Genomic DNA, 72,089 nt, shown 5'->3' on the forward strand with positions numbered 1-72,089 from the left:
ATGGCGTGGAATGACATTAGTAGACGAATAAGTTTGAGTGGCGTTTATAAAAGTAGGAAAGATCACAATATGAAGATAAAGTTGGAATTCAAGAGGACAAACTGGGGCAAATATTCATTTATAGGAAGGGGAGTTAGGGATTGGAATAACTTACCAAGGGAGATGTTCAATGAATTTCCAATTTCTTTGAAATCATTTAGGAAAAGGCTAGGAAAGCAACAGATAGGGAATCTGCCACCTGGGCGACTGCCCTAAATGCAGATCAGTATTGATTGATTGATTGATTGATTGATAACCCCGTAGAAAGAGATGAGCTAAGAAAACAGGCAGTTTTCCAGGTCGTTTGCAACACACCATACATCCTCATCCTGAACGGAGTCCAAAGGTCATTACTACACTGTTGTGCATCAAAGTAGGAGGGGCCATATTGAACATATACTCTAATCAAACCATTGGGCGTATTATGTTCTTCGTTCAGTATTTCATTCCATTTACAATGTTGAGAGTGAAGGAATACACAGTCATGGGGCAGCAGCGTTGCATCTTCGAGCATGTTAAATAGTAAAGAATGTTACTGCAACCAACAGATAAGAGAAATATGATCTGGTGCATTCCTTGACTGACAAGTATGACTTAATTACAGTGTGTTCTTGTATTGTGTGTGCAGATATGGCTGTTTAATAAACAAACTCTGGATATTGCCTGTAAGAGATAAGCACAATTCTGTGTGAGCCAAATGAGGAAACTTGGGCATAGGATATATAGGCCACACACCACATGCTGCAATGAGAGGTTAACTTCATGGACACCGCAATGAATTGCAAATTTTATACCGGCCACAATGTATCTTTTTTAACCATATCTTCAAGTGCCATCCTGACAGTGTCCAACAACATTTCAGTATGATTTTAACAAGCACTACGAGAGCATTTCATTTTATTACGTTGATTGATGTTGAAACACTATCTAGCAGTTCTGCGTCAGCTGGTGGTTATTTACAGCAGCGTTCAGTGACTTGCATACAGCCAACGCCACTCAAGTAGATTTACGTTTTACAATTGAAATTGTAATGATTAGCAGTGATGGAACTAACAGTTCTATGAATGTTAGTACATGAAAGGGTCTGGATGATGAGCATACTCAAGATGCTAAGAATTTAGAGCCTAATTTATTTTCAAATTTACTCATAATTTCATCCCAGTTTTTAATGTTGTTGTATACAAGGAACTTTATATACAAAGCACAACATAAAAGTTTATTATTTGGAAATATTTATACAGTATGTACATAAAAGAGACTAAATTTGTCTTGATGTTTGTAATGCTGCACATGTTAATTAATAACATAAATTAGCAGACTGATGGTCTAGGAATTATTTACAATTATATACACTAATATTCGTATGTACATTGAGTTCTATCTTGATCAGATAGGCTCCTCGAATGAATGATTGTCCGTGATAGCTGATGACTATCTGTAATACGTAGAATTACAAGTAAGACTTGTAGTAAAGTCAGTAGTAGCAGAAAGCTAGGTGTAAGTTGAGGAACTTGCAAGCATCTTGCGGTAAAGTTCATGAACAGCAGAATGCTAGGATTGAAGTCAGAGAACTTGTAGGGAACTTGTGTAAAATTTCATGAGTAGCAGAATGCTAGGACGGGATGCACGTTGGTGATACGGGAGGCAGGATACTTGAGGCGATGTCCTGAGGTGACACCTCCCAACCTGAGTTAGTCCACCTGTTCAGAACACTTATTTAAGAGGGTACCTTCGTGTCTGACATACGGTGTAGTCTGATCACTGGACAGTGTGGGAGTGCCTGGAGAGGAGAAATCGTCGCCCAATATATAGCGCTGTCTGACGTCACAGACAATTACGTCAGTGGTCTGCAGTCCACCTCGTGGTATCTCGAAGCGACGATGCTGGGCGGGTTGCGGAGCTTGCAGGCGGCGGAGGACACACACAACAAATGTCATTTGTATATTTGTTCATTTTTTTTGTCAATTGTGTGTTTGTACATTTTTGTTTAGTTATTCGATGTTTTACATTAAGGCTGAAGATGGCCAGCCCAGGCCAAAACTAGTCCCTAGTTAATGTAATTCAAAATATTGCATATTTGAAAGGTGGACCATTATGACAATAATTTAATATTTATTGAAACTTGGGCATAGACGCGGAGCCATTATCACTGTCTCCATCATACACCCCACTTCCCCTCCCTTCTCTGCCCTGAAGCACGGCAGTGGCTTGTGCTCTGGCGTAGCAAATACAGCGTGTTTGTCAGTTTGAATCACGTGCCTGGAAAAGAAAAGTTTTCTCTGCCAAACCAATTGTACCATCGTTCTTAACACAAAGAGCATCCCTGATCTTTTTTGTCAGTATAGTTGTGATACATTCTGTATATGACCTGAATTGACACTTGTTTATTCCTCTCAAGTACTTATTTCAGGTGCAGAAACAACTCCCAAGATTAACAATAATTAAGATGTGTTATAGTTGACAGATGATATGCAATCGATCATACAAAATTTTTAGGTACCATAGTAATAGTCTTTTTGATAAAATGATTTTTTTAAAATTTAACATTTTATTTCAAAAACAGTTTTCTTACAGGATGATGTACATTTAATTTTTCTTTTTCTTATTTGAAGCAGTTGGTTTCTTCTTCTTTGATGTTTTTGTAAGCATTTTGAGCACAGTCTTAATGGAGAAGTAAATTAACACTGCACTTAATACTACAACACCAAGTATTACAAGTATTACATCAAGTAGGAAGTACTGGAACCAATACAAGTCTAGAGCTGCAGAATGTAAATGTGGTGCTCCTTTGTGCCTGATAACATATTCAACCCAGTAAACAGCTCTTTCCATTGGAGTTTCTGGTTGGTCCCTGAACAACTTTGATAATCTCTTTGCATTTTCTCGGTAACTATAAAGAAATTTGAAATTACACACGTTAACATTATTAATAACTTACTCTTTTTTGTTTGGTTAGTTATGATGCTTAATTCCCTATTATAAGTAATTAATTTAGCAATAAACTAACAAGCAATTAGTAAAATAAGACAAAATACGAGGGTCATCATAAAATTAAATTTCCCTATTAAGAAAAGGAAGAAACAACATATTGGCACCCAATACAGCAATGTTGGAGCTATTTTTCAACATAATCACCACCAGAATTGAGACACTTGTCATATCATGGCATCAGTTTTTGCATGCTGGTGTCGTAGAAGTCTGCTGCCTGGGAATAGAACCAGCGTGTGACATTCTTCTTCACTTCTTTGTCCGTGTGAAAATGCTGACACCGAGCTCGATAGCTGTAGTCACTTAAGTGCGGCCAGTATCCAGTATTTGGGAGATAGTGGGTTCGAACCCCACTGTCGGCAGTCCTGAAGATGGTTTTCCATGGATTCCCAGTTTCACTCCAGGCAAATGCTGGCCCTGTACCTTAATTAAGGCCACAGCTCCTAGCCTTTTCCTGTCTCATCATCGCCATAAAACCAATCAATGTAGGTGCAATATGAAGCAACTTGTAAAAATAAAAATAAAATACTGACAGGTGGACAGGGATTTCTTGAGTTGCAAGAAAAGATTAAAATCACTGGGAGTAAGGTCAGGACTGTACGGTGGATGATCAAACACCTCTCTACCAAACTACTGCAGAACATTTGCTAAGCGTCGAGCTGTATGCGGGCGAGCATTGCCATGGATCAGTACAATACCTACACTGAGCATTCTACATCTCTTGTTTTGAATGGCCCATTGCAATTTTCATAGAAACTTTATCGCAGACCGAACCTTGCAGGCGGTGGGAAAAAGAATACGGACTGCTGTTTCGAGCTTCTGTTGCTGCGCTATTAACAGCAGGCAGGATTTGTTTGGTGGTATATGATTGCTATGTCATAGATCTGCCAAGCATGCTCATATTTCCTGGCTAAATAAGTTTACTTTACAAGAAAAGAAATAGGGAAACTTAATTTCTGAATGCCCTATGTATAAACTAATACTGTACATTGCTAGGACTTCCACGGATAAATAACAGAATAAAGCTGACTACTACTACTTTGTTGATGGGATAAAATCATAGTGAAGGAAAATCATAAGACTGGGTCTCCACGATATTGGTTATGTTATGTGTTTAAATTCACTGCACAAGTCTGTGATGCTTAGGATGGTCAGTGGAACTAGAAGGCTAGGAAGCCGGTAAGAATGTTTGTAGGAACAATCAAATTAGGTACCGTACAGGCCTAAGCAAGGCACAACAAATGGAAGTAGTTTTAGACCTTATCAAATGGAGTGCTCTGGCCTGTGGAATTGCTGAAGGTTGGACATAGTTAAAGAGATGACATCATAATCAGCTGTAGGGAAGTTCTAATTTACATAAATAATAATCTACTGATTTCATACCACTTTACTGACTTGAATACACAAGAACCTTGTTTATCTGGCCCTCATTAATCTGGATCTTCGGTTCATCCAGATCAAAAATAACAAAAATTTATTTTTACTTGTACAGTATTTCTTTTACAGCGTCGACTCTTCTTGAAGGTCTTTTCCGCCAAGGATAGTTAAGGACAGGAATTCTAAGTAATTCAGCCACGGTCTATAAAAGGTACCATCTCAGCGTTCGTCTGGAACTGAGAATGGGATACCATGGAAAAGCATTCCCAGGATGGCCGAGGTAGGATCCGAACCCATGCTCTTCTGAATGCAATGCACTTATATTCACTGATGGTGAATTCGAAAATGAAACCAGCGCTCCATCAGAAGAAACAATAACTCATGGAGAGGTAACTATGCAGGTGGAAAAACTGGTGGCCTATTTAGATACCTAGACTGGGCAGAACTGTTGTTAGTAAAAGGTCTTCATGATTGTGCTGCACGCAAATGCTATACAAATGTAAAACAGAAAAAACTCACACATTATTTTAGTGCATAAAACAGTCATAAATATACGAAAAGAGTTCTTATATTTTTTGTACAATTGAGAAAAGGTATTACTGTACAACTTATGTTAATAGATTATACAGTGGTGGCTCGTTTGGGAGGTGCTAAGGCGCGCGCCCCCCATGGCGTTCCATTAAATTAGGGAATTTTGATCTTAAATGTTAACAAGGGAAATATTTTACTATAAGATTATTATCAAGGGTGCGAGTTGTACTGTACTGCGGCCCGATGCGCTGCTGGCCCTGTGCAGGAGGGCGCTCTCTCATAGCGGACCAAATACTCTGAGTCTCGCTTGACTGGCCTTGAGGGAGCCAATCAGAGGCACAGTAGAGATGTGCTGTTCTAACGGAGATTCCGGCGCGTTTCTGCCGCGGCCTATCGTTGCAGCCAACCTACCCGAAACATTGCTGATCTGATTTCTATTTAACAGGGGTCAGTTTGTGCCATTTCTCTCCTAAAACTAGGAACTATTTTACTGAAGCATTTACCTGAGTTAAATGTGCCGGTATATATTTAAAATAGTCTTGTAATTTTTAGGATTATTAACTAACGAAACGAGTAACGACTGTACCTACTGTCTCCTCGCACTTGACTCATGTTGGCCATACTCACTGGAGAGCGCGATGTTTAGCTGTGTGTTGATGAATGATCTCGTGAGGTGACTGTGACGAGGTGAAATTAGGAGAAAGGTTGTGATTTATATGTAGGCGTAGTGTTATGTTTGCACTTCGTACAGTATGATTACCGTCGAACATATTAAAGAACTAACGTTTTCTTCTCTTTCTATCGAAAAGAAAGTCGAACTGAAGGAGTGTGGTAGGCCGATGTCAGAATTCTCGTTGAAAAAACCGGAGACCAAGGAAAATGAAAATAGGGCTTTTCAAAGACAAATTAATTCTCCTGACGTATATAACAAGAATGCGCGGATATGTGGAAGTGATATCTCAGAAACCTTTTACTGCATTCCTTGCCTGCTATTCTCCCATTCTAGGAAAGGAGATAAATGGATCACCACAGGGGTGATATCAATAGTACCATGGACTCTGAAATGCTTGGTAAAGTCAATGTCGTGTCTTGTTTGAGTGATCACTACAGTGAAACTATTTGTAAACATAATTCGATCGTGGACAAGAACAGGCAAATGTTAATAATAATAATAATAATAATAATAATAATAATAATAATAATAATGATGATGATGATGATGATGATGATGATGATGATGATGATGATGATAATAATAATAAGTGTATAATGCATGGCACTGTATAGTGTTCGAAGTGTGTATCTTGAATACATGGTTTGAAGAACTTGGGATATATTATGGAATTATGAAACTGCTGATATCCACGAGCTGCCACTGAGATTATATAACATGTACTGTATTTGTTTTTTTAGTTTTCCAGATTATCCAGATTTTTGATAATCCGGATCAGTTCCGGTCCCACTTAATCCAGATAAATGAGGTTCTTGTGTATTTCAATTCTCTACACATTGTAACAATCATCGAGTGGAGTGGTCGCGCGTGTTAACCTGCTACAGCTATGGATCTGAGCTCTGAATTCAGGAGGTGAGTGGGTTTGAACGTCACTGTCGGCTGTTCTGAGAATGGTTTTCTGTTGTTTCCCATTTTCAATTTGAGGCAAATACTGGGACAATTCCTATTCATAAGCCACGGCCGATTCTTTCCCCTTCCTTACACAATTTCATTCAACATCGTGCATTTCATGTTCATTAACTCCTCAGTGGAGGTTGGCATCAGGAGAAGGTGTATAAAGGCGGAAACACACTACCGTCAATTCACGTGAAGTCTCGCTGTGCTGAGTTAGTGTGGAGGGGAGGTTGATGATGTCATTGTATGTGGCGTGAAGACGTTCACATATCGGCATATCACAGTATACTTCGTCCTACGACAAGCTACGACTGTATTGAACCCATAATTCTACGGTGAGAAAAATTTTTATTTTTCCCAAATATTTATTTGGTATTCAGAAACTACTGTATGTTTGAGGGCAGCCATTTTTGCGCTCCCAAGAGCCCGATGTTGCGTGGGAAGGTTCCCGCAAGGCGAGCTCGTGGATTGCCGGGACACTTCGGTGGAACTCGAGTGCCCGATAATTTTCTAAATTAATGAATTCTGCACAACGAGGGATTTTGACAAGATAGTAAAGGAAGAAATAAATAAGCAAAATTATTCATATACCCTTTGTGGAGGTAGTGACACCAGGGAAAATTTTAGATGCAGTTAAGCCCAAGTGTGTGTTAGCGTGAGAACAGTGAGCTAGTTACACGTGCCAAGGTCGTGGGCAGAAGAAAAACGCGCGAAACGCACGGGCAGAAACAATTTATTTCTCATGTTGTGAGTGTAGAAAAATTATAAAATTAACACCTAACATAAGTGCAAGTCTGTCCGGAGTTCTGGGACAAGTCTTATCAAAATTGGTCTATTAGAAGCAAATTTGGCAGATTTCACAACCAAGCCTCATAGAGGGGATAGCGTCCTTCCGGAAATTATAAAAGAAACCCCCCCACCGTAGATTTTGGAGTGTCGATCTGGAACTTGAGGCCGCGGGAGCTCGTGCCCGTCGTCATTAGAATTTCGCGCCAGATTGACCGACAATAATCAAATACATGTTCGTGGCTAAAGTCCATATATTTAGTAAGAAGAAAAGTGAATTGGAGAAGCTGTGAACGTTTGCAGACGAACTGGGAAGGTGTAGGCTGGTTGAAAAATACACAGCAGATTTTATTTTTATCATTTCCTGTACTCTTGTAAGTGAAGAAGGTCTGGGGGAAGCGATTCAAAATAGTTCGACTCCCTTATCGGCCGAACACCTGTTCTTGTTGAAACAACGGGGAGAGAAACCACTCTGGGAGACGCATCAGACAGTTATAGCCGACTGCAGAACGAGGGAAGTTCGTGGTGCAAGTTACAAAGAAAGTGCATTATTTATGGTAATTTTTAATCTCGTGTGTGTGTGAAGGGTAGTGTTTGGATGAGTGAGTTTGTAAATATGAAAATGTTATCTGTGAAAATGAGGGGCTAAGTGCGAGGTTGCTGGAGATGATGTAATCAGAATGCTGAGAATGTCACCAATGTGCAGGTCTGTCTATTTTACATTATGTTGTAGTTAGTAGTTAGTTACTGTCTGTCCTAACCAAATTTCCAGATGATTGTCGGGTGAGATTCGTAATTATCAGGCGAAAGGCGTTGTAAATTTTGGTCAGCGTGTGAAAATTTCAGTGTGTAAAGTTCATGTCAAGAACGGTAAAATGCGACGCTTAAAATTTTGTGTTGAGATGAGATATCATTCAAAGTGCGGATTTGTGAACGTTATAAGTGTAAATTTGTCGTGGCGAATATTGTAATTTCAGGTGTCAGTTGCATTCAGAAATGCTGGTCGATAATAATAATAATAATAATAATAATAATAATAATAATAGTAATAATAATAATAATAATAATAATAATAATAATGTCTACCGCGGGATAAGGAAATTCTTCTATGTCAAGTTGCATTTAACCAGTTATTTTTACAAGGATCGTAAGCATATTTAGATAATGTCAACGAAATTTGTTAGAGTTACAGTCGTTAATGGGAAGAAAATTTTGAGACATCGTGTATACTTGAATTGCGAAAGGTCGATGCGTGCTCTTGGATTTTTGAGGTTCGAAAGTCGTAATAATAGTAAAGTCAGAGATATGCTTAATAATGTTGTCGTTTTCACCAGGGGATCGAAGTATGAAAAAGGGTCTGGAAGGAAAAGGGATTGAGAGCGATGGATTTATATGTACGTGGAGATGAGAGAGAAGTGTTACCGCTGAAATAAAGCGATGAGAAAGAGTGTTGAGACATTTTTGTAGAGGAAGTATTTAGGAACAGGCTGTGTGAAACAGGCTGTATTGTTTTCCGCAATCAATCCGAACTTGAGACGACTATGATGTGAAGCATTGTAAATTGATAGAACGATTCCAAGTGAAAACGACTCTAGTAAAATGTAAAGGTCTTGGTAGTAAACATCCAGTGATTTTTGTTAAGATAAGGTACGGCCTCACGGATTGAAGAGCAATTTTGACACACGGTTGGGTTATATTTAATTTGTTCATTGGAGAGGTCATGGATAAGATGGTTGGAATTGATGATAGGCGATCTGAGAATTTCGAATGCGATGGTGATGATTATTATTTTGAAGGCGTCCACTAAAAGGGTACACGTGTGTGGGAAATTTTAATTTGCTTCCCTAATACTTCAGTGCACAGGCTGAGATTGTGTTCGAGGTGGAGAACCGTTCGTCACGTCTATTTATTTTTTGAGTTCACATATTATGATGAGGTAGACACTTGTTGTATTTTTTTTTTTTTTTCGAGAGGTAGGCACTTACCGTGTTTCGACTTGCATTCTTTTGATAAGAGACGTAGTTCCGTCGTGCGTATTTTTTGTCTGACCAGATTCAGTGTTACTGTTGGAGGTTTGTTGGAAATTGCATTTCGCCTGATATGTTAAGGGAGACGTAGTACGACCCACTTTGACGCCCGACGATAGATTTAGGACGTCACGTGTTTATTCTTGGAGTCATTGATGATGAGACGTCCTAGGTCACGCCCGACGATAGGACTTGGAAGGCATCATGTATATACTGATTAGGTTTAGGGTGTACAGATTTCAAGTGAGCCCGACGATAGGTCTGGGATGGTAGCTGTACACACTCAAGTCTCAGTTTAGATGTTCTCTTTTGTTTGTTCTTTTTGGAAGTGGCCTGGAGGAAGGTAGCAGTTACAGTGCGATATGATTTATTGTAGAGGGTCTATGCGAAGCTCTCATTGAGATAACGGGACTGCTGTTGACAAACGAGGGCTGTCCAAGTGCGGGACATCGACCCGATCTAGATTAAATATTTTTACTGTGTTTCTTCGTGCGTGTTAAGCTGTATGACTTTGAGATGTTAATTTATTTTTACGAACTTCATTGTTTTTCGTTTGATAGTGTGCATATTGACACTCAGTGTTTTAGAATGAGACTTGAGTTGCGAATGCGGTTTCGATTCGTCAGCCAGTGATTTTATTTTATTTTAATCTTGTCATATTTTCATTCTGATTCATAGGTAGAATAAGTAAGTAATCACTTTACCAGTAGTGTGGGGACAGACAGTAAATAGAGAGATCTGTACTGGTAGCATTGTTGTCAAGGGAAAGAATTCCTTAAATTTGTAGTAAATTTTAGCGTGGACTGGTAAATTTATTAAGCATAATAAACCCATTTCTAACCTGAAAATCGATTCAATAATAATATTTTCAAGTGACTTTTCACTTTTTGATTAACTTCAGTGTTTGGCATTTCTTCTAAATGCATGATTAGTAAATGTTTCCTGCATTTCGCAGTTTTGTTCCTTTAGAACGACTTAACGTAAGATCCTCTCGGATCATGTTGTTGTTGGTTCCTTCCGAACAACTGTTTGGGTGATGCACGTTTAGCATCGGGATTAACGTATCACTTAAGGGTGTCATGAATGACAAATACATGGTGGAATTTTAGGTCAATTGTGAATGATGCTGTTAACTTGTAGTGAACACCATGCTTTCCCATAATATTTCGCAACCTATCCAAAGCAACTGATAGTCAGTTTGGTTCGATTAAGGGTCCATTCGGCGGATGTTTCCGTATCCGTGAAGGGTATTTGACTGGTGGATAACCTTAATTAAGAGAAAATCAGGCGTTCTAATTGTTGAAAGTCAGATTTTCCACGGATCGTGGGGATTAACTCTCAGTTCTCGTTTGGAATGATAGGTGCCCGGTTTTCAGGTCTTCCCTTTTTCAGTTTTTCAGTTTCGCTGTCCACTAAAATATTAGCTTCTCCGAAGCAACTCTTCGACATTTGAAGAAACGAAGTGACGTTATGTAATGTGACTGTGTTTGGAACATTCAAAGTCAATAATTTAATTTTGTTTTATTTTTGTGGCAAGAATGCATATTAAATTAATTATGTTATCGTGCTATTTCAGTTTAATAAAAGTTAGTAAGCACATTTTTGCTCCTCATTTCAAGTAGTTAGGCTTTCTTCTGAACCCCATCGTTTGGTCAAGATCGTGACCGAATTTATTCCCGCAACGACCCATGATTTAAGAGTTCTAAATTGTTCTACTATAGCAGCCGTGGCCGACCAACGATGGAATGGTAAGTTCAAGGGTTCAGTAGAAGTGGCGCCATCAACTTTGGGGCCTTAATGTCACGATAACGATGAGGAGCCCAAAGTCACGATAACGATATGATGCCACGATAACGATAATGAAATTATCCATTGAAAATAAATGTTAGAAAAATATAAAATAATGTTGAGGCTTAAGCCACATTATAAATAATACAAGCGGGTGAAAATTATGGCTGAGCCACAGTTAAACGAATTATGCCCAATGAGAGTGCTAGATATTAACACGTTTAATGAGGAGCGTAACTACTTGGTAGATAATAATAATAATAACAGTCACAATGCATTTTAGGAAACCAGTACTTAAAGCTTTATTGAAGCTTATGTCATGTTGCCAATATAAATTTTGGAAGTGGTAACGCTGAATTACATTCAAAGTTTATGCGTTAACATGTTCTTTGTTTAATTAATTTACGGAAGCGAAACCATTTGGGATATTTATCCAGAGTAACTTATTAACTTTAGAATTTTCTTTTTATTAAACAAGTTTGTGATACCAGCCATGTAAACAAAATTTTATAAGACAACTGTTGGAATGTTGTCAGTTTCGGTATTAAATTATAACAGCGTTTGTATGTGAAAACGCAGTAGATAGTGAATTCTTTCCCTAGTAGTTTGGAGTATTCTGGTTGCATCAACAGCCAGCGTACTCATTATTGTATTCTTTGTGGTATTGTGAGATGGAAGGTCAGGTGATGATGGATCTGCTAATGCAGAGGATGGAAGAAATGAATAGTAAGTTGATGGAGGACATGAAAGTCCAGAATGAGAATTTAAATAGTAAGATAAATGAGAACTTGAATAGTAAGATAGACAGTTTGGATAGTAAGATGGAGGACGCGAAAGTCCAGAGTGAGAATTTGAGAGAGGACATGAAGGCTCATAATGAAAGTTTGGATGGTAAGATTGAGGAGTTGCAGTCTAGTTTGAAAGACACTCGTGAGGAGTTACAGAGTAGTATTGAGGATACCCAGGCTAGGTGTAAAGAGTCTAGTGATGAGTTGAAGGCTGGATTGAAGAACGTAGTTCGTGAGACATACACTATGTGCACCGAACTTAAAGAGGAAGTTAGGGGTGAGATAGGTAAACTCAACCAGCGTTTTGATGATAGCCGAGTGGAAATTAGGGATGAAATTGACAGACAATTTGCGGAAGTGCAGGTCAGTTTAAAGAACGATTTCGACAAACAGTTTTCCAAAATCCATGACAGTTTAAAAACTGATATGGACAAGCGTTTCGACGAAAGCCACGACATGTACAGTAGGTTATGTGATAGTCAGGATGAGATGAGGAAGGAACTTGACAAGCATTTACTGGAAAGCCAGGCGGCGCATAAGCAGCTGATCGACAGCCAGGTTGAATTTAAGGACGACGTTACACAACAGGTCGTAGAGATGCGGATCTCCAGTGATAAGGAAAAGGGGAAAACGCTAACCATAATAGAGGAACAACGTCAAATATTATCTGCGGACATTCAGTCACTGAACAATAAGGTAGATAAAATGAGTGTGGAATTGGAGAGTCAGGTATTGTCAAAAACCGAAACCATGGAGAAGAAACTGTTGCAAGTTAATGAGGAAGCAATTAGTAAACTCCAAGCGGCTAATGAGGACTCCGAAATTTTAATTAAAGAAATTCAAGAGGAGTTAGTTGAAATGAAAAACGAACATACCAGGGAATTCAACGACAGGCAAGTTAGTATAGAACAGGACTTAAGGGAAATCACGTCAGCCCAGGAAGAGACAGACAAGAAAGTTGGGTTCATTAAGAGCGAAGTAAGCAGTTGGATTAGCAGCGTGGTAGATATGCAGTCCAAGGTGGACAAAGTATTGAGTCAAGCATCGACAGCTGTTAACTTTGACCTCAGTGGTCAATTGCCAAATATCAATCATGTGAATAATAACGGTCAGAGCTCGAATGTAGATACCAGTCGATCTCAAAGCTCAGGGGTCACCAACGTTATTAACATGATCAAGTTACATGAGGACCAGCCCAAGAAATTTAATGGAGGTCCACATACCACGCCGAAGGGGTTTCTTAAGGATCTCAGGGAGTACATCCGGGACGCCAAGATTCCTGAGGAACGTCAGTTGAGGGTAGCTGAAAGATATTTAGAGGGGGCACCACTTTTATGGTTTAAAGGCTTCCGATACCACTTTGATACCTTTGATGAGTTCCAGAGGGCGTTTCTTAATAAATTTTGGAGTACGGAAATTCAGCAGAGTCTTAGATTAGAGCTATACTCACGTCGGTATAATGCAATAGGCCCTACAAAGTTCAGTGAATACTTTATTGCACAAATGGTAAAGTTCAGAGAACTTGAGGCGCCGCCCTCGGAGCAAGAGTTGGTACAGGCCATCCAGAAGCAGTTACCTCCCGAAGTACAAAGGATGCTCATTGCATCAAAGGTAGAGACCCCCATGCAGGCAGAAATGATCCTTAGGCAATTGGATCATACCCATAATCAAATAGCACCCAGAGGGGGACGATCGCACGAGCAACATGTAAACACTGTTAGCCAGGTCCCAGAGGGAAGTCCAGAGGCACCTGAGCAGGGGAAACCACAGCCGATTGAGCGGAGGCGTGAGTTTCGGAATAACTGGGAACCCTCGCATCCACGAAATGAGGATTGGAAAAGACGTAGGGGTAATGGGAATTATCCACAAAGGAGGAACCCTTACTGGAGGCGATACGATGGGGACAGAGAAAACCAGAGGAATTTCAGGAATGGACTTAATAACCGCAGGGACTGGGGAAATAATCGAACCCAGAACTTCCGCCGTGATGAGGATGAACGGTACCGTGAACGTGTTCAGTACACCGACGGGTTAAGGAAGGACCACGAAAGGAAGAAATGGCAGGGGGCTATACAGCGCCAGGACGTCAACACCGATTGTTTCGGGGCTGAAAGTTTGGAATTCCAGAAGGCACATAGGCAAGACCAACGAAACTCCGGTCTGAACCCATTTGCGCCAGATTTCGAGCAAGAGTCAATGTCGACTCTTGATAGAAGAAAAATAACTTCAAATTCCCAGTAGGAAAAGGTTCAGAGTCTTTCATCCCAGATTCTGAAGGAGAGACAACCAAATGACGCACATAACATCAGTAACATCAAGAAACAGACTCCTGGCAACTCCCAATTCAATGATGACCGCAACCCAATAAGAAGATTAAAGGTTTATCATAGAGCCGAAGAAAGAATTCCACTACAGGATGACGCAGCCTTACCAGCTGGGGAAATGGTCACCGAAGAAGAAGAAGAATAAGAAGAGGTACAACCCGTAAATATGATCGTCACGTCGAGAGGAAGACAGGTCGAGGCACCACTCCAAGGACAGGCAAGCAGCGGGAGTAAAGAAGAGAAAGACGCTGAATGTTTACAATGTTCATTCTTAAGAGAAGACTTTGTTGATGACATCTGTAACGCGATCCTATTGTTGGAAGAAGAAAACAGGGAAATACGTGAAAGTAACAGAGCCCTACGTCAAGAGTGAGATCGGCTGGGAAAGTTTACGTAGAATCATGGTTCATCTGTATCAAAATTCCCATGTACACTTTAGAATTTTGAAGGAATATATCTGTTTAAATATTTCCCCTTTCTGGGTAAACATTTCGTTGTTGTAGGTGGATTATGAACCCATAATTCTACGGTGAGAAAAATTTTTATTTTTCCCAAATATTTATTTGGTATTCAGAAACTACTGTATGTTTGAGGGCAGCCATTTTTGCGCTCCCAAGAGCCCGATGTTGCGTGGGAAGGTTCCCGCAAGGCGAGCTCGTGGATTGCCGGGACACTTCGGTGGAACTCGAGTGCCCGATAATTTTCTAAATTAATGAATTCTGCACAACGAGGGATTTTGACAAGATAGTAAAGGAAGAAATAAATAAGCAAAATTATTCATATACCCTTTGTGGAGGTAGTGACACCAGGGAAAATTTTAGATGCAGTTAAGCCCAAGTGTGTGTTAGCGTGAGAACAGTGAGCTAGTTACACGTGCCAAGGTCGTGGGCAGAAGAAAAACGCGCGAAACGCACGGGCAGAAACAATTTATTTCTCATGTTGTGAGTGTAGAAAAATTATAAAATTAACACCTAACATAAGTGCAAGTCTGTCCGGAGTTCTGGGACAAGTCTTATCAAAATTGGTCTATTAGAAGCAAATTTGGCAGATTTCACAACCAAGCCTCATAGAGGGGATAGCGTCCTTCCGGAAATTATAAAAGAAACCCCCCCACCGTAGATTTTGGAGTGTCGATCTGGAACTTGAGGCCGCGGGAGCTCGTGCCCGTCGTCATTAGAATTTCGCGCCAGATTGACCGACAATAATCAAATACATGTTCGTGGCTAAAGTCCATATATTTAGTAAGAAGAAAAGTGAATTGGAGAAGCTGTGAACGTTTGCAGACGAACTGGGAAGGTGTAGGCTGGTTGAAAAATACACAGCAGATTTTATTTTTATCATTTCCTGTACTCTTGTAAGTGAAGAAGGTCTGGGGGAAGCGATTCAAAATAGTTCGACTCCCTTATCGGCCGAACACCTGTTCTTGTTGAAACAACGGGGAGAGAAACCACTCTGGGAGACGCATCAGACAGTTATAGCCGACTGCAGAACGAGGGAAGTTCGTGGTGCAAGTTACAAAGAAAGTGCATTATTTATGGTAATTTTTAATCTCGTGTGTGTGTGAAGGGTAGTGTTTGGATGAGTGAGTTTGTAAATATGAAAATGTTATCTGTGAAAATGAGGGGCTAAGTGCGAGGTTGCTGGAGATGATGTAATCAGAATGCTGAGAATGTCACCAATGTGCAGGTCTGTCTATTTTACATTATGTTGTAGTTAGTAGTTAGTTACTGTCTGTCCTAACCAAATTTCCAGATGATTGTCGGGTGAGATTCGTAATTATCAGGCGAAAGGCGTTGTAAATTTTGGTCAGCGTGTGAAAATTTCAGTGTGTAAAGTTCATGTCAAGAACGGTAAAATGCGACGCTTAAAATTTTGTGTTGAGATGAGATATCATTCAAAGTGCGGATTTGTGAACGTTATAAGTGTAAATTTGTCGTGGCGAATATTGTAATTTCAGGTGTCAGTTGCATTCAGAAATGCTGGTCGATAATAATAATAATAATAATAATAATAATAATAATAATAATAGTAATAATAATAATAATAATAATAATAATAATGTCTACCGCGGGATAAGGAAATTCTTCTATGTCAAGTTGCATTTAACCAGTTATTTTTACAAGGATCGTAAGCATATTTAGATAATGTCAACGAAATTTGTTAGAGTTACAGTCGTTAATGGGAAGAAAATTTTGAGACATCGTGTATACTTGAATTGCGAAAGGTCGATGCGTGCTCTTGGATTTTTGAGGTTCGAAAGTCGTAATAATAGTAAAGTCAGAGATATGCTTAATAATGTTGTCGTTTTCACCAGGGGATCGAAGTATGAAAAAGGGTCTGGAAGGAAAAGGGATTGAGAGCGATGGATTTATATGTACGTGGAGATGAGAGAGAAGTGTTACCGCTGAAATAAAGCGATGAGAAAGAGTGTTGAGACATTTTTGTAGAGGAAGTATTTAGGAACAGGCTGTGTGAAACAGGCTGTATTGTTGTGAAGCATTGTAAATTGATAGAACGATTCCAAGTGAAAACGACTCTAGTAAAATGTAAAGGTCTTGGTAGTAAACATCCAGTGATTTTTGTTAAGATAAGGTACGGCCTCACGGATTGAAGAGCAATTTTGACACACGGTTGGGTTATATTTAATTTGTTCATTGGAGAGGTCATGGATAAGATGGTTGGAATTGATGATAGGCGATCTGAGAATTTCGAATGCGATGGTGATGATTATTATTTTGAAGGCGTCCACTAAAAGGGTACACGTGTGTGGGAAATTTTAATTTGCTTCCCTAATACTTCAGTGCACAGGCTGAGATTGTGTTCGAGGTGGAGAACCGTTCGTCACGTCTATTTATTTTTTGAGTTCACATATTATGATGAGGTAGACACTTGTTGTAATTTTTTTTTTTTTTTCGAGAGGTAGGCACTTACCGTGTTTCGACTTGCATTCTTTTGATAAGAGACGTAGTTCCGTCGTGCGTATTTTTTGTCTGACCAGATTCAGTGTTACTGTTGGAGGTTTGTTGGAAATTGCATTTCGCCTGATATGTTAAGGGAGACGTAGTACGACCCACTTTGACGCCCGACGATAGATTTAGGACGTCACGTGTTTATTCTTGGAGTCATTGATGATGAGACGTCCTAGGTCACGCCCGACGATAGGACTTGGAAGGCATCATGTATATACTGATTAGGTTTAGGGTGTACAGATTTCAAGTGAGCCCGACGATAGGTCTGGGATGGTAGCTGTACACACTCAAGTCTCAGTTTAGATGTTCTCTTTTGTTTGTTCTTTTTGGAAGTGGCCTGGAGGAAGGTAGCAGTTACAGTGCGATATGATTTATTGTAGAGGGTCTATGCGAAGCTCTCATTGAGATAACGGGACTGCTGTTGACAAACGAGGGCTGTCCAAGTGCGGGACATCGACCCGATCTAGATTAAATATTTTTACTGTGTTTCTTCGTGCGTGTTAAGCTGTATGACTTTGAGATGTTAATTTATTTTTACGAACTTCATTGTTTTTCGTTTGATAGTGTGCATATTGACACTCAGTGTTTTAGAATGAGACTTGAGTTGCGAATGCGGTTTCGATTCGTCAGCCAGTGATTTTATTTTATTTTAATCTTGTCATATTTTCATTCTGATTCATAGGTAGAATAAGTAAGTAATCACTTTACCAGTAGTGTGGGGACAGACAGTAAATAGAGAGATCTGTACTGGTAGCATTGTTGTCAAGGGAAAGAATTCCTTAAATTTGTAGTAAATTTTAGCGTGGACTGGTAAATTTATTAAGCATAATAAACCCATTTCTAACCTGAAAATCGATTCAATAATAATATTTTCAAGTGACTTTTCACTTTTTGATTAACTTCAGTGTTTGGCATTTCTTCTAAATGCATGATTAGTAAATGTTTCCTGCATTTCGCAGTTTTGTTCCTTTAGAACGACTTAACGTAAGATCCTCTCGGATCATGTTGTTGTTGGTTCCTTCCGAACAACTGTTTGGGTGATGCACGTTTAGCATCGGGATTAACGTATCACTTAAGGGTGTCATGAATGACAAATACATGGTGGAATTTTAGGTCAATTGTGAATGATGCTGTTAACTTGTAGTGAACACCATGCTTTCCCATAATATTTCGCAACCTATCCAAAGCAACTGATAGTCAGTTTGGTTCGATTAAGGGTCCATTCGGCGGATGTTTCCGTATCCGTGAAGGGTATTTGACTGGTGGATAACCTTAATTAAGAGAAAATCAGGCGTTCTAATTGTTGAAAGTCAGATTTTCCACGGATCGTGTGGATTAACTCTCAGTTCTCGTTTGGAATGATAGGTGCCCGGTTTTCAGGTCTTCCCTTTTTCAGTTTTTCAGTTTCGCTGTCCACTAAAATATTAGCTTCTCCGAAGCAACTCTTCGACATTTGAAGAAACGAAGTGACGTTATGTAATGTGACTGTGTTTGGAACATTCAAAGTCAATAATTTAATTTTGTTTTATTTTTGTGGCAAGAATGCATATTAAATTAATTATGTTATCGTGCTATTTCAGTTTAATAAAAGTTAGTAAGCACATTTTTGCTCCTCATTTCAAGTAGTTAGGCTTTCTTCTGAACCCCATCGTTTGGTCAAGATCGTGACCGAATTTATTCCCGCAACGACCCATGATTTAAGAGTTCTAAATTGTTCTACTATAGCAGCCGTGGCCGACCAACGATGGAATGGTAAGTTCAAGGGTTCAGTATATCCAGTTCATTGGATTCTGATGATCTTTTAATTGTCTGTGCTGTTTCTGTTGCCATGAGTACTGTCTGTCGCAAACGACAGTGGGTACATGAAACTAAATTCCCCAGGGAAGAAAAGGGTGAATACCACAATTTAGTAATGGAGCTGAATGGGCATCCAGAAAGATTTCAGATGTACATCAGGCTGAACAAAGATGAATTCAACTACTTACATAATCTCATCAAGGATGAAATTGTAGGCCAATGTACGCTCTGCATTGAAACCGATTTGGAGGAATCCTACACAGGAGGTTTTTCAGATATGAGAATACTGTATTTCAAAAATCACTTCAACTCACCTGAAGGCTCTGTGCCATGGCAATTACCAACCATTCGTTGTGGAAGAATACATTGAACGAAGAAGAAAAAAACTGCGCAGTAGTGAATGGATCAAACGAACATATATTCACCGATTTCTAATTCATCAGGATAATGTGTATTTGTAATTTGTATAGTATTTAAATTATTATTATTATTATTATTATTATTATTATTATTATTATTATTATTATTATTATTATTATTATTATTATTATTATTGACAAACTCTACCTGATTGTTGGTATAGCACCCTCCACTATCAGAAGGGCTGTTGCTGCTGATGCAGAGAGGACAAAGCAGTCTAATGATTCTCGCCACCCACTGCATGATCACCAGGCTGTAGTCTGTCGACTGAAGTCGAGAAAGAGCTTCATCACCAGGACTCAACCACTGGTAGGAACACCTGAGTCTAACCGCATCACCAGGTGGAAGAGCATGCTGCCTCCTGATACTCTGGCAAAGGAAGAGCTAGCTCCAGGAAATGACCTGCCCTACCATATTTGGAGATCACTTAATCGTCAGGGTGGGCGTACCTCTTTGCAAGACCAACATGCAAAAATGGGGCCATACTTCCAGCTGATGGAGACGTATCCTGCGAGTGTGGTGTAACACAAGATCCGAACCACCTGCTCATCTGTCCCCTACTAGAACATCCCTGCACTACACAGGACCTGATTGAGGCGAACAACAAGGCCATCGGAGTTGCTACATTTTGGAAATGCTGACCGGACACGGAATGATGATGATGATGATGATTATTATTATTATTATTATTATTATTATTATTATTATTATTATTATTATTATTATTATTATTATTATTATTATTATTATTATTATTATTATTATTATTATTATTATTATTATTATTATTGTGATAATAATCATAAGTAAAATAGTGGACTGTTTTCAACAACTGAATGCCTATTAAAATTAGTACCTGTGATATTTAATTACTTTCCTATTTTGCCCCATGTCTCGTGCTGCATTTGCTGATTTCTGTAGTTAATCGAATATATCTCGTACAGATTCTCATGTACTCTCACCAATTCAATTAACATTTCTTTCATATATTGCTAAAAGAAACTGCTTTTATTGACACCTCACATTGCCAGATATGTACTAGAGCAGAAAAATGTGCTTTACGTGAGGTGCACTGTCACCAGTTTCTACATCACAATGACATCAGCCGACGTGAAGAGGTGACATGAGCTGCAGTGTGATCACTCTACATTCTGTACAGTGTGTAAAAGGCATAGCACATCTTTCTGTACACGTTCGATTGCGTCACGGTACACGTGAACTCGTGTGAAGTGACGGTAGTGTGTTTCCGCCTGAAGTCTCTGGTAAGACCTCAGAGTATTGTTCCAGTGGTATGGGACCCACACCCGTACTACTTGATATGAGAGCTGGAAAAGATCTGAAGGAAAGCAGCACGATTTGTTCTGGGTGATTTCTGACAAAGGAGTAGTATTATGAAAATGTTGTAAACTTTTGGCTGGGTAGACTTGGGAGATAGGAGATGAGATGCTTGAGTAAGTGGTATGTTGAGAGCTGTTTGTGAAGAGATGGCATGGAATTATATTATCAGATGTATGAGGTTGAGTGAAGTGTTTAAAGGTAGGAAGATAAAGTTGGAATTCAAGAGGACAAATTGGGATAGTATTCATTTATAATACTATAGGTATGGAATGACATTAGTGGATGAATAAGCCTGAGTACAGCTCCTAAATGTAGGAAAGATCACAATATGACGATAAAGTGGAATTCAAGTGGACGAATAGAAAGAGGGATAAGGATTGGGATAATCTATCGGGGTAAATGTTTGATAAATTTCCAAATTGTTTGAAAACATTTAAGAAAAAGGTAGGTAAATAACTGATAGTGAATTTGCCACCTGGTCCACAACCCCAAATGCAGATCATTGATTGATTGATTGATTGATTGATTGCGCAAGTAATGAGTTAGTACCTTCTGTAGTAAAAATAATGTTTCCATGATTTACAGAATGGGCAACAAATTGTATGGGTGATGAGGTTAAAAGGCTGTTCATGTCATATAATTTGTTAATTCCTTAGCTGAAATCAACCAGTTTTATGAAACTAAAAATATAGGGTAGTTAAGATGCAGTAGTTGCACACACTTACCTTGGGTCATTCAAGATTGTGTTGAGACCCCACTCCAGTGATTCTGATGTCAGGTTACTAAAATCAATTCTGATTCCATAGCCTGATAATTCAGCCCTCCTCATATTCAGCTGTTGATCTCCAAATATAGAGATTCCCAGAATTGGCACACCATAATATACCGTCTCCATAGTACTCAGGAGTCCACCATGAGTGATGAAGAGTTTAACATTTGGATGTGCTAGAACACAATTTAAGTAATTCATCATTGTTGATAACTTTATGAATTTTAATATTATGTAACTGATCACAAAAGCAGCTTATATTTTGAGTGAAAACTAAGAGTTAATGAAAAATTAACTGAAGTATTTAAAAGTCATGCTCAATTTAAAAAGAAAATTGCACAAAGAGATGGATCACTTAAAAATTTAACTGAGAAAAAGGTGTAGAATTATAAGGATGGGAGAAAATGTCAACATCATACTGTAGTGGTACACATTTCTCCCTTATTTTGAGGCCCCAGGTTCAATTTCCAACTCTTGTCAAGCAGACAGTGCTTTTTTTGTGTTTTTGTTTGTTCTTTTGTCTTCATAATTTGCCTGACTGGCTGAACAGTTTTTTAACCCTCAGTTACCCAGACCATATGTCAAGAACATACATACTTGAGTACAGACTGACAGATCTCTATATGCTGCAAACAATTGCATTATTAAAATTAAACTATATACCCTATGACATGTATACGGTATATTGAAGTAATACATACATAAACAAGCAGTAGCGGCCATTAGTGGGGAAAACATGACATTCTAATTCCATTTTAACCGGCTGAAACTAGGACTTACAGAAATTATACTAACAAGCAATTTGTGGAAGCCCTGTTGTCTTATTAGCTAATTATTTCCTTTATTTTCTTTAATTATTAAGAAAATTATTAGCGGAAATATGCAAAACATATCTTCGTCGTGGCTAACAGATTTGCATAGCGCCACAGCAAGTAGTGGACACTTTGCATATGCTGTGAGGAAGGGTAGCAGGGCTGATTTTTTGTGCCAATGTCATGGACACTGAGGTATAATTTACCCGCTTGCCGCACGCACATGTCTGTCAGTTTCTTAGTGTGTAGTCAAATACTAAATTATTTTTAATTGTATAATCATGCCGTACTTCTATATAAATGTAATAAATCTGTAATATTGTTTCTTTGGTGAAAGCTTGACTATATAGCATTGAATCAAAATCCCAAAAAGACTATTATTACCACACTTAAGTTGGTAAAGTGTCAACCTGTCACTCTGTCAAAATTTGCTCAGAGAGCATCAGAAAACTTACCATTCTGTGGCTTTCTCTTTTTTCAGTTTTGATGTATATACAAATCCCCACCCTAATTCCCAATAGTTGCTACTGTAAACAAGAAACATCATATACATTTTTGAATCAGGATTTTAGCTTGAAAGTCTGAATGCTCTCCTGCCGTAACAGCAGCACCACTGTAAGTTTGCGCTACAAGTTTGCGTAGTGGTACACAACTGGAAAGAGTGACTATGTATAGAATGTGGGTGATTCAAGAAATCTATAGTCACCTTTTCTACCTTAAAATGAATCTTCACATAATCTGCCTAATGTGGGTAAATTCAAATGTTCTAACCACCAATTTTAACAGCAAGAATTCATGAGTCTGTTTTATTCAATATAAATTATTCATCAACATTTCCAGGGCATTTTCAATGAACAATCCACTGAAAATTCAACTTAGATATTTCAAAAACAAAACTCTGACAGGTATAATTTTCCAGAAATTCAACGACATATTTTCTAGTTTTCATTGAATATCATGAGCTGGTTAACTACCCTCATTATCACATTACTTTGGGCAAAATATAATTTTTACTCATAATTTACTCCTACAAATAAAACTGTAATTGTTAAATTTTAGTAACTGTTATATTCTACCAATTGATATACATCGCATTGAGTGCTTGGCAACTTTGGATGGAGCCCCAGCACTCGCAAGGTGTTGCGCCAAGTGTATAATTCTAGGATATGACGTGCACTTTTCATTTACACCAAGGTTGTTGTGGTTACTAGCTGAGATTTAGATAATCATGTACCATGTCGTCAAGACTGTGGTTGTGGTGGTGGTAGTGGTGGTGGTGGTGGTGGTGGTGATTATTGTTTTATGAGGAAACACAACTGGGCAATTATCACTAACCAGAAAGAAAATGGAGGATGACCAATGCTTCAAATAATGAAGGTATCAGCAAAAGAAATGGAAGGGAGTAAAATGAGACTCTCTAGGCCTCAAAAATCTAATACTGTCAGGATTGGGAAATAAGAAGAGTTGACCGAGGGAGGTTGGATAGGAAAGATGAAACCAAGGAACCTGATACAAGTAAGTGGAAGCAATGTCAGACTCAGCTAGTGGAACCATGGTTACCAATCCACTCTCCCAGGTTGAGAATCTGTCATCCCCTTTTAGTCACCTCTTACAATAGGCAGGGGATACCATGGATGTTATTCTACCAACCCCACCTACAGGGGGTATGTGGTTGAGAATGGAGCCAGAATAAACATGAGCTGGTGAAGGGGTTAAGGAATTTCCATTCCCCTATTCGAATGCACATATTTTGCATTAGTTATCCTCGATGTAATGAAAACATGAATGTTGCATGCAAACTTTGCTTGCGGGACGTGCAGCTGTGAGTTTGCATCTCGGAGATAGTGGGTTCGAACCCCACTGTCGGCAGCCCTGAAGATGGTTTTCCATGGTTTCCCATTTTCACACCAGGCAAATGATGGGGCTGTATCTTAATTAAGGCCATGGCTGCTTCCTTCCAACTCCTAGGCCTTTGCCATCCCATCATCGCCATAAGATCTGTCTGTGTTGTTTCAACGTAAAGCAAAATTGGAAAGAAAAAAAAAGAAGAAAAAACCACTTTTGCTTGGGAGCAAAAGTTTTGAAAGTTTGTTTAGTCTCACTTAGTGATGATAGCCACTTTTCGTCTGTATGCTAAAAGACACAAAATGTAGTAATGTACTCTTCCCTGCAAACTTTGGTATGAGTCTGCCTCTGTGGTGTAGTGATTAGTGTGATTAGCTGCCACCCCTGGAGGCCTGGGTTAGGTTATTGACTCTGCCAAGAAATTTGAAAAGTGGTATGAGTGCTGAAATGGGGTTCACTCAGCCTCGGGAGGTCAACTGAGTAGAGGGGTGGTTCGATTCCCACCTCAGCCATCTTTGAAGTGGTTTTCCTTGATTTCCCACTTCTCTTCCGGAAAAATGCCAGGATGATACCTAAGTTAAGGCCAGGGCCGCTTCCTTCCCTCTTCCTTGTTTATTCCTTCCAATCTTCCCACCCCCCCACAAGGTCCCTGTTCAGCATAGCAGATCAGGCCACCTGGACAAGGCAGTGGTCCTCCTTATCAGTTGTATCCCCTGACCTAAAGTCTCACGTTCCAGGACACTGCCCTCGAGACGGTAGAGCTGGGATCCCTCACCGAGTCTGAGGGAAAAGAAAGAAACTTTGGTATTATTCCACTCCCCTGTGAAAAAAAGTCAGTTATTCCCTAAAGGCTCACGTTCTGTAAAGTAATTGTAATTTTAGTGATTAGTTATTGAAAAAAAAAACAGTAATTATGAGTAAAAGATTTTTCTCGGGTAACTGTAATTGAGCCCAATTACTTTTATTTTTTACTTTTCCCATCACTGCTTGTTGGTTAGTTTTCAGCAGAACCTTCAGAAACAAAACAACTACCGAAAATAGTGAAAGTGGGGTGTTCATTACTTTGTCACACATCAAAAGTGAATACTGGAATTGAATCAGTCATTTAAAAAATTGCACATGTCCAGAAATGTAACTTTTCATGAGGAGCAAAAAACAGATTTAAAAGCCAGTCTTGCTATTTACATTAAATATATGTGCTTTGACCATAACCCCCTGTAGGTGTGAGCAGTAGAATATCATCCACGGTATCCCCTGCCTGTCGTAAGAGGTGACTAAAAGGTGCCCCAGGAATTCTCGACTTAGGAGCATGGGTTGACGACCATGGCGCCCTCAGCTGAGTCCTGGCATTGCTTCCAATTACTTGTGCCAAGCTCCTCACTTTTGTCTATCCTATCCCTAGGCCTCAAATCCTCTAATAGCACCAGGGTCAAAAAAGAACAAGAGTTGACCAAGGGTGTCTTTAATTTTCACACCTTTTCTGGCCCTTATCTTTCTTTGGTCAATAACTTCATTCTTCAAAGTATTGGATCCCTTCCATTTTTTTCTCTTGCTGATTAGTATTATATAGAGGAAGGTTGTCTAGTTGTACTTCCTCTTAAAAACAATAATCATCGCCACCACCACCACCACCACCTTTGACCATGTTGATGGTTGTGGCTAGGTTACTTGATAAAATGTGGAGTAAAGATGAAGGACTTTATGGAAATTGGCAGATAAAAAAAAAAAAAAGATGGATATGTGCCTTTTCTATAATGATGACTGAATTAAATTAGTTTTGCAGCAAAAATACATTGTTTACTCTGATAATTTGGACACACTGTGTCATTGTTGTACAATAATAACAATTTGAATCGTCAGTTGGTCACGCAAGTATTTAGTTAAAAAAAAAAAGGCTTTTTACTCCTCCGGAATGTACACTTCTAGACACTTTAGGTCATTCATCTTATTCCCATCAATAGGAATTGGTTCTTCATTGGCTAGTTTGTTAGGAACCTGGACGTTGCTATCTAGTTTCAAATGGAAGGTGTGTTCAATAAGGCCATTGATGAACTGTTTTGTCCGTACAGTTCCTGGAGCTTTGGCAGAGTAAATGGAGTGAGTGCATGAATGATGCTGGATGGAGGCGAAGCGAATTTTCAAGTTGGTAGGCACTCCCCTTCCTCGAGATTCATCCGAAAGTCCTCCCGTCTTATAAAATTTCGGCCACCATGAAGTACTGTCCTTACACTTTTTACAGCCACTCTGAAACTGCATCAACTGATGCCATAATTTTGGTAATCAAAGTTAGTAAACAAGTGCCAGTGTACTCAGCTGTTCGACCAAATAACAGGCAGCTATTTCTTCCTAGAATCAATGAAGTCATTCAAGAAACGGCACTTCTCCAGGAACATGAAATGACTTCCAAACCACACTAAAATCAACCTTAAATATCAGCATGTTACTGGTTTGATAAGTGTCATTCCTTTGGTGAAAAGGTGCACCAGGATGAGAAGAATGTGAATCTGTAATTTTAAAACAATCGACAATTTGGCCTGGTGCAGGTCTTTTGAGTTGACGCCGTATAGGCGACCTACGCGTCTCTGAGGATTGGGCTCTACCTATGATAAATTCTAATGGTGAAGACAGCACACACACCCATTCCCTGAGACATCAGAATTAATCAACGAAGATTAAAATCCCCGACCTGGCCGGGAATCGAACTCGGGAACCCTTAGAGTAAAGACCAGCATGCTAACCATTTAGCTGTGGAGCCATACAAACAGGCTATAATTTTGACAGTTTGCCATGAAATGTGTGATGTACAATAACATTGGGAAATGTCAACAATGTAAATTATGCATATTTTCCAAAATTCATGTGAATCTAGATAAGTGATGATAATGATGGTGATGGCGATATACAAACCCAAGATGTCTGACTGAGGAAACCATTTTCTGATCATCAAGTTAGCAGGTTGTCCTGGTAATGTGTCTGCTTCCCATTTCCACATTACTTTCTGTTTCATCTTGGAAAATACATCTAAGAGTGCTTTCCTTTTCTCATCTGGCAGTTGAGAACTTTTCAAATTGGAGCCCATACTGAAGTAGATCACACCATGAGGGGCAACATCCAAATACTTCTGAAGGTCCTGTAACCAAACATATTACAGTTTTTATGCTGGATCATTTTTTAAATATTTCACATTCATAAATGTGTCTTAATGGGATATGGTAATAACAAGTGTCTTTACTTGTTACTCTCTTAAGAAGGAAGCCATACTTTCCAGTTTCAGTTCAGTTAAATGTAACTTAAAAGCATTTCAGTCTGTCAAACACACAAGTTAAACATAAATATTACACTATAACAAACCTGTAAAAAGACACACTATTAAACAAAGAATGATATATTTCATTCTTAAAAGAACATCATCAGATTCTACCAAGTCCAATAATATTTATGTTTATTTTTGTCCAAGACTTCCATCAAGACTCAGCAACTGTGCTTACGGCTAACGAATCATTAAGTTTAATTGAAGAAATTTTTGACAACAGGGTAATTAGTAAACCATTGTGGCCTGCAAGATCCCCAGGTCTTACAGTTTGTGATTTTTATTCACGGGGAAATTGAAAAATATTTACGCAACAAACCCTCATACTCTACACCGGCCGGCCCTACTTTGAGTGAAAACCCTGTGTTATATAAACCCAAACTGTTTTCTATCAAACCGGTTAGTAATTATGCAAATATGTCTAATGTACGGTAATCAGAAAGGATGCTTGCCCAGAGCTTACAAATAACATATATCAAGTTGAATGGCCAGCATGGGGAGAAATCTGTGAGAGGCTTCAGTTGGAAAGTAATTATATTGGCAGAACTGACCACAAGTATAAAATTAGAAGGAATTTTAGCAGAAGCGACTGGGGTAAGTTTTCATTCAATGGGAAGGGCGTGAAGGAGTGGAACAGTTTACCAGGGGTAGTGTTTGATCCTTTTCCAAAATCTGTACAGGTATTCAAGAAGAGAATAAACAGCAACAGGGAAAATAAATTAAATGTTAGAGGGCATTCGACCAGTGCAGGTTATTGTAAATAAAAACATGTGTGTTAAAAAAAAATTAATTCCATCCCCTGGTCCATGGAGTTTGGACAGCCAAAGTAGGGGAAAGCCTGTAGGGGTGAAGTACAGTGGGGACTTTGAGGGCCCTGGGACCGCTACAGTAGCTGTGAAGGCCCTTCAGGAACTCTGAAAAGTGGTGGCAAAAGGGGGCTCTGGTTAAGACGCAGCAGGTCGTTATGCTACTTAGGTTCCAAAATGGGTAAAAAAAAAAAGTAAATAAATGCAATGTAAATTTTAATCTTATACCAGTTGCATAGTATTATTTGAAGTAATTCCACATACTGTATATGAGTTGACTATGTTTGTAAGTATAGGAGATATTATAAGTAGAATTTTGTAAACATAAATTTTTAAGGATGATCTATTTGTTTAATAGAAAAAAGTTGTTAGCATAAATTGTATATTATTGTATTCTAGAAAAATTGTTTTTCTTCTCTTGTTAATTTAAAATGTAGTGCTTGACAATAATGTATTTTAGTGTACCATTTGCCAGCGAGGTAGACACCTCATTTGCAAATGAAGAGATTTTGATTTGATTTGGAATTATCCACTTTATGTTTATCGCCCTTTCCCTTGTATAATGGGGCTCCTATTGCAACTCTTAATTCATTCGGTGTCGCACCTTCATGCAAACAGTAATCAAATAAGTACTTCACAAACGGCAATATATCCCAACCCATTACCTTTAGTATATCCCCAAAAATCTTATCAATCCCAGCTGGTTTTCTGGCTTTCAAATTTGGTATCATTTAATTTCATAAATATCATTATTATCATATGTAAATTTCAGTAATTTGCCAGTGTTAGTTGCCCCCTGTATCTGGACATTATCCTTATATCCAACTACCTTTACATACTATTGACTGAATACTTCTAACTTCTGTAAGTCTTTAAATAAACACTCCCCTTGTACATTAACGATCCCTGGAATGTTCTTCCATTTCTCTCTAAAATTTGTATGGCTGCTAACAATTTCACTCTAACATGCGGAACACTCGGTCTACCTCAGGTAGCTGTCCGCTATTACACGTCCTATTCGCCAGGAAGGACATCCTGAGAATTGCAGAAAATAAAATTAAAAACAATTTTAAAAATCTATGAACTCACACCAGATAAACAAAGGAGTGAAGAAATTTATCCTCTTTGAAAGAAAGAAGAAAAGCTCTTGGTACTTATCAGAGGTAGAAACACAGGTGTATTTCTCTCGAGGTTCAAAATACGGGACAATTGCTGTTCCAGAGAGGAACTTTCTGGGACGCGGGACATTTAACATGAATACGGTACTGTCCCGTAAGATCTGGGGCGTCTGGCAACACTGACCGTTTATCTGGTAAATATATATATATTTTAAATTACACTCTATTCCTTTCTTTACAATACTTCTACAGCTTAGCACTCAAAATTTTATGTCATACTTACTTGACCTCCTGCTTCCTATACAGTCATCACTGGTCCCAAGTTGACACTGTTTCCCTGAATGTACCTCCCTATAACTCTTCTAAACAAACCCTATAAATTATATGTACAATTGTGTTTCAAATGAAGACCATTTGAACGTAGATTCCTGTGTCCTAGCCACCCATTAGGATCTACAGATTTCACTCTCAATTTCCCACATACCCATTCCATAGTCTCATTTCAATTCCCAATCACCCTCCAGGCAGTATTCCTCCTACACATTATCCCACTGATAACAATATCTGCTTCCTTAAAATTGTTCGGTGCGTTCGTAACCAGGTCCTATACATCCCCAACTATGTTAATACCTATTCCTACTTGCCATATGTTATTGGTACCAACGTGGAAAATTACCACCTTCTCCTACGAGCAATCTCAATATTTTTCTGTTAAATAAATAACTCATTGCTAATGTTTGAAGTAACTTTGTCCATTTTCTTCAATTTTAAGGCAAAAAAGTAAGAATAATAATTTAAAGTGAAGACAGTTTTTTTGTGTTTTTATCTGAACTTTGTCAAGTGTATTTTTTTTTTTTTTTTTTGCTAGGGGCTTTACGTCGCACCGACACAGATAGGTCTTATGGCGACGATGGGATAGGAAAGGCCTAGGAGTTGGAAGGAAGCGGCCGTGGCCTTAATTAAGGTACAGCCCCAGCATTTGCCTGGTGTGAAAATGGGAAACCACGGAAAACCATTTTCAGGGCTGCCGATAGTGGGATTCGAACCTACTATCTCCCGGATGCAAGCTCACAGCCGCGCGCCTCTACACGCACGGCCAACTCGCCCGGTGTCAAGTGTATTTGGTTCCTTTCAACTCCTAACTGAATTATGTGGAAATAAGTATTTTCTTACCTCTGGTAGTTTCTTTGGGGGCTTGATGTGCATTCCTCCAACTTGGACTGCATTAGGTACCATTGGTCTTGGATAACTGAGACTCACATCTGAGTTAAGAAGCAGAAGAGAAGTTTGTCTTTCCAGTTCCCGTATGTCTGGTATAGGTCCTGAATTATTAAAATACTTCCTCATGATAGCATCTTGCTGTGGTAAGTAATACAGTTCTCGGACTAGTAATTCAATAACCCCAATCAAAGTATTGTGGATACGTTGTGGGAAAGTCATGTGGTCATTGAAATTCAGAAACGTATCAGGAATGTAAGAAAATGTGCTGGGATTTCCAACCACACTGTGCATCCAATGTGTTCCCCCAAATGGACATAGAAATATAACAGGAGCTTTAAATTTGTGTGCAAATCCTAAAAATGCTTCATTGGCAAAAGCTTCTAAAATCACTAAATCAAAATGCTGATTCTTGGAGTGAATTACTTCCTGTACATTTGGAGATTGGAGAAGATGGTCACCGATCAAGTTACCCATTCCCCACAGTTTCATAAGAATTCCCAGGACTGTAGACGGTGTGTCGGTAAACATATTCCCGGCATCTGTAACACACCAAGTCACAAACATTATTTTTTGTAACCCACAGAACACTGAACAGAAGTTAATCTGGGTTCAAAAACAAAGGTGGATTTTAGGAGGGGAGTGGTGGTGGTGGTGGTGGTGGTGGTGGTGGTGGTGGTGGTGGTGGTGGAGACTTTTTAAGAGGAAGTACAACTAGGGAACTATCCTCTATTAACACTAATCACGGGGCAAAAAAATCAAAGGGGTCGGCATTTCAAAAATGAAGGAATCAACCAAAGAAGAACAAGGGCTCCGAAAGGGTATGAAAATTAAAAACTTCCTCGGCCTCAATACCTAGTACCGTCAGAGTCGGAATAGAACAAGAGTTGACTAAGTGAGGCCAGATAGGATAGATGAAAGTGAGGAGCCCGGCACAAATAAGTGGAAGCAATACCAGGACTCAGCTAAGGGGCCCGTGTTCGCCAACCCACGCTCCCAAGTTGAGAGCCCCTGTGGCTCCTTTTAGTTGCCTCTTACGACAGGCAGGGGATATCGTATGTGTTATTCTATCACCTCCATCCACCTGAGGCAGAGAAGCTGGCTAGACAGTCAGAGATTTTTTTTTTTCTATTTGTTTTACGTTGCACCAACACAGATAGGTCTTATGGTGACGATGAGACAGGGAAGGGCTAGGAGTGGGAAGGAAGCGGCCGTGGCCTTAATTAAGGTACAGCCCCAGCATTTGCCTGGTGTGAAAATGGGAAACCACGGAAAACCATTTTCAGGGCTGCCGACAGTGGGATTTGAACCTACTATCTCCCGAATACTGGATACTGGCCGCACTTAAGCGACTGCAGCTATCGAGCTCGGTAGTCAGAGAAATAAAAATTAAGAATGTAAGAAGGTAGAAATAGAAATGAAGAAGAAAGAGCACAGACACCTCTCAGGCAACTCGAGGGACATGTTGTTAGTCTGGCTCTACGCCAAGAGCAAGTCTCTGATAAGACCGCAATTAGAGTATGGCTCCAATGTATGGGAATCTCATCAGGACTACTTAATATGAGAACTGGAAAAAAATCAAAGGTAAGCAGCACGATTTGTTCTGGACAATTTCCGACAAAGGAGGGTACCTAGTGTTACTAAAATGTTGCAAAAGTTTGGGCTGGGAAGACTTGGGAGTAAGGAGATGAGATTCTCAACTATGTGGTATGTTTTCTGTTTTTATAATGTGACAATATTTTATTATTTTTCCTCAAGTGAGAGTATAAGATAGGTTTTAGACAGTGACATGAAACAGAATTGTTGTAGATTTTAATGTGTGTGTGTTTTATTTTAGATAATTTATGGTGAGGACTTATGTATTGTAATTTTAAGCATCTCCTTGGAGATTTTGACTGATTTTAATGTTGAAAACACTTAGCAGACAGAGTATGGGTCCCCACACTACGAAAAACGTAAAATTAACCAATTTCCTCAATTGTGTTGAAAGTTGAATGGCTAAAGGGACCGGAAAAGTGTCAAATAGTGTGTCTTGGACAGCCCTATCAAAATGAAAAACTATTTTCAAAAATCACTTCCAGCCTAAGTGCAGTTCTGGAAAAACAGCCTAAAATTGTTTGTTTCTTTGCTCATTTTCTTTTTGATTCAAATCCTAGTCATATTAACTTATTTACATAATTCTTTCTGTAATGTGTTCCTTGTGTTCCTTGGTTCAATACCCTCATGCATTTTCCGGTTTTTTAAAAAACGTCCACACCGAAAGTAGTTATAAGGGCTTACGGGAAACTCTGCATTGACTCACATTAGCACTCATAGTGGTGCTTAAGTGAAACAATGCATTGACTCACATTAGCGCTCATAGTGGTGCTTAAGTGAAACAATGCACTGACTCACATTAGCGTTTGTAGTGGTGCTTAAGTGAAACAATGCATTGACTCACATTAGCGCTTGTAGTGGTGCTTAAGTGAAACAATGCATTGACTCACATTAGCGCTTGTAGTGGTGCTTAAGTGAAACAATGCACTGACTCACACTAGCGCTTGTAGTGGTGCTTACGTGAAACAATGCATTGACTCACATTAGCGCTTGTAGTGGTGCTTAAGTGAAACAATGCATTGACTCACATTAGCGCTTGTAGTGGTGCTTAAGTGAAACAATGCATTGACTCACATTAGCACTTGTAGTGATAGAAAAAGGCAAACTGCTGTTCTAATAGACTGGATAACGAAGATTATGAAAAGGATTGTAATTTTTAGGAATAAGAAAAGAATATATTCTCATACTTTATCATATTTTATGTACCTAAAATTCTTAGCTCATATCCCTAGGATGTTTCCAACATTGAGTTGCTTGCCTGAATGGCTAGAACAGTGGATTTTTACTATTATCGCTGAAGAAGAGAAATGATCATTTTCTTGAAACCTGTACGATGACAAATGATGAAATTAAATAAATTAGTAATCACCCTATACTAATTCTGTAAATCAATTGTATTGTCAGGCGGATACTTATTGGCCCTGTTTTCTCACAGGTTGTTAAATCATTAGTAGTCAATACGGATCTAACAGAAACTGAAGATGGTCAAGTTCATTAATAAAGTACAGCAGTGTTAACCAAGTATGAAGCCAGATGTGTAGCAGCTTCTTGTTGATATCATCAGGTATTCTATTTACCAGCAATTCCTGAGGAATGACGTTACTTAGCTGGGGCTGAATCTTTAACAGAACTACCATGCTGCATGTTCCTTGTCCTGTATATAAGAAATTTAATTCTGCTTAACAGAATGTATTAAAACTCAATGAGAACATTTCAGGAATGGATTAATCAGACAGAGGAAAGGATAAAAAATGTATTGAGAATTGCAGGGTAATCTGAGCTGTGTTTGGCCACCATGGTCTCTTGACTTAAACCCCATGGGGGCATGTTAATTGTGTCGTTTATTTGACTGCTATTGATGAACAGCTAATACTTCATTTGCACATCGTGGAGCTTGTCAAGACAGTATTTGCTACACCACGCATATCTTGACTGTATTTGAGAAGACAAGCTGAGACTGTATTCATGCAGGATGGGGTCACTTTGAATATTTCATATGATCTGTGAACAGAGTGTTCCAGCTGGTGTTACAGTAACAGTGTAACTGTGCTGGGAATATCGGATTGCACTATTGTTACTAAAGGTCAGATAATTCTGTAATTATGAATTTCTTGATCCATGTTGTTATTCTCGTTGTTCAAATTAATTTGAGTTTCCATCTATTCAGTACTTTATTTGCCCTGCATTTACATACTTCTATATCTTTGCGCCAATTTAAAATGTTGGCCAATGAGAAATTTTGTACATTTATTTAAGTAACCAATCACTGTTTTTGATATTTATTTGACTGTCCAATGAAGATTGGGGGTGTGTCAGGGTTTCGACCCAGAGAAATGTGGAACCTTCCTCTCAGCTATAAAAGCTGGCACATTTTGGGCCATGTGGTCTTAGTGATCACTCCAGTCTAGAGTGTGTACGTAACGGAGGCAGGGGGAAAGGGCTCCCTCATCCATCTTCGGGAGGTCCACCAGCTCAAGGTAATGGCAGATTCTGATTAACAATGTGATAGTCTTTGAAATCTAGCTCGAGGGGAAGGTTTCAAATCGTTCGTCATGTGACCTCTTTTTAATTCAAATGTAAATTTCCAAAAGGTCAAAAGAACTTAACCGAAATCAGGGAATAAAGAGTGAGGTACCCTCTTGTATTCCCTCTCAACTTGACATTGAGGTGACTATGATTTTGTAACCTTTAAAATCTATCTTGTAATTTCTGTAACTTAAATATTTTTTTCCATCTAGTCACCTCCATATAGGCTTAGCCTCTGTAACGTCGGGCCGTAAGCCCAAACAGGATATTAAGTATTTCATGTAAATTTCCAGTAGTGCAAGTGTTCGCCTCGTAACATTTTGATGTTCAGCCGGTAACTTAAACCTTTTGTTTTCTTTTAAGGCCACGTAGAATGGGTACTCGTAAAAACTGGGAGATCCGTCTCCTTGATTGTTGGTTGTAGGAAGGGGAGTTAGGGATTGCAATAACTTACCAAGGGAGATGTTCAATAAATTTCCAATTTCTTTGAAATCATTTAGGAAAAGGCTAGGAAAGCAAAGATAGGGAATCTGCCACCTGGGCGACTGCCCTAAATGCAGATCAGTATTGATTGATTGAAAGGAGCTGTAGTGCTCATGTAAAAATTGTAATTAGGGAGCTTCAAGTTCAAGGTTGTTAATTGGTTATTTAGTTTATTGTTCTGATTGTTTCCATAGCTCATGAGCTACAGTTACTATCTGCTTAGCAAAATGTAAAAGTTCAAAATTTGAAACAGAAGAAAAAATATAAGGAAGAATTATAGCTCCAATTTTAAAGTTTTAAATTGATCTTCTACAAGAACACCCTAAGAACGAAACATGTCATTCTTTGTATAATAGTGTGTATTTTTACAGGCATGTTTATAGTGTTATAATTTATATTGTAATTGCAGTGTGTTTGAGAGGCTGAAAAGTTTTTGTTACACTTAACTAAGTCGACACTGAAAAGTATGGCTTCATTCTAAACCACTTATATATGACATCTCCATCAATTCATTTAAAAATTTGACATAGACAATAGATCCTATAAATAACACTCTTTAAAATGTCATATAAAAACATTTAAATCACTGGTGTTTTCTTATTTGTAATAGTTTGCAATGCCTCTTCTTCTTCTAAATTAAAAGTTCTTATAGATGTCACAGCTGTCATAAAATGGTGTGTTATGATATATATTTAAGCTTAAAATCAATCAATCAATCAATCAATCTTCCTCTTTTTCTGTTTACCCTCCAGGGTCGGTTTTTCCCTCGGACTCAGTGAGGGATTCCACCTCTACCACCTCAAGGGCCGTGTCCTGGAGCTTCAGACTCTGGGTCGGAGGATGAAACTGGGGAGGATGACCAGCACCTCGCCCAGGCGGCCTCACCTGCTAAGCTAAACATGGGCGTCGCGGGTGGGGGTGGGGAGATTCAAAGGGATAGATAAGAAAGAGGAAAGGAAGCGGCTGTGGCCTTATGTTATGTACCTTCCCGGCATTTGCCTGGAGGAGAAGTGGGAAACCACGGAAAACGACTACCAGGATGGCTGAGGTGGGAATCGAACCCACCTGTACTCAGTTGACCTCCCGAGGCTGAGTGGACTCCGTTCCAGCCCTCGTACCACTTTCCAAATTTTGTGGCAGAGCCGGGAATCGAACCCGGGCCTCCGGGGGTGGCAGCTAATCACACTAACCACTACACCACAGAGGCAGATCAATCAATCAATCAATCAATCAATCAATCAATCAATCAATCAATCAATCAATCAATCAATCAATCAATCAATCAATCAATCAATCAATCAGGACAGGGCAAGAGATGACATGCGGTTCACAAAACTCAGCCCTCGGTACACTGTGGATCGACTGAAGTGGAGGTTATATTGCAAGAAGGCAGACCCCACATGCATGGGGAAGTGCAAAGAAGATGATGACCGAGCTCGATAGCTGCAGTCGCTTAAGTTCAGCCAGTATCCAGTATTTGGAAGATAGTAGGTTCGAACCCCACTGTCAGCAGCCCTGAAAATGGTTTTCCGTGGTTTCCTATTTTCACACCAGGCAAATGCTGGGGCTGTACCTTAATTAAGGCCACAGCCACTTCCTTCCCAGTCCTAGCCCTTTCCTGTCCCATCGTCGCCATAAGACGTATCTGTGTCGGTGCGACGTAAAGCAACTAGACAAGAAAAAAAAAAGAAAAAAAGAGAAAAGATAACTGAAGATGGTTTGAGTGAGTCTGCAGATAATCACCTCCAGCCATCACGCATCTGTCCTAACGTTGAACAGTTTTCTCAATACTCTTAACTCTGGTTCATGGCTGAAGCGCTTTCTAACAGTATCATTAACGTTTGATCGGTGGTAAAATGCTTAATCTTTAGGGCTTTCTTCAGCAGACCAAAGATGTGAGTGTTGCAAGGGGGAGAGATCTTAGCTGTGAGGCAGGTGATCCACGAGACCATGGTGATATGCATTACTGTGGAGTGTAAGCACACTTGATATAGTTTTCTCAGTCAAAGCACCTTCTTTGCACAAGAAATGAACCATCTCTTTTTCCCGAAGTGTCATATTCTGAATGGAAGTTGGCGGTCATTCTGGTCCAGTCCTCCCTACTAACAGTTGCTCTAAATAAGCCAACTGATGATGAAGTGAACCACTGGTACAGGTTTCCCAACCAGGAAATGTGTCATCACCCAGGGCCTCTTCCTTCTTTTGTTTTTCCTTGAAGAATGAGTTGTGAGAGGTGGTATTTTTCCTTATGCATAATGTGGCCAAAGTATGCTATCTTCTTTTCTTTGAACATCATTATTATTTGTAATATTGTTTACTCATGCGCTGCATAACCACAACGTTCATTATGTGATGCAACTAGGTATTCTGAGCATACAATAATAACACCAGAACTCAAAAGCATTTCCCATTTAATTATTACGGCCATGAGTGTCCAAGCCTCCGTACCGTAATACAAAGTGGAGAAGACATAACACTTAAGGACTCGGGTTCTAATATGAAGGTTTAAGTTCATATACTTTCTTCATCTGATAGAATGCAGCTCGTGCTTTCTCAATTCGGATTTTTATTTCTTGACATTGGTCCCACCTTTCTTTTTGTTAACAGCCTAAATAATCGGTCTTCTCTACTCTTAGCAGTTGTTTCCCATTGATGTAGATATGATTATATTTGTCACAGGTCTCACTAACGACCATCATTTTTGTTTTCATTGTGTTAAGATGCATTCCATATCTTTCACTGACACTTACTATTCGATCAACTGTTCATTGCAGTCCTTCTACACTATCAGCGAGAAGTATTGTGTCATCAGCATGTCTGAAATTGTTAATAATTACTCCCATTTTTAGAAATGCCATCCTCTACACCATCCAGAGCTTCTCTGAACAACTCCTTGGTGGAAATATTAAACAATAATGGAGACAATATACCGTACATCCTTGTGGATCTCCTTTACAAATGTTAAATTCTTCTGATGAATGGTTTTCTATTTGTAAGGTACTTTAGCTTTCTGATTCCAGTAAGGAGTGAATCATACCGGGTTATATAAGTTTGGACGTAACCCTTAAGCACGATTATTGATTCAACTTTTTCCTCTACTTAGTGGACGAGCATCTAAGACTAAGCATTTTCCTAGCTGTTACTACAAACACTAAACCTTTTAGTGCTGCTACATCTTGACCACCTCACCAATTGCTTGCAGTGTTTCAATCTCTGTCTACGTTTCAATTGAATAATCATTATGTAGTCCTAATTTTATCATAGTGTAGATATATGGGTAGTTATTGTGTCTGTCTAACTTACGTATTTCCTTAAATACATCCATGTTCAGTGTAATATCAGTGTAGTTTGGTATAGGTTTCTCTTGAGGGAAAAAGTTCATTACTGTCACTTCATGCTGTCTGGATGCAAGCTCACGCATTAGCGACAAAAAGGCGATGTGGTGACTTCTGGCCGGCATGGGAACGATGCCCAGAATTCGTGCGCCATCACAGCCTGACAGCAAGACTATGAAGGCGAGCACCAACCAAACAAATTTCCTCTCAATCATCTGTAACGAAAGAAAAGTGACAAACTATCAGTCGACGTAACATTCGACTCAAAGACAAGAACAAGGGAAACACAGAAGCAAACTACACAGTAATAGATATCATAAGCACAAGGGAAAAAAGATACAAACTATCTGAATACTAACCGCCGTACACAAGTGCTTTACAAAGGGGGAAAACCACTCTCTAAATTCCTAATATTAAAAGAAGCGTTCTGACAGCCAGCACAGGACGGAGGGCATAATGTAGTGCCGTTGTGCGGTGTTGTCACATTTCTAAATTCCTTTCTTCTTCTCGTTCTCGAGTTCATTCTGTTGTAACGTGCGACAGCATCTGAGAAGTGAAAGGTTGGTCAACTCCAAGCAACTCGAGGCGGGCAGCAGAGACGTCTCAGTGGCAACCACAGAGGATCCACGCACGTTTCCATGGCAACCATACCCCTACTTCCTTCCGTCCAGCCAGGCAGGCGGTGAACGAACCCTTGTTGCGCTATCTTTTAGAACGCTTATTTCAACATTAGAACTATAATTAAATGCTAACGACATCGCCAAAGCAGTGTTATATACGAGAAATGCAAGAACTAAATTATATTAGTCACTGCATCCGTGCAACGTTATAAAGGGGAAATCACAACTTTCTACATTAGTTGCTATCTTCATGTGCCATTGTAAACGGGAAAAGCACAATCTAACTGAAAACTATGAAATGAACCAATGATGTGTTATAACGGGGAAATGCGTGACCTGACAGAATGCTAACCACCGGACACGCGCATCGTTATAAACGGGGAAACGCAACTCGCTCCTCTCCATTACCGATATCACACGACTTTGTAGTTTCCTGTTTCTTTCATCCCCGTTTGTAGCGGGTGGTGTTTTGTATCTTTGTGCCCTCAGAGAAAATTGAGGCAGCAAATTATAACGTTCTACACAAACAGCGAAAAATAAAGTGACAAGCTACGAGTGCAGAATTACATCCATCTATTTATAAAAAAATATATGAGGATATGCCATGAATTCTATTTCAAGAATAAAATACGTCGACCAAAGCATAAATGAAAGTTATAGAAAATTTTGTATCGATTCTAAATATCTGTTTATATACAGTCAATTGCAAGCTATGAAAAATAAATTGGGAGAACCATATTCTCTTTTAGTTTTATTTAATCTTTCATATTACTTTCAAATAAACTTTCGTGACTTATATGTATACTTATGCCGTCCCCGCTGTGTAGAGGTAGCATGCCTGCCTCTTACCCGGAGGCCCCGGGTTCGATTCCCGGCCAGGTCATGGATTCTTACCTGCATCTGAGGGCTGGTTCGAGGTCCACTCAGCCTACGTGATTAAAATTGAAGAGCTATCTGACGGTGGGGTAGCGGTCCCGGTCTAGAAAGCCAAGAATAACGGCGGAGAGGATCCGTCGTGCTGACCATACGACACCTCCTAATCTGTAGGCCTTTGGGCTGAGCAGCGGTCGCTCAGTAGGCCATGGTCCTTCGTGCGCCATGTGTTTTTTATATGTATGCATATATCAAAGCTTTTCATTATCCATTATCCTCAATCGTTGTGACTCATTTCAAAAGAAATGATTAGACGTAGTTCAGAATCTATATATTAAGCATGTTTACTAAAACAGCTTTGTCCAGATTGTCCGTCAGTTCTACTGGACCGATTTGCTTCATTTTCATTTTATTCACCCCTGAATTACCTGCCGGTGAATCTTCAAGCGTTGATAGGATCCTGAGTTCAGTCACCTTTGAGTAATCATAAAATCAAGTCACTAAATGACCACTGCAATAATAACAGGCGCAGGCTTACCCTAGCCCACAATACATTCTGTGCTTATGACGAGAAGTCGCGTAGATGCTGGTGTATGCATGGCTGCCACGCATGCGCCTATCTCAAGTCTCAAGGCCTGACAATAAACATCTGTTCCGTCCGCAGTGACACTTGCGAACAGAGGTGCGAGGTGTTAACATTTCTGCCGCGCATGCGTCTATCTCAAGTCTCAAGGCCTGACAATAAACATCTGTTCCGTCCGCAGTGACACTTGCGAACAGAGGTGCGACGTATAAACATGGCTACAGCTCATGCGCCTATCTCAAGTCTCAAGGCCTGACAATAAACATCTGTTCCGTCCGCAGTGACACTTGCGAACAGAGGTGTGAGGTGTAAACATGGCTGCCGCGCATGAGCCTATCTCAAGTCTCAAGGCCTGATAATAAACATCTGTTCCGTCCGCGGTGACACTTGCGAACAGAGGTGTGAGGTGTAAACATGGCTGCCGCGCATGAGCCTATCTCAAGTCTCAAGGCCTGATAATAAACATCTGTTCCGTCCGCGGTGACACTTGCGAACAGAGGTGTGAGGTGTAAACATGGCTGCAGCGCATGCGCCTATCTCAAGTCTCAAGGCCTGACAATAAACATCTGTTCCGTCCGCAGTGACACTTGCGAACAGAGGTGCGGTCGTGAAGTTTCAAAGTGGTAGTACAATTGTGGTTTAGTTCCCTTGTACTTTATGCACTGCGTAATGAACAGTTTGATAATGAATATGCAACGATTAGAGACAGTAGCGGCGCTACGAAGCTCGGGGCCAAACCGCAATAATAAAAAATGGGCCCCTCGTTCCCTTATAAGGAAAGTTACAAGTTTATTTCGTAGTACAAGGTTTTATATTATTACAATGAACAGCACCGATAACAATAATAATAATAATAATAATAATAATAATAATAATAATAATAATAATAATAATAATAATAATAATAATAATAATAATAATAATAATTGTTACGGAGATATCCGTGGTAGGTAGAGGTGAAAGAAGGTGCGGGTGTGAATGGGTTTCAAGCTACGAAATTAACGTGCAATGTAAAATTAATTTAAAATTTAACTAGGTTATATTTTCTTTTCAAAAACAAGAGATAACAATCATAACAGGTACAGAGTAGCAAAAAGGTAGGTACAATATTACTGGATTCGGGCTCAGTGCCCTTACTTCATAACTCTTGGGCAATCAGCCCCGCCTTACTCCAAAAAAAAAAAAAATTTAGCCAAGGGGCAGAAAACCCCATTCATGCCCAGGAGCACTGGCTCCAAACATTACACATAAAGCCTGCACGAGGCATACAGAAACAAATTTCAAAGAGCGATCCGCTCTCAAAATTGTAAGCCTATCACAAGGCCACACCAAACTCTACCTTCAAGCTGTCCTCTAAGGACGTATTCACAGGGGTAAAATACCCAACCTACGGAGGTCTATTACATGAAAAGAAGGTTGATTACATGACCTCTAAAATAACAATTTGAGAGGAGGCGATCTTGCACTCCTAATACACTTTGTTTTTAAAACCTAATCTGGCTCTGGGCCGCTAACGCAAGGGCTAATCCCATACTACAGAGGTGACTTAGAGAAGAACACTTTACATTACATAAACGAAGAATAGTTTGAGAAAATAAGTTCACCTCAAAACAAATGTGAGTGGGAGCTCGAGAGGGTTAGCACTCTCTATCCCAATATGTAGCTTTACAAGAAAAAGATGAAAAGAGTAATTACATTTTAGGAAAAGGTTACATGATGGAAATGCTTCGAACCCGCCGCGAGTGTTAAACTGCCGACCTAGCAAGAAAAGAAGTTATTAATAGGCCATTACCTGGTGTTGAACGGCTGAAGAAGAAAGAGGCGCTTCCCGCCTCCTGCTATGTACTTAATACACTGAAAGATGGAACAGAAGTGGCCCGGAGACCCCAAAATCAGCAGTTTATATACTCTCGCGGAAGTTTCTAGGCGTTAGGGGAATGAAAACACCCGCCCACAATGTTTTTATTGGATAGGACCCCGCAACAGATACAATTTGGGGGAAGATACACCAGATTGGTCAGAAATTACTAAAAGACATTCGGGATTGGATAAATCTAAAACAAGGGGAAAAAGAGGGGTATACAGCCAACTTAAACAATAACAGAAAGAAATTTAACAAGAAACAAACTTTTGAAATAAAAATTTCTCCAACAAAATAGTTCTTTGACTCCGCACTAGGGTGCGCTATTGTTGATCTTCAGTAGTGTCCTCTAGAAGAGAAAGTTCACACTTCTTACTTCAAGCGAAACAAAAACACATCAAAAGTGACACAGTTCAAAAACTCAAAATTTTCCACGTGGTGACATCTTCTGAGAAAGTAGAGAATTAATAGAATAGATAAAGTTCAACCTTCCTCCAGAAGAGGAGTTTCAACTGGCGCAACTTTTAAATAAACGGTGTAGAGGTGTACCGCCCGGTACAGACCTCCCCCCCCAAAAGTTCCTCCAGGGGTGACACATGAAATCAGTTTGAAACAAAGTCCAAGTAATGATGTTGATACGAAGATAGATAGCAGAAGCATTTACAAGATTTCTTAATTCAGTTTCAAAATGTTGTTGTTGCAGGTGAATGAAAGTCTTTATGTTTGTAGAATTTGAATTTCTGAAGATAAACTTTTAATACTTGAAGGTGAAGAAAAATTTTGCAATGTCCACCAAATATTGTTGTTGAATTCCCAAGTGTAGTTATTGCTTATGGTGACTGTCCATGTAGTTGATGTAGATTGAGTCGGATGGCCAGACCGGCCGTTGCAGCTTGCGTCCAACGGAGGCCGCTCGGACCCCTCAAGTACCCTGAGATACCGCTCGCCCGCACTATGAGGGGAGCAGAGGTGTTGAAGTACGCCGCGCCCGCGGTGAACAGATACAGGCTGCGGGCATGTAGCAGGTCGTGCGCCGCACATCAGCCTTGGCCGGGAGGAGAGCTCCGGCTCGCCGTGCACATGTCGTCCTCGCTGGAGAGGAGGGGGCCCATCCCCCTCCCCAGTCGCTGCACGGCGCTGCGCGGCTGCGGGGGCGCTGAAACATTAAAGCTAGGCGGCAGAATTGTGTTGGACAATCATCTTCTTTGAGGGTACAGGCTTGTGGAGAGGTTGAGGGGCCAGCGGCGTGTAGATATCCATGGCATTTACTATTATGAAGCCACAGTGTAAGGTGGAGCAGGAGACGGGAGCGTGGTAATGGCCGTGGCAAGAACAGGATGGCAGTTTAACGGGTCGGGGCAGGTTTTACACAAGGCTTACATCTAAAACCAAAATATTACAGAAGGGGCAGAATGCCTTAAAAGTGAAACTCAAAAAAAATATAACCTTCATATCCTTTCAAAATAATATGAAGCAAGTTAACACAGAAATTACACCGGTTTCACCTGGGACAGGTGAACTCTAAATATCCTCTCGGTGGCTGGATTACTTAGCAATAAGGTAACCGGCGTAAGAAAATCGAGAATGATACAAGGCCCATGAAATCTGGGGGCAAGCTTGCCCGCGGGAACAAAATTTTTGACCATAACCTGGTCACCTACCTTCAAAGTGGTGGGTCTCCGTCCACGATCATACCTTTCCCTAACCTTTTCATGAGACACTTTAAGATTGGCTTTAGCCTTCTTCCAAAGATCTTTAATGTTGTCCGGATCTATTGTCTCGGGCAGAATGTCATTCAGAGACCAGAGGTTAGAGAGCGGCGTGTTGGGAACGAACTTAAACATCAAAGAAGCTGGAGTAAATTTGTGTGATTCATGAACCGCCGAATTCAAAGCAAAAGCTAACCAATGCAGGGACGTGTCCCACCTAGAATGATCTTCATGATGATAGGCAATAAGTGCGGACCTGAGATTACGGTTAACCCGTTCAGCCAGAGATGGTTGAGGGTAATAAGCAGATGTAGTTACATGAGAGATGGACAAGTCAAAACAGAATTTACGAAACAGATTTGATGTAAAAGCTTTAGCATTATCAGATACAATGTATTGGCACGGACCAAAAGAAGCAAAAATAGAATTTAGGCAAGTAATGGTGGACTGAGCGGTAGCCAGCTTAGTCGGAAATAACCAAGAAAATCTAGTAAATCCATCTACGCACACAAAGATGAACTTGTTAGCATTACCCTTTGACTGGGGGAAGGGTCCTACATAATCGATATACAGGCGTTCCATGGGGCGCGACGCTTGATGCGAAGACAAAAGGCCTACCTTGGTGGACATGGTGGGTTTACTAAGCAAACAAGATTTACAAGCTTTTACAAGTTCACGGATTTCACCGTCCATACCTTTCCAAATGAACATTTCACGAATTTTTTCACGGGTTTTAAAGATTCCAAGATGCCCTCCTAATGGGGTCTCATGATAATACTTGAAGATCATAGGCACAAGAACCGCTGGCACGACAACCTTCATCATCTTATCATGCCTCGATGGGCAACATAAAACACCATTCCTCAGAACATAAGGGACGACATGTTCCCCAGAAGAAAGGGTTTCCATTATCGGACCCAGCGTCGGATCTTCACGTTGGTATTTCTCGATATCCCTAAAGAGCATGGGAGCATCTGTTAGGATGGCATTAACCTCAGATAGTATGGACTCGGAAGGTGATGAACTGTCGACAGGTTCATGGGTCTCGACGTCGTTAGAAAACATACGGCTGAGTCCATCAGCAACAACATTTTCAGTACCTCTGATATGTCGTACATCGAATTGGAAGGCAGAAATACGGATGGCCCAACGGGCTATACGACCAGTACGACGCGGCCTACCTAAGACCCAGCTTAAGGCTTGATTATCTGTCTCCAAGTCGAATTTGACATGTTCCAGATAGAGACGGAACTTTTCTAAGGCAAATAAAACTGCCAAACCTTCAAGCTCATATATGGAGTACTTTGCTTCTTGAGCCGAGAGAGTCCTAGATGCATAGGCGATGGGGCGCCTCCCTAGTTCAGTCTCTTGAAGAAGGACTGCAGCTACCGCCGACGACGACGCGTCGGTTTGGACGATGAATTTCTTCGAGAAATCAGGCATAGCAAGTACAGGGGCATTACAGAGAGCTAATTTAAGGTCTTCAAAAGCGGCTTGTTGAGACGGTCCCCACTCGAATTTGATGCCTTTCCTACGGAGAAGGTTTAAGGGCGCCGCTCTATTAGCAAAATTAGGAATGAACTTCCTGAAGAAATTCACCATGCCAATGAACCTGGCGATACCTTTAATGTCCTTGGGAGGTTTAAAATCACGGATGGCCTGTGTTCTAGAATGATCGACTGCTACACCATCAGGTGACACAATATGCCCTAGGAATGACATAGAGGGCTTAGCAAAGGCAACCTTGGACAACTTAACAGTTAACCCAGCCTTACGAAGGCGATTGAGAACTTCTCGCAGATGATCTAGATGTTCTTCAAAGGTTTCGGAAAATACGACGACATCATCCAAGTAGTGATATAAGTACTCAAATTTGATGTCGGAAAAGACCCTATCTAGTAGCCTAGTGAGCACAGCTGCCCCCGTGGGGAGCCCGAAAGGCACGCGGTTGTATTCATATAAATTCCAGTCCGTGGCAAACGCTGTAAGATGTTTAGACTCTTCGGCAAGGGGAATTTGGTTGTAGGCCTGATTCAAATCCAAGATCGTGAAGAACTTGGCCTTACGAAACCATGAAAAACAAGAATGAAGGTCGGGAAGGGGCACAGATTGCAACACCACCTTCCGATTGAGAGCCCTGTAATCAATGACAGGCCTGAAGCCTCCTTGGGGTTTCGGGACTAGAAAAATAGGCGAAGAATACGCTGACTTAGAGGGCCTAATAATACCATCCTTCAACATCTGATCGATGATTTCTTTCAGAGCCTTCATTTTAGGTGGAGATAGCCTATACGGTGGAAAACGGACAGGAATCGAATCCGTGACCTCGATTTTGTATTCAATAAGGTCAGTAACACCAAGAGTATCAGAGAACACCTCGGGAAACGACTGACACAGTTTCCGAATACTATCAGCCTGCTCCTCAGGTAGATGTCTAAGGTCTAACAACATCTCATCCTGGGTAGGCGAAATAGATGAACATGATACAGAATTACACTTTAACAAGGGAATTCTACAATTGGACGCAAATTTGAATGTGCACGACCTACTCTGGAGATCGAGCACAAGACCAGTGTGAGAAATGAAGTCCGCTCCCAATATGATGGGGCAAGACAAACGCTTGGCCACAAACAATTTGATCTTCCATGTAAATTTAAAAACCCGAATTTTGACATGTAAGGAACCTAGAATTTCTAATGGAGATGAATTAGCCGAAACATATTTAACAGGAGATGAGTCATAGTCAGGGAGTTTACAAACAGATTTCAATTTAGAATACCAATCAGCCGAAATAATGGAACAAACACTGCCTGAATCTAAGAGAGCTGTTATAGGCTCGTTATTTAACTCAATCTTAAGAAAAGGAACAGATGCGGGGGTATCCGCCGCAATCCTAAGACACTCTTTAGGGCATTCAAAAGATGAATTTGAAGGCTGGTCGTTCTCTGCATTTACAACCTGTTTACTAGGGGCTAAGTCTCGGGAAGATGGATTAGTCGGCTCAGCCGACGCCACTAGTCACTTTTTATTATTGGCATAGCTGGAATTTGCACCAGAAGTTGAGCAGGAGGGGGTGCTATTTGAGTTTGGGCAATTCTTGGCGATATGTGAGAAGGCCCCACACTTAAAACAGCCTTGTGATGACCCTGCTCCATTCCTTGTCCCACTTGACTTGATCAGAGGACACTTATTCCGCAGATGGTCAGGCGACCCGCAAGCATAACATTTACGGGGATTGACTGGTCGGCGAGGTGGAGGCCGAGTGTTACTAAAGGAAGGCGGGGGTTCTTTCGCGACACGCAAAGAATCGGCGTATCTAACTCCTTCCGCTGAGACGGCCAATGCTTCAAGTTCAGAGAAGGTTTGCGGACACGCCGCGAAACACAAATATGACCTGTAGGATGGCGAAATACCTTCTACAATAGCCTGCACAATCTGATCTTCAGGAAAGTGCAGAGCAAACACCCTAGTGTAGAATTTGATATCTTGAATGAAATCAGCCAAGTTTTCATCCAAGCGCTGTACACGGTAATAGTACTTCTGAATCAGGGAGGACCTGGCCCTAGCCGGGATGAAGTTAGCTAGCAAATGGGCATGGAAATCCTCAATAGATGATTGCTCGGCAATGGCTCTTACGATTTTATCAGAGAGAATACCAATAGCATACGGATAGATAATTTGCAAAATTTGACATGGCGAAAGAGAAAAAACAAGAGCATGATCCTGAAATTCCACTAGAAATCTTAAAAATGAAATTACATCACTGGTGGTGTTGACGGAAAACTTAGAGATACCTCTAAGCAACATTGCCAATGGATGAGGCAAGCTACTGAACCCAGGTGACATAGTCGTTAAAGGTTTCAATGGCAAGGAAGTTAATTCAGAGCGGATGTTACCCAATGACGCACGGCGTTCAGATTCGTTGTCCAATGGGGCAGAGATAGTTTGAGCAGCAACGGTTATCCTATTGCCTTCTCCCTTAGCAGGTTCTTCCTCACTACTTACATTCACTATGGTGGGCTGATCAGTTTGGGAGGAACTTCCCCAGTTAACAATTGAGTGACTTTACTAGACAATTCAGAGATAGTTTCAAGGAGCGTATTAGCTTGCTTCCTCTGAACGTCATTCACCTTCAGAGACAACAGATCATTAACTCTATTTGAAAAGTGATATAATCTGCCTTGCACACGCTTAATTTGATTAGGAGACGGATCGTTTTCATCAAAAAAGCTGACTACAGATGCTAGCCCAGTAATATTCTCGACGATCGTGGAAAGAGAGTCATCAATTTCTTTCTCTCCCAAATTGGGGATGGAAATGGGCAAATCAAGGGACTCTCTAAGCTTGTTGGTGTCGATTGCAACCGTGCCTCCAGATTGCACATTTCTGATAGTTAACTCGTATATCAACTCCTCTTTGCGCAAGTAGTTAAGGAGGAGAACATCGCGAGGGCCGGGCATGATGACAGAACAATTTTGAAAAACTCAAAAAATTCCAGCAACTGAGAAAATTATTAGAGTTCGAATCAAAGCAATGTTTAGCCGTCAAAAGGGGCTAAATTGAGACCCATTCAACCACGCTCTGCTACCACTTGTTACGGAGATATCCGTGGTAGGTAGAGGTGAAAGAAGGTGCGGGTGTGAATGGGTTTCAAGCTACGAAATTAACGTGCAATGTAAAATTAATTTAAAATTTAACTAGGTTATATTTTCTTTTCAAAAACAAGAGATAACAATCATAACAGGTACAGAGTAGCAAAAAGGTAGGTACAATATTACTGGATTCGGGCTCAGTGCCCTTACTTCATAACTCTTGGGCAATCAGCCCCGCCTTACTCCAAAAAAAAAAAAATTTAGCCAAGGGGCAGAAAACCCCATTCATGCCCAGGAGCACTGGCTCCAAACATTACACATAAAGCCTGCACGAGGCATACAGAAACAAATTTCAAAGAGCGATCCGCTCTCAAAATTGTAAGCCTATCACAAGGCCACACCAAACTCTACCTTCAAGCTGTCCTCTAAGGACGTATTCACAGGGGTAAAATACCCAACCTACGGAGGTCTATTACATGAAAAGAAGGTTGATTACATGACCTCTAAAATAACAATTTGAGAGGAGGCGATCTTGCACTCCTAATACACTTTGTTTTTAAAACCTAATCTGGCTCTGGGCCGCTAACGCAAGGGCTAATCCCATACTACAGAGGTGACTTAGAGAAGAACACTTTACATTACATAAACGAAGAATAGTTTGAGAAAATAAGTTCACCTCAAAACAAATGTGAGTGGGAGCTCGAGAGGGTTAGCACTCTCTATCCCAATATGTAGCTTTACAAGAAAAAGATGAAAAGAGTAATTACATTTTAGGAAAAGGTTACATGATGGAAATGCTTCGAACCCGCCGCGAGTGTTAAACTGCCGACCTAGCAAGAAAAGAAGTTATTAATAGGCCATTACCTGGTGTTGAACGGCTGAAGAAGAAAGAGGCGCTTCCCGCCTCCTGCTATGTACTTAATACACTGAAAGATGGAACAGAAGTGGCCCGGAGACCCCAAAATCAGCAGTTTATATACTCTCGCGGAAGTTTCTAGGCGTTAGGGGAATGAAAACACCCGCCCACAATGTTTTTATTGGATAGGACCCCGCAACAGATACAATTTGGGGGAAGATACACCAGATAGGTCAGAAATTACTAAAAGAAATTCGGGATTGGATAAATCTAAAACAAGGGGAAAAAGAGGGGTATACAGCCAACTTAAACAATAACAGAAAGAAATTTAACAAGAAACAAACTTTTGAAATAAAAATTTCTCCAACAAAATAGTTCTTTGACTCCGCACTAGGGTGCGCTATTGTTGATCTTCAGTAGTGTCCTCTAGAAGAGAAAGTTCACACTTCTTACTTCAAGCGAAACAAAAACACATCAAAAGTGACACAGTTCAAAAACTCAAAATTTTCCACGTGGTGACATCTTCTGAGAAAGTAGAGAATTAATAGAATAGATAAAGTTCAACCTTCCTCCAGAAGAGGAGTTTCAACTGGCGCAACTTTTAAATAAACGGTGTAGAGGTGTACCGCCCGGTACAATAATAATAATAATAATAATAATAATAATAATTTATACAATTTAGTTTTCAAATCCTAAAGAATTAAAATAATACACTTATATGGTACGAACACACACACACACAAACACAAGAAATGCATATTACAATTGTAACTTAGTAACCAAAACACGATGAACGTCACAATATTAACAAATAATCTCGCTCCTAGGACCAAATAATTTGCAACTCAACCGTCGACGTAGACCTACTTAGCAACACTGACTGCCGAGAGTTATAAACCTGCTTGAAACTTCAGTATTTATTTATATATTTATTTATTTATTTATTTATTTATTTATTTATTTATTTATTTATTTATTTATTTATTTATTTATTTATTTATTTATTTATTCCTGACATAGATTTGTGGTGAAGTTAGGGCTCACGGCCCTCTCTTACCCTTCACCACTATAAACATTAAAATTTAAAAATGTAAACTTAAAAGTAAGACATAGTAACTTAATTCTAAAAAGAAATAATTCTACGGACAGATAATTCTAAGACTAAGTTACAAATCAGTGCGGCAATTAGTGTGACAATACTAATAATAATAACATAAAGAGGAATAATAACAATGATAATAATATTAATGATTTAAGTGCATAATAGATAAAAAGAAAACTCATTCACACAACATACACACAATGATTCACACAAGTCAGTTATATGTTCCCAGGAAAAACTTTCGCCGGCGGATTTGAATTTTTGACAGGAAGTATCGTGAGTGTATTCCAGAGTCTCGATGCAGTAACTAAAAAGGAGTGATTGTAGGAATTGGTTCGATTTAGTGCAATTTCAAGTAGGGAACCAGAACGGGTACTAATTTCATGGAATGAGGAAAGGCAATTTTTTTTTGCAAATTGCTTTACGTCGCACCGACACAGGTAGGTCTCATGTCGACGATGGGACAGGAAAGGGCTAGGAATGGGAAGGAAGCGGCCGTGGCCTTAATTAAGGTACAGCCCCAGCATTTGCCTGGAGTGCAAATGGGAAAACACGGAAAACCATATTCAGGGCTGCCGACAGTGGGGTTCGAACCCACTATCTCCCGAATACTGGATACTGGGCGCACTTAAGCGACTGCAGCTATCGAGCTTGGTTGAATGAGGAAAGGAAACGAAAATTAGAAGAGAGGTAAGTAGGAGTGTTCGTCGAGAGCACTTGGTAAACAAGTGTCATTAGGTGAGAATTCCTTCGTTCATTTATGCGTAGCCATCCCAATGTTTTGAAATATGGTGTGACATGAGCGTCATGTCGCAGTTGGAAGGCATATCGTATGCATGAGTTTTGAGCTCGTTGAAGTCTCAAAGCTTGTTCAGCATTTAGATTGAGTCGGCCCGTATCATAGTAGTAAAAAATTGCGAATAGTGGTGCTTGGAAGCATTTTAATTTAAGTTTAGATAAAGAGGATGTCTTTGTTATCGCATCTTCGCTGACTATTGTGTTAATTCAACTAGAGTATGGTTCCACTGTATGAGACCCTCACCAGAATTACTTGATTCGAGAACTGGAAAAATCAAAAGGAAAGCAGTTCGATTTGTTCTGGGTGATTTCCGACAAAATAGTAGCGTTACGAAAATGTTGCAAACTTCGGGCTGGGAAGACTTGGACTTAGGAGAAAGGAAACGAGCTGCTCAACTAAGTGGTACCTTCCGAGCTGTCAGTGGAGAGATGGCGTGGAATGATATTAGTAGACGAATACGTTTGAGTGGTGTTTTAATAGTAGGGAAGATCACAATCTATATATATAAAATAATTTGTCCTGACTGACTGACTGACTGACTGATTCATCATCGCCGAGCCAAAAGTACTGGACATAAAGAAATGAAATTTTGGGGATATATTCATATTAAGATGTAGGTGCTCGCTAAGAGAGGATTTTTGGATATTCCGTCGCTAACGGGGTGAAAAGGAGGGTGAAATTTTAAAATGAGTGTATCAATATCTCAAAACTTTTAAAGTTTACAGATATGAAAATTGGTATTTAGAATTTTCATTAAAAATAAGGAAACACGTATTTTTTTGTTTTCAGAAAATCCCAATAGGAGGGGTGAAAAAGGGTGAAAAAGGGGTTGAATGCCTTTAATCAGGATACCGGTAATTATATCTCAGAAACTGAAGATATTACAGACCTGAAAATTGGTAATTTTGATCGCTTTTAAAAATAAAGAAACACGTATTTTTTTGTTGTTGGAAAATCCAATTAATGGGAGGGTGAAGAGGGGGGTGAATTTTAAAAATTAGTGCATCTATATCTCAAAACTTTTAAAGTTTACAGATGTAAAAGTTGGTATTTAGAATCTTCATTAAAAATAAAGAAACATGTATTTTTTTGTTTTCGGAAAATCCCAATAGGAGGGGTGAAAAGGGGTGAAAAAGGGGTTGAATGCCTTTAAAGAGAATACTTGTATGGAGATAAAGTTTGAATTGAAGAGGCAAATATTCGTTTATAGGAAGAGGAGTTAGGGATTGGAGTAACTTACCATCGGAGATGTTCAATGAATTTCCAAATTCTTTGCAATTATTTAAAAAAGACTAGAAAAACAGCAGATATGGAATCTGCCCCCCTAAATGCGGATCAGTGGTGATTGATTGATTGATTGATTGATTGATTGATTGATTGATTGATTACTTTAAGCTGATCTTCCTCAGATTTTGAAGACCTTGCTTATGTAGGAATAATTGCTTCAATAAATAATTAAAAGTTTCATTAATGACATGAACTTAGGCTACGTACGCCCATTGATGCTATACAAACCGTAGTCACCAATATATTCTGGTTCATTGCGGTTAATTACATCAAAAGTGCAAAATCGTGAAATTAAAATTCCTTCAAACCCTACCAAAAAGCCAATCCATACTTTATGGCGAATGAATTTCCAAATTCTTTGCAATTATTTAAAAAAGACTAGAAAAACAGCAGATATGGAATCTGCCCCCCTAAATGCGGATCAGTGGTGATTGCTTGATTGCTTGATTGATTGATTGATTGATTGACTACTTTAAGCTGATCTTCCTCAGATGTCCTTCCAGGCGATCGCTGCTCAGCCCAAAGGCCTGCAGATTACGAGGTGTCGTGTGGTCAGCATGACGAATCCTCTCGGCCGATTTTCTTGGCTTTGTAGACAGGGGTCGCTATCTCACTGTCAAATAGCTTCTCAATTGTAATCACGTAGGCTGAGTGGACCTCCACCCAGCCCTCATATCCAGGTAAAAATCTCCGACCTCACCGGAAATCTAACCCGGGACCTCCGCGTGTAAGACGCAGGCGCTCTACCCCTACACCGCATGGCCGGCATAGAGAATAATATCATCCTCAAAAGGCCTTATCTCCGATTCGAGTTCTGTATTCGTATCATTTGTGTATATATATAAAAATAAAGGTCCAATAATACTGTCTTGAGGAATTCCCCTCTTAATGATTTTGCAGTGACCCCCCCCCCCCAGTAGCGGTGATTGGGAATTAGAAGTGTGGGCGGGGGGCAAAAAATTTACAGACAGCAAAAGGTACCCGGGTTTGCGGGGAGAGGGGGAGGGGTGTATATACATCAAGACTTCAACAACAATAAGAAAGCTAGAAAAATGTAAGTTTTCTGATGCTCTCTGAGCGAACGTCGATAATAATGTTGTTTGCTTTACGTCCCACTAACTACTTTTACGGTTTTTGAGACACCGAGATGCCAGAATTTAGTCCCGCAACAGTTTTTTTACGCGGCAGTAAATCTACCGTCACGCGTCTGGCGTATTTTAGCTCCTTCAAATACCATCGGACTGATTCAGGATCGAACCTGCCAAGTTGGGGGTCAGAAGGCCAGCGGCTCAACCGTCTGAGCGACTTAGGCTCCTTTTATACTTACATGCCACATGCTACATGCCACATGCTTGAAGCCAGGCATGTGGCGTTCGCACTTGGAAAGGACCCTTTTATAGTTTCGTATCTGTCGAGCAGGTACAATGGCAGAGTTTACATCTAAAGTATTCGCAGCTGCATACCTCTGCGAGATAAGGGCAGGAAATAAAAAAAGAGGAAAAGGCATTTCAGTTTTCATCCCCTGAACATTCAAATATACAGTATATGATAGGAGCTTTCAAAATCCTTTACACTGACCCACGAGAGGACGAAACAATGTTTTTACTTATTTTAGGATGACCCCAAAATCATTTGATGAATTATTTGGAAAAATATAATGTCAGTTCCATATTACAAGAAAACACTTCCTGCCCATTCGTCCAATAGAGCGGTTCTGTGAAACTACAATCTACAGATGTATTAAATACAAACATTATATAAAATACCATGTAAAAAACTAAATATAAATTATTTCTAACATTATGTTTGTAACTTTAGCTTTGAGTAAAGTTCATGTCCTTTGTATATTGCTGACTAGTCATTTCATGACTTCAGAACTTGCTGATTTCCAAGAATGTGTAGATTCATCTAGGCAAATATATGACGGCCGGCGCTGATGTGGATCATTATAGTAAATTTGGAACTGACCTGGATCAGACAAAGATGTAGAAGGTTGATTTGGGAGGACATAACTCAATTGGGACTGACCCGAATCGGTTTGGTTTCAAGAGTGTGCATTATATGAATCTTTCTTCATACGTAGGGGTGATAACGCTGCAGATTTACTCCCACGTCTTATTCCGAAGATCTCGATTTGTTGTAGTCTTCGTTACCTGGATCCCATAATGCCGATCTACACTGCATTCGCTAATGAGCAGTTCCGTATCTAATCCAGCATCCATTGTCCTGGTTAGCACTCGACTGGACCACAAACTGTACTGAACCGCCCGGCATGAAGCGTCAACTATAAACATTCCCCATAAGGTTTTGGTCCCACCCCCACCCGCGCGGCGTGACATGTCAGGCGTGCCGACCCGCCTGTCACATGCCTGGCGGGAGGAAGCGACCGCGAGACGCGAGCAGGTAAGTATAAAATGATCCCATTTAAACAATGTTAATTCACATGCTTGGCGTGTGGCGTGTAGCATGTGGCATGTAACTATAAAAGGAGCCTAAAGAAGACTGCCAGACTGACGAATGCGAGTGACAAGCGGGGAAATCATACCTCCGAGTCCATGGCCTTATATATATACACCCCTGTTACCCTTCGTCACAACACATGGTATCCTACGCTGTTGCTCGAGTCTTCGCTACTTGCTGTCGTGCTATGCAGATCGTTTAGCCGCGACGAACGATATTTTGTGCGTATTTCGGCTAATCGTCCGCCTCTGTGGTGTAGTGGTTAGTGTGATTAGCTGCCACCCCCGAAGGCCCGGGTTCGATTCTCGGCTCTGCCACGAAATTTGAAAAGTGGTACGAGGGCTGGAACGGGGTCCACTCAGCCTCGGGAAGTCAACTGAGTAGAGGTGGATTCGATTCCCACCTCAGCCAGCCTGGAAGTGGTTTTCCGTGGTTTCCCACTTCTCCTCCAGGCAAAGGCCAGGATGGTACCTAACTTAAGGCCACGACCGCTTCCTTCCCTCTTCCTTGCCTATCCTTTCCAATCTTCCCATCCCCTACCAAGGCCCCTGTTCAGCATAACAGGTTAGGCCGCCTGGGTGAGGTACTGGTCATTTCCCCCAGTTGTACACCCCGACCCAATGTCTCACGCTCCAGGACACTGCCCTTGAGGCGGTAGAATTGGGATCCTTCGCTGAGTCCGAGGGAAAAACCAACCCTGGAGGGTAAACAGATTAAGAAAGAAAAAAAAAAAGAATTTCGGCTAATAATTTTGTTAATAATTAAATACATTAAACAAAAGAATCACCTGATAAGACAACAAGGCTTGTACAAATTGCTTTTTCTAATCATTCCTATAATTCTTAGTTTCAGCTGGCTACAGTGGAATACAAATATAAGGATTTCTTCATAAAGTGTGTGTGTGAGTGTGTGACATTTTATCCACGCGCCGCTACTGGTATAATAGAGTAATATCAAGGTTACTCACTCTATGGACTCTGCTGCTCTGCTGTTTCTGTTTCTCACGCAGCAGTGCGTTGACTACTGACTTATGTCAGCTCTTTCATAAGATGAACCTTGTCACAATTTGTGGAACACAAGTCGAGTGTAGCAAGCAGATAAGAGTAGATTAAGCTCCCTGATAAGTTATTTTAGCCCACCAAGGGTCAAAACTTTTCAGAAACACATATTTTGAAGAACGAACACTGTGTTGCAGAAACTCAGACCACAGAGGAAGCAAAATACTCCCCAAAATAATGGCGACACCACCATCTACTTCACTGTCACGTGCACAACAATTCAGCACTGTGTCAAGCAAGAGCAGTCAGTCTCCGTTGTGTCTGCGCTCTGTAGTAAGAATAATTAGCAATCTTCTGCAAGTCAACATGATGCAACTCTTCCCAGCGCCGCCTATTAAACGCTTCCAGGAACTATTACTCTTGATTCTGGTTATGGTTACCAAAGCTCAAGTGTGGGTTTACCTCATTGCCAAATTGAAGTTGGTTATGCAATACGGAGGAGAGTGGCCTCGTGGCCAGTGGGAGGTGCTATAGTAACACGTGAGTACAGATGGCTTCCTCTTCTCTCCGAGTGGTTTGGGTTCGTGCGCTCTCAAGACGTACTGCTGTTTCTTTTCTTTTTTAACGTCGCATCGACACAGATAGGTCTTATGGTGAGGATGCGGCAGGAGTGGGACGGAAGCAGCCGTAGCCCCAGCATTTGCCTGGCGTGAAATTGGGAAAACCATCATCAGGCCTGCCGACAGTGGGGTTCAAACCAACTATATTCCGAATGCAAGCTCACTGCTGCGCGACCCTAACCGCACGGCCAACTCTCTCGGTACTATTAACACTAATCAGAGGTGAAAATGGAAAGGGTCCGACACTTCTAAAAACGTCCGGCTCCATGGCTAAATGGTTAGCTTGCTCTCCTTTGATCACAGGGATCCCTGGTTCGATTCCCGGCAGGGTCAGGATTTTTCACCCTAATTGAGTCATTCCGCTGGCACGGGGGCTGGGTGTATGTGTCGTCTTCGTAATCATTTCATCTTCATCAAGACGCGTGGGTCGCCTACGGGCGTCAGATCAAAGGACCTGCATCTATAGAGCCCAACTTGTCCTCGGACACTCCCGGCACTAAAAGTCATACGCTATTTCATTTTTTACTAAATATGAAGGTATCAGCCAAAGAAAGACAAGGGTCACGAAGGGCGTGACAATGAAAGACTCCCTGGGCCTCCATTGTTCTAATAGCGTCGGAAAAGAACAAGAGCTGCTCAAGGGAGGTCGGATATAACAGATGAGAGCGAGGAGCCTGGCATGAGTAAGTGGAAGCATTGCCAGCTCTCAGCTAAGGGTCCTATTCTCGCCAACCCACGCTCGCAAGTTAAGAACCGCTGGGGCTAGAAGAAAGTAAAGAGCCTTGCACAAGTAAGGGGAAGCAATGCTAGTGCTCAGCTAAGCGCTCCATGGTGACCAATCAACGCTCCCAAGTTAAATCACCTGGCGCCACTTTTAGTCGCCTTTTAGGACAGGCAGTGACACCGTCGAAGTTTTTCTACCGTCCCCACCTACAGGGGGTAGAGGTGAACGCCAAGATCGCTACCCCTACACTGCGAGGCTGACAGCAACTACACGAAATGATTTTGTGTCTACAAATCACGAGTGTGAACCCCGTCTCTTCCTATCGGAGGTGGATGTGGTATGACCGTTTACTTCCGGAGTGATACATTAGTTGCAGAACCAAATCCTGGCGTATTTAAGAGTGCATGAATAAGATAAGCCACTGTACAGACTTACTACTACTACTACTAAAATGTTTTCATTCCTCCCCTGAAGGGGGAGGCGGGCCTCTTAGACGGTGACGGCATCTCTCAGGCCAGGAGATTTGTTACGGTGAAGGAGATGCTCGAAGAAAGTAAGGGGGTTGGCGGCCGTGGTCTATACTGGGGGACCGTCCCGGCATTCGCCTTAGTGCAGGAGAATGAAAAACCACGGAAAACCATTCTCAGGACAGCCGACGGTTGGGGCCAGGCGTAAGGTCCATCCCTGTCCTGTCTCCCGAATGCAGAGGCGTAGAGCCACGGTAGAGCCGTGGCCACCCTTCCTCTGCTCGGTTGGCCGGCCGTAGTGCAGAGCTGTTGGACCACTGACCAGCCGTGGCCACTTATGGGCCGAGACCTACTCTGCATCCACCGACTTTATTATCACGTCTACTCACCGTTTTCTCTCTTAACTAGATGACAAGCAGAAAATGGTAATAAGTAGGTCTATGTGCTTTTGTTTGTTTTTCGTTATTCCTGGCCAGAGAGTAGGCGTAACCTACTAGGTGGTCCGCTCCTCCCCTTCAGGGAGGGGAACGGAAGCTTGTAAGTAGTATTTTCTTATGTACTGCAGTTAGGATTGGTACGGATGTAACATGGTCCATGGCACATGTAAGCAATGTCATCCTGACATTCATCTGTACCGAGCAAGTGGCTGTGAGGGTTGAGCCACGTAGCTATCAGCTTGCTCTCGGGAGATGTTATGTTTGAATTCCACTGTCGGAAGCCTGAATATGATTTTCCGTGGTTTTCCAATTTTACACCAGGTCAATGCTTGGGCTGTACCTTAATTAAGGCCACGGCCACTTCCTTCCTACTCCTAACCATTTCCTATACCTTCGTCCCCTTATGACCTATCTGTGTCGGTCCGGCACCATGGCTAAATGGTTAGCGTGCTGGTCTTCAGTCACAGGGGTCCAGGGTTCGATTCCCGGCAGGGTCAGGAATGTTAACCATAATTGGTTAATTTCGCTGGCACGGGACTGGGTGTATGTGTCGTCTTCGTCATCATTTCATCCTCATCACGACGCGCAGGTCGCCTACGGGAGTCAAATCAAAAGACCTGCACCTGGCGAGCCGAACATGTCCTCGGACACTCCCGGCACAAAAGGCCATACGCCATTTCATTTCATTTCATCTGTGTCGGTGCGACTTAAAGCAAACTTAAAAGATCTAGGGATACCGATAGAGGACAAAATTACAAATAAAAATTATAAGCTAAACAGGGCAAAAGCACAAATTACTCACCATCAGGGTAAAATAGCAACGTTGATTCGTAAATCTTTTCGGCGGATGTTTCATACCAATCTCTTTTATTAAATGGGGCCGTCAAGTTTTGCCAGTGTCGAAGGGAAAGTTCGTGTTTGATCTGACCTTTCGTCAATTCAATTTTAAGTCCACTCTTTAATTTACGTACTGTGAGCTTCAGCTTGGAATTGTTTAATTGAAATTGAAGAACATTTTTGAGCAGGAGAGGCTTTTAAAATGTCGAAGATATCCTTGAAACGAATTGATTTTTTTCGGTGTTGTTGCGTCTGACGGTTCAGCGGCCGATACGTGAATTTTGGAGTGTACAGACCTGGAAAGGATGGCGCAGATGCTGGTTTTTGAATTATTTGAGAAGATAATCAGCTATGTGGGAAACGATATGGAATGGAATGTGATTGTAGAGTTTGATCTTAATTTACCAAATGTCAATTGGGAAGGTAATGCGAACGACAGGAAGCATGACCAGGACAGTTGAATCAGAAAATGATGGAACCTACTAGAGGGAGGAATATTCTAGACGCGCTGCTGGTAAAACCAGACGAGCTCCATAGAGAAACGGGAGTAATAGATGGAATCAGTGATCACGAATCTGTTTTTGTCGTAATTAAAAATAAATGTGATAGAAAGGAATCTCTTAAAAGTAGGACTGTTAGGCAGTGCCATAGTGCTGTCAAGACAAGCATGAGGGCATTTTTGAAAAGTAACAATGATAGTTGTAAAACGGTAAATAAAAATGTAAACAGGCACTGGGATGGGTTTAAATCAATTGTAGAGGAATGTAGAAACGGGTAACTTGTGTACCTTTAAAGGTGGTAAGGAATGGAAAAGACTCACTACATTATAACAGAGAAGCAAAGAGACTAATAAGGAGGTGTAGATTGGAAAGAAATAGAGTTAGAAATGGCTGTGGAAGTAAAGAGAAATTGAGGGAACTTTCTACTAGGAAATTGAATCTAGCAAAGACGTTACCTAAGGATAACATGATGGCCAGAGGATTTGATAGGGTGGATCATGGGAGACTACTGGCAAAAATGAGTGCAATTGGACTAGACAAAAGAGTGACTGAATGGGTTGCTATATTTCTAGAAAATAGATCTCAGAGAGTTAGAGTAGGTGAAGCTTTGTCTGACCCTGTAATAGTTGAGAGGGGAGTTCCTCAGGGCAGTGTTATCGGACCTTTATGTTTTCTTATATATATAAATGATATGAGTAAAGGAGTGGAATCGGAGGTAAGACTTTTTGTGGATGATGTTATTCTCTATTGTGCCCTTTTCAAGGCAACAACTGCGGTGAACTCTTCCTTCTTCTGTGCGCCGGCTGCTCCTGTAATAAATGACATTTAAATGATACTCACCGCTGCATGTAGACTCTTCTTCCTCAGTCGCGGACCGTCCACTGCTATCCCCGAAGATAGGCCACCCGTCGATCAGGGAGTGAGGAAATGAAAAGTAGGGGTAAACTGACTATAAATGACGGTACCCAAAGACTGAATTAAAATTTAAATAACCAACTGATTTATTGAATAAAATGCAAAGTGCCAAAAATGAAAGTAAACTAAACTGGTGAAAAATGTAAACAAGGTGAAATAAATGAGACTGAGAAAATTAAAGAATGAGGGTCTGCCTTACAATAACTCAAATATCTGCCTAATAAAACTGACTGAAAGTCGATCAAAATTTAAAATATTCCAGACTATGTTGACACTGTCTTCAAGACGATGACGTGAAAAAAATAATTCAAAACACTGGTCAGAAAATACCATCTCATTTGAAGTACAGAATTATATTACGTAGAAAATGTCTCTCAAAATAAAATTAATGTAGTTGAATGATTAATTAATTAATTACGTCATCAAATCAACACTGACTCAGAGGTGTTTATCAAATCTTTAAAACATGTGGCTTAGTTGGGAAACACCCAGCTTTTAAAATAATCGTGGATTGCGCTAACCATGTGTAACAAATAAGGAATAATTCAAAGAAAACAGCCATGGACACCGTACTTCATTTACCACGTAACCACTATCACATTCAAACTACTCGTGGTTGAAAAGGAAATTATTGACACATGAACCTGAGTGTTACAACCACTCATCTAATTATTAAACTTCACTTGCATGACTGTGATAGCCTGGACTTCTTAAAAATAATCCAAATGATTAGGCCAAGTGCCTCATGTTTACATTTCAAATGAAAGCGATCCTTGTACATTAAAATTTTTACTGAATTTGCCGCTGACTGCATTTCATTACGAACTCATATTTGTGGTACCACCACTAGATGGAGGCAGATGCCATCTTATTTACCTCATTCATTTGCGGCAGTTATGATACAACTGATTTATTAAAGATCGCTTCATTTCCTAATTAAAAATGTAGTGGATTTTAAAGGTTTGGTAATTACTGAATGCCTGGTATGAGCATACCACTACTATGGTTTTGACTGTGACCTAATCGATGATCCATTATCCTAGCACATGAAATCTTATTTACATAATTAAATCTGTTAATGGAGAAACACTGCTCCAACAAAAGAATATACAGAAATCAAAACTAGCCTAACTACACTTATCTATTTACATCAAATCAAATATAAATAATTCACATACGATCACATCCTACAAATAAGCGGTAAGAAAAGGTACACTCAGAAAGAATAACAAATAAACAAAACTAGATCCCAACATCGCTGCCTATTGAAAATTAATAAGGATAAAATGCGCAAAATGTCGGAGTCTACAGAAAAATTTACCCCGCTGCGAGTAGCAAAAATATTGTGAATTTGACGGCAATCTCTAACTTCAGATGACAAATGTCTGGCCATGATACTATTTAACCTTTATGGACTATAATTACTGCTGTTCCATGTCATCCATGACACTACATGACTATCAAAATACACATTGACTCGTCGCTCTGCTCACATGTACTACGGCTAGCATATTTGCCGAGCATCTACTTTCCCTGGAATTATTTGAAACGAAATACAGGCTTCTGCCTTCAATCTTAACCCATGTCGTAACGTATTTAACACTCTTGGTTAAATTATTCATCTCTCAATTCTATTTACTCATCATTATTCTCGACGTAGTACTTCATAATACAGCCTCGCTCGTATCCGGCGGGCGAAATATCTGTCGTGCACATCACTATTTCTTACGACAGTTCATGACATGGTCCAAATATCACATTTCCATTATCAACGTAGATCATCAGGGATATTGTTCATTTAGCTCGATCTCTAGATCATTCTCTGCTTCACATATCACAAAATATCAGAGCTGAATCATCAATGGCTTCCCGTCACTAACTGTTTACTAAAAGACGAGATTGCCTCTCAAAACACAGCTGTTGAAAAATGTGTAACCGCAACTACACAGAAATAAATACTCGCGTCTACCAAAATATCGTCGCAAAATACACGGTATAAGAACTACCAGAAACGGTCATCTGAAGGATGATTCCACAACATAAAACAAGCTGAATGCGCAAATCGCAAAAATAAGCATTAAAATCAACAAGGCGGCGTCTACAGGATCACAACTCCAACAGAAATATCGCTCAAAACCAACGATATACTAACATGATGATTATTATTACAAATATGAATCAGCATCACACTCATTGAGATCAAATAATATAGCATCCTAAACTGTCAAAGTGACATACTACAGAATAATCCATAACAATACGCAAACACATCTACATAAAGGAAGTGCGCAAATAACCCTAGCTGAAAACGCAAAAATATTATTATTATTATTATTACAATTATTATTATTATTATTATTATTATTATTATTATGATAATGGTTATTAAAATGTGAATTATTTACAATCCTACCTAAGAGTCTAAGCTACATTTGATCATCGATTAGGCACGGTCCTACATATTTATTTACATTATTTATTGATGCTCATACCTGGGTGATGGAGGCATGTTGGCTCACCCTCCGGACTCCGTCATGGTGAATTAGAATTCCATCTTGAAGCTGATGTGGTATTCCAAATTTTCACACACGCAAACCTGATACATTTTTATCATGGCGTTACACCCGCTTACATTAACATAAACACTCGCAGTTTCTCGCACTCCAGTGAAGATTAGACGATAGCACTGCATAGACTCCTCACGTGAAGTCGGAAGTTCCTCTCCGCTACCTGCCTGGAAATCACCTGCTGGTCTGCACACCCTCTCTCAGTTTTTGTTTACCTAGTGGCTGGCCGGTTATTCACCTCTTCGGAACATAACAGTTTGCTCAAGGTCTCTACCACTGCGGCCTTCATTAAAGAAAAGTCATTCTCCTCCCTGTCTGCTTTAACTATTTTCTCCCCGAATACATCTCGCTTGCCAAAACAGTTTGTTGTAAGTGGTAAAAGCAAGCTAAAGTACAGTTTCCAATGATGTGGAGAAATTTATGCTGATCGCCTCCCAAAATGAAGAATAGAATAGCTTTCCAACAAATATCAAACTACACGTGGATTAGAGAGGTTTTATGCAGCTAGGCTGAAAACATGGACTTGTCCCTCTCGATTCGTAATGTGAGTTCATTTAAGCCAAGTGTTGAAAGTGTAGCTATTGCCTGTTATCTCTGCATAAATTCAACGTAAAGCAAAGTTTGTTAAAGTGTTCATTTCTGAAATGTTACTCTCCCAAGTAAAATACATGGCTCACTCAGATGCCAACAAGTGTCTCTAATCGCTTTCTTACCAGACCAAAGTAAAGTTCAAAGCTGACTAACTGAATTAGCTGACATACTCTAAGCACACTGAAGATTCAACTAACCCACGAACACAGTGAAACACACAGCCACAGTCACACTGTCACACTCTCACTGAAGATTCAGCACCCTGCTCTCTGGTTTTTGTAATGAGTTCTCCCCCCACCTTGAAAATAGTTCTGTGGAAGGGATGTGGCGTAGTGATCTAGCCCTTGGGAGCGCTTTATCATACATCCGTAGGTTAAAGTTTCAAAATTTATGTACAAAATCTTCCTAATTTCGGTCTGACTTACATGTTATATTGCGCCGTGGGAAACGATCACAGGATAACCCACACGACGGCGCGCGTCACCGGCGTTATTTTCTTCCAGCGAATGGCTCCTTCCCGCCATGACAGTTCATTTCCTGGGCGATACTACTCTTCATGTGAAGTTAAAATTTTGTTAATCAGGCACTAATTAACCACAGATTTGCACCGATAAATTTTCAAATATTATTAGGAAGTCAGGACACTGTTTTTCACCACTACTCCGGGCTTCAGACAGCGAAATACTGACTGTAGATTCCCGCTATGACAGTTCATTCAAATTTAGAATTTTGTGATTGGCTGAGACTTTCGCGCTCTTCGCAGCATGGACGCTTCCATTTTCTCCCAAGGGTTGGTGGGTGCTATCGTTGTCTCATTGTTCTGCTAAGTAGGTCAGGCCTCAGCGCGTGATTTTCTCGTGAGAACCCAGTAGAAAGTCGCCACTCCTAGGCGGTACCATAAAATTTATTGGATGCAGTACTCAGGGCGGTTTACAAGTTGCTCGTGCTCTAAGAAGAGTTTCGTGGATTTTCCTTGCCGACAGCCTGGTGCCAGAAAGTTCCTTTGTGACTGCTAGATTCACAGCCTACTGTAGTATCCCAATATGCGAAATATTCAACTTTTAATTTGTAAATTAATTACGTAAATTCGCTTATGGGTGCAATGCTCCCCTACGACGTTAGAAATCTTACGCGATAGTGGAAGATTTCTCAATTCAACCAATGATTCACTTACTTGCAGCCATAAGCGAATGTATACTTCTGACTATCAAGTATACCTCTGCCTATGTCTGAGTTGTTCTCTGATTTCTCTCTCTAAACTTCTGTTCTCTTTCTCGAGGTCATCTGCTATCTGTTTCATGGCTGCCAGTACCTCGGCCGAGTTCTGTTCGCACTCCGGACAATTTTCTTCTGTTTGTTGAACTGCCTCAACCTCGAAATGACTGCCGTCTCCTGGGTTCATTGATAGGGTTTCCTGGTCATCTTCTTCTTCTGCTTCAGTACACGGGTCATCATCATCATCTTCTTCTTCTGTGCCGGAACCTGTCTCTTCTCCTGCGTTTGAGCTCCTTGGTTTTTCTACGAGATTCACTTGAGCTGCACCTGGTGCTGATCTATATGTTTTAAGGTTGGAGGCATTCATAACCATTTCATTTTCTCCATCAAAACTTCTAATTTTATATGCATTGTTTTGCATATCTTGAACAATGCGGTAAGGACCGATGTACAATGGTGCGAATTTTGCGTAATATCTCCTTTCAGGATCGGAGATGGCTGGTCTACGGATCAATACCATTTCACCTACTCTTAATGGCCTGTGAAATCTTCTTCCCCGAACCCTTCTTAGCCTGCGGTCAGCTTGCTCTCTTAAACGCTCCTGTACCTGCTGTGTACACACTTCCGGAGATAATAGGGGTTCAGGCGGACAATTGACGACTGGATGCCAAGGTCTAGCTGGTTGTAAGCCATTGTGCACTGTGGCCGGAATTTTTGCTGTTGCTTCATGCACAGTATTATTTATGCAGTCAGTGATCAATGGAAGAATATCTACCCATCGCCAATGCTGTTCTGGGATATAAATTCTGCTGAATTTCGCGATAACTTTCATTATTCTTTCTGCCGGGTTCGACTCTGGGTGACGTGTTGAACTCAGAACATGCTGTATTCCTAGTTGCTGTAAACCCGTTTTGAACTCTGCGGAGGTGAACTGTGTTCCGTGATCTGTTAATAATTTCTCCGGTTTTCCCATAGCCGGAATTATTTCCCTATTAATGCATCTTAAAACTGACCTAGTATTGGCCTTTTGCATTGGAGAAAGGTTTGTAAATTTCGAAAATACATCCGTGGTGACTAATATAAACTGATTGCCTCTCCGTGATTTCGGGATTTTCCCATAAATATCCATCGCGAATAACTCACGGGGCTTTGACGGTAGAATAGGAGTTCGCCTTGACACGCTGGCAAGTGTCACATGTAACTATTGCATCTCTGACAGTTTTCCTTAGGTCTTTCCAGGTAAAGGTTTCCTGAATTGTGGCGACGGTCTTATCAATACCTCCGTGGCCAATAATACGGTGTACATGCCATATCAGCTCTTCCTGTAATTCTTTCGGAACTACGATCTTTAATTTTGTATGGTCCTTATCTGCATATTTTAACAACTGATTATTTAACAACCTGTATTCTTCTGCGGCCTTGTGAATTTCGTCATAACGAGGGTCCCATTGTTGAATTGCTCCCTGGAAATACTGGATAATCGGCTGTAAGGTTGGGTCAGCCTGTTGAAAGGTTGGCAACTGGCTCAGTCGGAGTAGTACATTTCGGTCCTCCTGTGTTAAGTCCACATAATTTACCTGCTTTTCATGTTTATTTGGGTTTCTGCTTAAGGCGTCAGCTAAAATGTTCGCTTTGCCTGTACAGTGTTCAATGGTGAAATTAAATTGCTGCACGAACAGTGACCATCTAGTAATTCTGTCAGATGAAACAGCTGACTTTAACATGAACGTTAAAGCTTTGTGGTCGGTCCTTATGACGATTGGAAATCCATAAATAACCTTTCGCCAGTGCTGCAGGGCTTGGACTATAGCTAGCATTTCCAGCTCTGTAGTTGTGTAGTTCCGTTCGTGCGACCTCAGTTTTCTACTATAAAAGCCTAAATAATCCTTGGTTTTACATTCATCGTCCTGCTCCTGAAATAAGACTGCACCTACACCAACTTTAGATGCGTCTGTCTGGAGGATGAATGGTCTGTTAAAGTCAGGATATGCTAACTTTATGCTCCTGGCTAACAATTCTTTAGTATTTGTGAACGCTGTCTCTGCTTCCCGCGTCCATTTCCATCTGTTGTTTTTACGTAGCAGGTCTTGGAGTGGTGCAACGACTTCGGTGAAATTTTTACAGTGTTCCCTAAAGAATTGACACATACCAAGGAATTGGCGAACCTGTTTCACCTTGGTAGGCCTAGGGAAGTTGCTTATTGCTTCTAACTTTACCGGGTTTGGTCGGATTCCCTTGCCGTCTATTACGTGTCCTAGGAATAGGATTTCCGGCTGACAGAAGTGTGATTTCTTGATATTCACCTTGAATCCAGTTTCTATAAAGTTTTTGAACAGTTTACCTAAATTTTGGAGGTTTTCTTCAAAGGTTTTAGTCGCTATTATCATGTCATCGATGTACAAAGTGGTAACTGCTTTGACTTCGTCCGTTAGGTTCCTGTCAAGTGCTCGTATCAGCGCACTACTTGAGTTTCTCGTCCCAAAGGGAAGCCTTTTAAAAACATAGGTCTGTTGATCAAACATGAACCCTGTTAGTAATTTCGATTTGTCATGCAGAAGGATATGGTGAAAGGAACTGGTCAGGTCTACTCCTGTAAAAACTTCCATGCCTTTAAATCGACGAATTGCATCCTTAATAGGCATGGCTTGATCATTCTCTGGGATTAATTTGGAATTTAATTGGCGAGCGTCTAAACACAGCCTCAGGGAATTATCGGCTTTCTTTACAATGACAAGGCTGTTCACGTACGGAGTGGGTCGCTTCGAGATTATCCCGTTTTCCTCCATTTGTTTGATTATTTGTTTGACCTCCTCGTGGTATTTCTCTGGCACTGGGTACGGCTTTCGTTTATATGGTTCCCAGTCCAAAACATTGAAAGCGTACGTGGAATTAGGTATTAGGCCCACTTTGGAATCGAATACGGCCTGATGTTCAATTAAGAAAACTCTTAATTTATCTTTCTGTTCTTTTGTTCCTTTAAATTCTGCAACCTTGTCGTTAATTAATTTCTCAATGTCCTCTGCAGTGTCAGCCATAAAAATGTCTGTAAAAATCCCCTCATGGTCCAAAATATTTAATTGTTCATCCGCATGCTCGGTTCCCAAAGTATCGTGGAACTCTCCGTCAGTACTGTTATCTGCTTCGTCCTCCTCATCAGTTTCCGGATTTATTGCAACCCTGTCATGACCTCCATTCCTTCGGAATCTCACAACGCCCCCTGCAAGGTCATAGACGGCGTGCGTTTCCCTGAGAAAATCGGCTCTGAGAATTATGTTGTAATTGACTCTAGCCATTATAATAAATGTATGACTGTAGGTTGAGCTTCCTATTGTCATCTCCAGGTATGTCTGCGACTTACAGGTAGTCACCTTGTCTGGCACGATCCCTTTTATTTTTACAGTCGAGACCGGGATCTCAGGTAGGCTCATTTTCTCTTTCAAGTCATTAAACAGAGTCCTCGAAATAATGCTGATACTAGCACCAGTGTCTAAAAGTCCTAAAATACTTGTTCCATTAATTTTGATTTTAATCACAGGTAGAGGTAAAATTTGTGGGATCTCCTGTTTGAATTCATCATTTAATAAGTCCTCAGGCTGTGCTATCCATGAATCTACTTGTGCTACTTCCCACTCTTCATTCTCAATGGTCAAATTTGCGGTTGTGTCAGTGTCTGATGGAGCTACTAATTGGAAATTGAAGTTTTTTCTTCTTAGCACCAGTCCCCTCGTACGTTGGTGCATTAGGGTTGAGCGGCCTGCTGTCCTCACTTCCTCTCCTTCTTGCCTGCTGGAACTCGAGGCTTTCGGCTCCCGTGATATCCGGGTTCATATCCTGGGATTCGATTGCCTGTTGCCATGGATCACGCTGGTGTTTATTATTCAGATCATTAATATATCGGCGCCCCTCTTGGTATCTTGGGTCCGAGTTCCTATCTCGTTGATAGTTTCTTCTCTCGTCCCATCTTCTTTCACGGTCACGATAATAAGGTCTGTCTCTTCCTCTATCTTCCCATCGCCTTCTATCTCGTGATAGATACCTCCTTTGGTATGGCTGCCTGTCCTGATATTTCGGTCTCCTGTCTGGATAGTTAGGTCGTCGGTACCACGGACGTTGGGTCTCTTCCTCCTGGCGTCTCGTGTTCATATCTCGCCGCGGTACAGCACCTGAATTCGGGCCGTTTACCTGCGCGTTACCTCGTGTATTCTCACTTGTGGCATTAGCTAGGTAAGCCCTATGCTCCTGCGTCTGCCTAGTCACTCTTTGCGGTACATTACTGGTTGATGTGGCGTCTAGCTCCTTTAAAATTGCCTCAACTTGAGCTGGATCATCTACCCTCGCCGTAATTAGCATTCGCTGCACGTCCGGCGTAAATTGCTTGATTATTGTCTGAACGATTTCTGCGTCAGACACAGGGGAGTCTAATTGTCTAAGTTTCACTAATTGAGTTAAGAAAAAGTCTAGATAACGTGTGGGCTGTGTTGACATGTACTTGCGAGTGTACAAGTCCATTCTGAGTGCTTGTTGAGTTGACAAGGACCAGTACCTTTCGAGGAAAGCTTTTTCGAAATCTTCGAATGTCTTAAACGTGTCCACGAAACCATAGTACCATGTCTTTGCCTGTCCCTCTAGGTATTTTTCTACAATACGTAGTTTCTTGTCTTCTGGGACTTTTATATCTTGGAAATATTGTTTTAATTCCCTAAGATATACTTTCGGGGTGATTTGTGACGTCCCACTAAATTTCTTTGGTTGATCGTCACTTGTGCGCACAATGTTAATTATCTGGGTTGAAGCTTCATTTCTTTGTGTACTCTCCGGCATTGTTCTTTCCACGTTGAATACCTGTGTCATCGGCTCGCTCTTGGTCTGCTCACACTGCGGCTGTACCCTCATTTCCTTTACTACCTGCGATTCCGCAGCCTGTTTGTCTACCAGCAGCTTAACCAAGGTCGACAGGTTCTCGCCCTGGGTCTTAATTGCCTGGATTTTCCCCTCAATGACCTCGTTAAATTCCTGTCTTATTGATTGCTCATTAAGTGCAATCTCACCCTCAGTCTCTGCTATTTTCTCCGACAGTTCTGTTAACTTCTTTGTAATGTCCTGAGTTTCTGACTTTAGGGTCATGATTTCATTACTCATTTTCTCCTGAGTCTCTCCAACCTGCACGCATACTTTACTCATTTCTTTCCTGGTCTCGTCCTCAATTTCATCTATTCGTTCTTCTAAGAATATGATACTTTCAGCTAAGTCCTTACCCTGGTCTTGTATCATAACTCTGGTTTCCCTCATACTTTCCTTAAAGGTTGCGCTATGGCTGTCTAACTGTTCTTATATTTGCGCCTGTACATCCGCTAATTTCTTTATTTCTTCCATTGTCTCCTGCCTGTTCGCATTACACGCCTGCATCAGTTTGTCCTGATTTGCCTGTAATTCTTTCTTCAATTCGACCTGGCTCTTTATGAATTTCTGCTCGAGCTTTTCCTCGCACTGTTTGAATTCTACTAATACCTGTTCTTGTAATGCCTCTACTTTATTTGCAAGTTCGGCTTGGCTACTTTCAATCTTAGCCGCTAATTCTGCCTGGCTAGATTTCAATTCGCTTTGTGTGGTTTTTAACTCGTTAGCTAATTCTACCTGGCTGGATTTTAATTCGCCTTGTGTGGTTTTTAACTCGTTAGCTAATTCGGCCTGGCTACTTTCTACCTTGTTTGCAAGTTCAGCCTGGCTGGATTTTAACTCATCTTGATTTATTTTAAGTTCAATAGCTAATTCTGCCTGGCTACTTTCTATTTTGTTTGATAGTTCGGCCTGACTAGATTTCAACTCACTAGTTGTTACGCTTAAATTGTTAATTGTTTTTATTAACATGTCCCACTGCTCCTGACTAATCGACATTTCGTATACTGAGAGAAGCGACTGAGACCTTCAGGTTCCCCAACAATACTTCCAACACATGCAAGACACAGTAATCACCAATACAAAATAATTTTATCCAAAATTTGGATAAAATTATACAAAACATGTCAGTTATAGTTAATACCACTACTTGTCAAACAGTACTATCACAGCATTCATATTTATCAACACTCAGTAAAACTATGTACATGGCTGTCAGTCTGGGTACAAAAATAAATTAAATATAAAGTGCAAAGTCCCGGGGATAAGCAAATCTGGCCCCACGTTGGGCGCCACGCTTTTCACTCCTCACTCCGGCCCCTGTGCCCTTTTCAAGACAACAACTGCGGTGAACTCTTCCTTCTTCTGTGCGCCGGCTGCTCCTGTAATAAATGACATTTAAATGATACTCACTGCTGCATGTAGACTCTTCTTCCTCAGTCGCGGACCGTCCACTGCTATCCCCGAAGATAGGCCACCCGTCGATCAGGGAGTGAGGAAATGAAAAGTAGGGGTAAACTGACCATAAATGACGTACCCAAAGACTGAATTAAAATTTAAATAACCAACTGATTTATTGAATAAAATGCAAAGTGCCAAAAATGAAAGTAAACTAAACTGGTGAAAAATGTAAACAAGGTGAAATAAATGAGACTGAGAAAATTAAAGAATGAGGGTCTGCCTTACAATAACTCAAATATCTGCCTAATAAAACTGACTGAAAGTCGATCAAAATTTAAAATATTCCAGACTATGTTGACACTGTCTTCAAGACGATGACGTGAAAAAAAATTCTAAACACTGGTCAGAAAATACCATCTCATTTGAAGTACAGAATTATATTACGTAGAAAATGTCTCTCAAAATAAAATTAATGTAGTTGAATGATTAATTAATTAATTACGTCATCAAATCAACACTGAATCAGAGGTGTTTATCAAATCTTTAAAACATGTGGCTTAGT

The 72,089-nt window shown here is 40.5% G+C and overlaps 1 protein-coding gene across 1 annotated transcript; it reads right to left on the minus strand.

The window, feature by feature from the left end:
- Nucleotides 1-2,567: 2,567 nt before the first annotated feature.
- Nucleotides 2,568-56,696, minus strand: LOC136882627 (UDP-glycosyltransferase UGT5). The gene is made up of 6 exons (XM_068230052.1): nt 56,327-56,696; nt 38,586-38,832; nt 30,633-31,219; nt 27,133-27,355; nt 21,525-21,744; nt 2,568-2,929 (listed from the first exon to the last, which is right to left on the minus strand). The coding sequence occupies exons 2-6, from the start codon at nt 38,830-38,832 to the stop codon at nt 2,626-2,628; spliced, it is 1,581 nt and encodes a 526-aa protein (XP_068086153.1). The 5' UTR covers nt 56,327-56,696; the 3' UTR covers nt 2,568-2,625.
- Nucleotides 56,697-72,089: the final 15,393 nt, after the last annotated feature.

This window comes from Anabrus simplex, chromosome 1 (assembly GCF_040414725.1).
Source record: "Anabrus simplex isolate iqAnaSimp1 chromosome 1, ASM4041472v1, whole genome shotgun sequence".
NCBI lineage: Eukaryota > Metazoa > Arthropoda > Insecta > Orthoptera > Tettigoniidae > Anabrus > Anabrus simplex.

Bases quoted from the DNA above. Each gene is read 5' to 3' on its own strand.
- LOC136882627 (XM_068230052.1), bottom strand. From the start codon at position 38,832: ATGATTGAGAGGAAATTTGTTTGGTTGGTGCTCGCCTTCATAGTCTTG. The intron at 31,220-38,585 runs GTAAGTTAGACA...GGTGTGTTACAG, and splicing joins GGATGTATTTAAGGAAATAC to ATGCCGGGAATATGTTTACC. The intron at 2,930-21,524 runs GTAAGTGTGTGC...ATTTCTTTATAG, and splicing joins ACAATCTTGAATGACCCAAG to TTACCGAGAAAATGCAAAGA.